We start from the raw sequence: 71,441 nt of genomic DNA, 5'->3' as shown, positions 1-71,441 counted from the left end.
GCTGTCTCAATGTCTCGTCCTGACTCTTACATTCTTGCTGTGGATTGGTTAGGTTTAGGCACTAAGATGACTTGGTTAAGTTGGATCCTGTTTTGAGTTGAAATAAGCACATAGCCAAGGTTCAGGAAACGTTGTGGTTTGGGTTGAAATGACTACTTTGTTAAAGTTTGGGGACCTCCATCTATAACAAGATGACCTGATTTCTTGCTTTGCACAAGTCAATATTACGTTGGACACTATGGGCTTACCATTGTCTTTTTGGAACGTTGCTTAAATGAATGATTCTGTTGTTTTTCTTAGGGGGGGGGGAAAGTCTACCCAATTCTTACATTTTACATTTTGCTTCAACTCTAAAACAACTTGTGGACAGTACTGTTGTGTATGTAGTTATTCCTGGCTTCCCTACTCTCTGCCTCTCTCCCTACAGGAATGAATTACTCCCACGAGAGGAGCTGGAGTGGCACTTCATTCTAAAAACAAGCAAACTCTTCCCTCCCTTGTAGCGCTGATGTTTACAGAAGAGCTGTTTGTGGCCCAGATTGAGGCCACAAATTGCTGTTGTTTTACGTAGACCTTTTTTGTCCCTTTTGTGCTGATATTCATGTGAACATAAATCCAACAAAAGGATTACATGCCTCACAAGGCTCACACTGAGGCGATAAATATAAAATCTTATGAAACACTTTCGATTCAAGTTGGATGAACCCAGAAACATTTGGCAGTCAGGGCAGGAATTTTCGGCGGCTTTTATTTTGTTTTGTCTCGACAACGTCTCCAAAAAGACATGAATGATATTTAACTATTATAAAATAACCATTTGTAAAACATTTGTAACTGTCAAACTGCCATACTGCTTTACCCACAAACCACCTCTGCAAAAAAAATGTCTTGTAGTATCAGTTACTTCAGGGGATTACACAAATCATCTTCTAGGCCAAATTGAGGTAAAAGCAATTTTCGAGAGAGCCTACGATGGCTGGATTGTAGCCGAGTCAGTAAAGAAAAGTCTCCAAAGTGTTTGAGGTAAGAAAATTAAACTCACAGACGACCCCTCCCATAACAAGCTGTCTGTCTGCCCCAACACACATTGCTCAACACACAAACGCAGACGGGCAGCGATGTTTGCCGTGACTCGTTAGTGACGCACTATTTGTTGTTAGTGCCACGCTGTAGTGCACTTATTGTTGAGGAGGGACACTTCACACATGCCAGAGGAGGAGGGGAAGGGACAGAGGGAGGGGTTGTGTTGTGGGAATGAAAAGACGAGGGTGTTCTCCCTTCGTTTCCTCCCTTCCCTGAAAGCCCCCTCCTCCCTGCCTCGGTCTGCCTCCCCCCAACACTCCTGTTGTTCCTGATGTCTTTCCTGCACAAGGGTAGGACCTGTTCCCACACCATGTAGGACATCCCCGGGACACACACAAGGAAAACACACCCTGCTCCTTGTACATACGGCCCTACAGTCTGGCCTGATACTTAGGCCTATACTATATAGATTAGGTTTTCGGACTTTGCAGGATGGTATTCTTAACATTTTAGGAAATCATCATTAAAACTGTTAATTATTAAAATAAAATAAATAATGTTATGTTAATTTTAAATGAACATAACCTAAAATGTTAAAAATCCAGAGTAAGTTAAGCAAAGCAGTAGACCTTTATTCAAAGGGCAGTTTTCTCCCCGCTTAAGTAGCATTGTAGCTATGAGGTTTGTTAGGAGAGGTTTTGTTTGAAAGGTCTCCCATGGGACTAATTTTTTTTAAATTCACCATATTGGCCTTTTTGTTTGTGTTATCAAGCTATTGACATAGTCTGAGGTTTTCTACTGCTGCTACTGCCGTGCAAAACATTTGACTGCTTCAGGCTCAGTCTTTTTCTTGTTTTTTGTTTTCAAGTGACTTTAATTGTTTTCATTCAAAGTAGGAACACATTAAAAAAAGAGTATCTGTTTATCAGCAACGGTGGGACAAAGAGGACAGCTGTCCCGTAGTTGAATAGAAACAAACAATCCTACAAAATTAGCATGTTTTGCCATCACATTTTTGAATCAAGAAGCATTTCCTGAGCTTCCACTGGCATCTTGCCCAGACCTCCCTCCCATCTGCACCAATGGAGAACTTACTGTGGAGATAAACATGTGATCAATGAGACCTAAAAAAAAAACCTTTCAGAATGACAGAGTTGAATTTAGTAGGTTAATATATTTCAACAGTGCCTGTTATGTAAGCTCCTGGCAAAGCATCATTTTTTGTTAGATAAGGCAACAGAATAGCTTGGGCAAGGAATAAACCTTTCGTGTGCACCACTGGGCAGGAGGGAACACAAAGCTTGTTTCCTGTTTGTGTCACACTCAAGCCCCTCCCCTCCATTTCCTTCCCCTGGGTTGGATTGTGCACCTGCAACTAAAAAGGCCACGGCAAAACAATTTCAGCTGCGCGCCTCTCGACTGGACGCCGCATTCATCACAACAACACATGTGTAGAAACAATGTAGCCCCCATGGGTGAAAACAAGTTTGTTTTTCACCGAATCCTTGACAGTCTGAATAGAAAGTCCAGGATGCCCACACATTCCTTTGCATTCTTCCCGCTCGGCGTTGACTGTTTATATTGGGTCACTGGGACGGATATAGATGATATATTCATCATTTCATACATAGAGGAATGAATGGAATGCAAGCAGCTGCTGCAGTACCCTTTGTTTAGACATATGGATTATAGGTCAGGCTGATGAATGTCGTTGAACACACTTGTGCATAAAGTGCAGATATTTCTTGTTTTATTTGAAAATCAGATTAGTTGGAAAAAGAAAAATGGGCCTTCATTTCCAACTGATTGGTATCACACTATGTACCAAGTTCATGAAAATATGAACAAGTCTTCCAATATAGGATTAAGGGAGGAATCTGGCCTTATCTCACAGGGTTTATTTCAATAAAATAGAAATGACAATTGTCTTATAGGATGGTAAATAATGCCCAACTACTTTCTGTAGAATCCATTATGTTCAATAATTCATAACAAGGCTTCTTTAAATTGTGCAGTGGTTATTTTTACGTACAGCTTACTTTCGTCACAAGCACTGATTTGGAACAGTGATTAAAATGTTGACCCTAGCTTTGTTTGAGGTGTGGTCTGCGTAAGCAATTATCCTGAACACTGCACAGGCCAATAATATCTTCCATGGCCATGGCTCAGCAAACCAAATTATGATTATGTAATTATATATTATGTCACTCTACTTTGGTTGGCAAGGAAATGCCAACTCTACAGATAGCCCCTCTGTTTTTGTAGAATTAGGTTTTGTTCTACAATTGGCCTTGTAAAAAATATGGGTTGGATAATATTTTCTTTCATATTTTACAGTACCAATGTTTGCATGACCAGGAGTTTACACCAAGACATTGATACTTCTGTCAACAACTAGGATTCTTATTGTCGTTGTTTTTTATTCATAATAAATCAAATCCTATTGTGTGGAATCTGAGATGAGGTCCAAATGATTTTAACTAATTTAAATTGTTACAGAGCAACATTAGCATTAACGTTTGTCTGATTGTATCTCTGTATTTGGTCTCCACCAACTCCTGAAATAAATATATCTCTCTGAAGCAGTAAATGCATCACTGTAATTGCCTGGTAGTTGCTAGATGTGTCTGTCTGTCTGTGTGTTTGCTGCTCAGCAATTCACGTTGTACTGCTCTCCTTGAGTGCATAGCTGCACAATTCAGCAATTAGCAATTCACTCCATTCAAATGAATGCATACTAAAAATTGAAATGTACGACTTCCTGTTCTGGGGAACTGCAGAGTTGATGAGAATTATTGATGGCCTTCGTTGCAATGAAACACCTTTCTGGAATATATAGCTATGTGATTCATTGTTTGTATAAATGTATTGATTATAGTGGCTTTAAAGGTTGTATATACGTAAGAGCCTAATGCATCACTGCTCATAACTCAAAGAAATAAAGAAAACAAGGCTTTCTTTTGTATCTTCTCAGCACTGTGAGATTCCTGTCAGCCGACTGGATTGACCAGTCAATGTACGACTGCAGGATGTCTTCAGATAACATTGTTTACACCACCAAATGAGTGCCGCATTTCAGTTATTGTGAAGAAGTGAAAGGGAAACAGTAGTTATGCTGCTTGGTCTAAATGTCCCAGAAGAATCAGCGTGATTGATGAAGCATTGTAAAGAGTTAAGTCAGTTTGTTTTGAAAACACGAACAGGAAGAAAGAATCCAATATGGTTTGGACGCGTAGCTGAACACACACACACACACACACAAACCACACACCATACACATCCCCTCCCACTAAATCCAGTGCCACATCTGCAGACAGTGTAGGAGTGGTTTACAGTAAAACCACCGGAGCTGCAGCGAAATTACAGAAGTAAATCAAAACATGCACAGTCTGCCCTCGCTCCCAGATGTATCCTGACTTTTTGTTTTTAGTAAGAGAGCGTAGGCAGCTCACATCCCACCTCAGACATCTGTTGCGTTCAGCGCTTTATTGGGAGGATTGGGAAGCTGCAGAGTGGGCACTTTGTACACTTCTATAGAACTGAAAGGAAAACAACAGCACCTACGCTGTATCTTTAAAAAAAACACACAGTTACATGAATATGTGTTTCACTGACTCCTCTTAAGTGTTTACTCTTCATGGGTCGTCAGCTTTAATTAGACAGTGAATAAGGTTATGAGAGGAGGGATAATTGAGACCCAGAGATGCAAGGAGACAGAGTGAGAGGAGGGGTGTAAGCGGGTCAGATATTTACATTACAAGTGAACAATAAAGCTGCATCTACATATATGATAACAAAGATTTTTTTTTTAAACAAAAAAAGTATTTATTCTATTTTATTTCCCAGCTTAGATTCTGTCCACACAGGGATTGTTTTGCAAGTTTAACCCACGTTTTGTTTTTTTCAAAATAAGTGTCTGTCATGGCTGTTACACCAGCACTTTATTTGTCCACATGGCAAATAGGTGTTTTTTTAATAGTGTTATTAGGAAATTGTGTTTCTTGTTAACGAAAATGTGAATTCCCGATTGGAAAGTCTTCATAAATGGGACCTACATTGTTTGTGTTTTGTATTTTTTCTTTACACAATAAACCAGGAAAGCTTCATTCTAAATCAAACAAGTTACATCACCACAATTGAACAAATTGTCTGTCTTTGAGAGTAACAAAACATGCTCAACAATAGGAGAATGTCAGCAGAATGCTATAACTGAGGTAAAATCGCTTTTTTTTTTTGTGCTGAGATTCGCATTTTTCTCATAGATTTTGTTGAAGGAAAGTTTGTAGATTTTGGCAGAACATTTAGTTCGAGGAGGGTTGCGGTTAAAGGGGTTCACCTGCTGGACATCTTTTTCACAGGTACTTATCATATTCTATGGGCTCACTGAACTGTAATATGACCTTCATTTCAAATAGGTGCCACTGACAAAGTCTCTCGAAAAAAGTTCCAAATATTCCAAAAGAGAGTTTAGCTTTTTGTCTCCCATCTTATCTTCAATGTAAAGCAGATGTAGGTCGGTGTATGGAACATACATTTTTTCTATCCAAGGATAAGGTTTATAGTGTGGTGTGTGTGTGTGTTTAGGCTACCTCCCGGCTCCCATCCTTAGCGGATATCTGTGTGTGTGACATGGAAGTTAAGGGCACATCCAGGAAACAGATCCTTATGTCGATGATGATCAATCACCAGCTACCATCACATGAATCCCACACTGAGTGGAGGAGGGGTCAGAACTGGAGGAAAAGGGGGAAGAGAGATGGAAGTTGGTGTCGGGTTGACTTTGCTCAGGGACCAGGCAAAACCAATGGTTTCCTCAAATTTACACTCGCGTTTAACCATTATCTCTTAAGGCTATAGTGCGTAACTGTTTCATATAAATGTATGTCAGTTACATTCAAGCCATCGCCAAACGAGTTGACACAAAGTTGATCAAGCCTATCAGCTCCATAAAACTCTCTCTGTATTTCTCAGTGTGGCAGCGTTTACAAAACTAGTGTTGCTCGCCCCCGACACTGGCGCAGGAGCTCAGAAAAACCCTAAAAAAGCACCCAAGAAATGTTGTTGTTGATTCTACTGCTAAGAAAAAACTGGACTTACAGCAGATAGTATCAAATCCATGCGCGATCACCAAGGCTTACTTCATGTATGCACCGACAGTGTTATTGTAATTACTCAGAATTTCTCATGGGGGCAACAGAAGTTACACACTATAGCTTTAAGATCAAGTAACTTGAGTCAAGTGGGAGGCACGATTGCACCATCATAATTTTGGTTTGTTCCCTCTTTAAGCTAATAAATGATGTACTGTAGTGCATTTTATCAAGGAGAACATTACCCCGACCAAGGACAGCAAACACACAAACACAAAGGACTATGGGTAGAAGATGACGACAGTGCGTCTGGCTTGGTTTGAAGCCTCTTCACGTGTTCATCTCCGTGCTTAGCAGCAGGAGAGAGCACACGCAGACGCCGATTAGCATGCAAACCTTTTAGTCATCTGTTACGTCATCAAAACACCTGCATTTTCCCTCTTGTTATCATAAAATAGAAGCCAAAACAAATAGTAAACAGCACAAAGACAAAACATGCATTTTAAACGCTATAATTGGTGGCCTGCATCCACTGATGATCAGCTGCCAATTTGACTCATTATGGAGCATCTCACTGGCACTTCCTGTCATCACATGGCTGCTGGTGGCGTGGGTGAAAGTGAGCCTTCCCCTCTCCCATCACCGTCGCTATAGGAACACAAGGAACACAATTCACAGGTCATAAGGTTTAATAGAAAAGATGGATCATTTGAAAGAAACAGCACAGCGCTGTGAGTGGATGAATGAAACAAAGAATGAATGGGGAACAAGGTGCAGGTGCTTGCATGTAAGCTCAAAGCGAATGGACGTGACTCATGTGCTTTTGTTTTTGAGGCGTCAAACATCTTTAAAACAGATCTGAGGCCTGATGATGTTCTTCTTTGTCTCTCCAGTCACAACAAATTGATGCCCGTAAAAAAAATAACACAATAAGCCAAATAGGTTACTGTGCATTATTCACCATCTCTGCATCTTAAAGCTAAAGTGTGTAACTCCCGTTTGCCCCCATTGGGAATTCTGAGTGATTATATTACATATACATCATGGATTTTATAACTTCTGCTTTACGTACAGGTTTTTTTTTCTTAGCAGAAGAACCAACAACTGAAACATTTTGAGGGCCTTTTTAAACTCTTACACCAGTGTCCAGGGGCGACACCAGTTTGTAAACGCTGCCATACTGAGAAACACAGAGAGATTTGCCTTAATCAACTTTGCATCAACTCATTTGGCAAATGGCTTGAATGTAACCAACATTCATTCATATGAAAAAGTTACGCACTATAGCGCTAAGTAGTGGTAGCTGTTAGATGACACATATTCATTTGCTGCAATCTATTTTTCTTCTGTATTTTAGGGTCTCTCCATTTTCTCCAGAAAACTAGAAAGACATAACAGATGAAGGACCTCATATTGTTTCTGCAGAAGGGTCAGGGGGCTTCCATTAGCTGAGTCAGATCTCTTACTGGAAGCCTGGTGACTCACCACCCGTCTCCCCCAACAACCCCACCCCCAATCCTATCCGCCCCTTCGTCTCCCCACGTCCCCACTTCTGATTTACCCCAAATATCAACTACTCCTCAACTCCTAACCCTCTCCCACTGTGTGCAAGTTAACAGAACTGCAAAAGGACAGCTGGAGCAATGTTGGAAATTTGAAGCAGATTGCTTGCTATTACGCAGCTAAACCATAGACATATGGAACGTATAGCTTCGACATATAGGCCTAAGTGGGTGCGTGCATTCCACAGAGAGAAGAATGTCACCGTAAACTCCTCCCACTCCCCGCAGCCCCCAAAATCCATTATACCCAACCCCTCCCCTCCCCCGATTCCTGGGTTCTCCCCCCTTACTATGTCGCCCCTGTTCCCGAATCGTAATGATCTCAACCAGCTGTCAATGTGTAATCCCACACACACACACACACACACACACTCTTGCTGGTGGCGACTGACATCATTTGTTGTGTCCTCGTCACCGTTTCCCTGAAATACAAAACACGCTGCCGGTCACAAGCTCTTGAACAATGTGTCCAATGTCTTTAACTCACTCCTGCACTCATTGTATAAGCATGAATGTATGAATGTAAACCAGGTAAAAGGAACTGCTTTGTGTGACAGGATATGATATGATTTTCAAAGTAGAAAAGTACAAATTTATATCGATCCAACGTAATAATGGGACAAATACGGACACAATATTCAAAAACCCATTCAATATCATGCTGTTCACTAAAACAACACTAACTAGGACAATGTGTCAGCATGGCAACCAATAGTTGAGAACATCTTTTATTGTTTGGCCTGATGATGCTTTCAGTATCTGTTTGAGTGGTCTTGGGGAATAATGCAAAATGAGAAACATCTCTTGCTTGAAATATGTGTGTGTGTGTGTGTGTGTGTGTGTGTGTGTGTGTGTGTGTGTGTGTGTGTGTGTGTGTGTGTGTGTGTGTGTGTGTGTGTGTGTGTGTGTGTGAGAGAGAGAGAGAGAGAGAGAGAGAGAGATGTGTAGGCAAGATGATGAGTGGTTCTCTGGTGGTTTCCATAAATACAGAACAACTTAAACAAAGTGACCTTTACACTCAACACTCAGCGCCTGCACGTCATCTCTCTGTGCATTTACACGGGGGACACATATTGCTTTTTTTGCAACTTCTTTATCAGTCTGACCGTTTTCTAGCATGACAACTTGTACAGACTAAGTTAACTCAATTACACCAACTTTTCATGTAACCCATTAGGCCTCTGGAACCATGTGACCTCAGTTTGAATCCTGCAGGACTTTCCCTTCCTGTTTTTCCAAAATTACATTAACTCTTGTTAAAAAGCAATGCAGGTAATATAATCAGTGACAGAGAATTATCTTTTTTGTCACAGTATGTTTGGTACATTTCAAGCCTGACACAATTTGATTTTATCTTTCCATACAAATTTTTTTTTTTTTTTTGATGAGTTGCGTGCATTTCTTTTGATTCATGACTTATTGAACATTTTGCATTCATTTAATATTTTTAACTTAAAGACAAATGACATGTGAAAAAATACCCAAATGTGGAGTTCAAATAAACCAAATCACTTAAAGATGGGCAGTAATATGGCAGGCACATGCTGCCAACTGTTCAGAGGGAGGAATTATTAAGAACATTCAGTAAAAGCACAAGTGTATGCTGAACAAATCCATTGAAGACATATTTGGATAATGGTGCATGGTGTTAACGTCACTGTGTCTAATTTACTTTGACATATTTGATACACCACTGTGTCTGGCAGTGTTCCTCAAGAGCACTCTAGTAGTGGACGTGGGCAGCAAGCATCCGAAAAGAAAAACTCTAACTCCAAGAGGGCCCTCACCTTGTGTCGTCATGGTCAAGCACCACCGGAAGAGAGATGTGTGTGTGTGTGTGTACGTGCATGATCCCACATAGCAAGCGTGCGCAGCCGGAAGCAGTGTGCTCGGGCGTCTGGTGTGGGAGTTGTGTTATTGAAATGAGAGAAAACCTTGCAGCCTGAAAGACTCAGGGATCAGCAGCTATTCTCGCCTGAGCGCTGATGTGTCAGAATGGAAGAGGCGTCAGTAATCACGGAATACAACGTCGCCCACCAACCTCAGGGCCGTGGCCGTATAGTGTATAAATCTTACATTGTGTTTATGTAATTTCATTGTTTATGCAATGAAAAGGACACTGGACTGTGCAGTGGCAGTAACTTGAGGGGGTGGCTATATGCTGCTGTGTGTGCACCCACCTTGCTTTAATTACAATATTTCAAGAGGAAATTTTAGAGTGTTGGAGGCAACCTAGTATATATATTTAGAGTGAATTCTAAACATTTAGAAAAAGGGGTGAAGTGTGTTTTTGTACTTTAACAAAGTAAAATAAAATGATGTAATCAAGTTTTAACCCAGCCGGTGTTTAAAAAGACCCACCCAGGACCAAAGGATTGCACACGTAAGCAGTGAACATATTCCTGTTTTCACATGAAAATCTAATTCAGATAATCTTCTTGTTTTTTTCACATGAATTTAAGGATAACTTTGCGTGTTATGGGTTGAGTAATTTCTCCAACCTTGTGGGCTTGTCAAATCCTCTCCAACCCCCTCTGGATATCAAGATAAACATTGTAATCAAGACTGTTTCACGTCATTCCTGAAACGAGAAAGGAAAAGAAAAACATGAATGGTGACCAAATGCTATGGATGCAGTTCCTGTAGATAAAGCTAAATCCTCTAAATGACCACTTTGCACAGGAGTATACACAATACTGCTGAGAGCCAATAGCTGTGTTTATATTCATTCAAAGTCAGGTACAATTTAATGGATTAGAAACATACAGTTAAGGTTTTTGCTGTTGTGAGAGTGGCTCTGACCAGGTATAATTACCTGTGAGCAACATTGTGTGATGACTCAGTTTGAGAGTGTGGTTCTTCATTAGCCTGTATACGCACATGGCCCCATTACAAACAATCATTTGCAAGTAGAAGTGGTTCGAAGCACAATGGTTGTTGGCGCTGCTTACTACCCAAATGCACAGCACCAACAGCACTTGATAAATACTTCTTTCAATTGCTTTCCAGCTTTATCTATGGACTGTTGTAGCAAGTTTTAGCTCATTGTTTTGGTTCTTTTGGATCGCAAACTCTGCTCCCACGTGTGTCCTTTTGTACGGCAACAAACAGATTCGGCCTATTCTTCTCAGGAATTGATTATTATATAAAGATTTAGACAACTCCAAATGAGTGCAAAATGTGTTCAGATGTCTGCTGGATGTGTAAGTGGACACTGGTGTATGTGTTTTTTATGTTTGGCGATATGTCATAAAGTTGTCATATAAATGAATGAATGTGGGGCCTATTGGGAACACATTTCAGGAGGCCATCCTCCCACTAATCTGATTCTAAAAGCCTACAGTGCTGAGATGTAATTCAGGTAGCTTAAACGAACAATTTAAATGGATGGGCCGATAATTTGTAGTGGATGGCATTCTTCAATAATATATATTTTTGTTTCCAATGTTTAATAGGCTATATTATCTTTCTAAGAGAGTAATCTATTTGTTGCATGGTTATAGTTGTGTTGCAATCCCAAGTGCTCCCAGCAACTCTCAATAATGGTGCCAGCCATAATGACATCATATGAATACACTTATGATTAAACAGTTAGAGAAGCTTACACTCTTACAAACTCGTTTTACTTTTTAAGTCACTGAGACCAACTTACAACCACACACACAAACACATTCCGGAGGGGGAAACCTTACACCTTCAAAAAAGAAATTCAGCTCTCCAACAAAAACACACACTCGGGCTGCTTCCTTGGCTGCTGCGGTCGGTCGAAGGAAGAAAGGAACTCGAAGGACGGAGGGAGCCAGCCAATGAGAATCACCGGAGTTTTCGATTTTTCGATCCCTCCTCTACCATTGGTCACCCCCCGCCCCTTGAGACTCTCGCCCCCGTGCAACGATTGGTGAGTTTTCCCGGCTCTATGGAAGTCATTTGAATACGCCTCGCTCTGAGCCTCATTATTACAGGCGCTGCTGGTTCAAATTGACTCAACTATGAGCAGCGGAGGCATAATGGAGGAGAGCGCGGCGCAGACACACTGCTGCTGCTGAAAAGACTTGTTGTGTGTATTCCACACCGTGCATCTTTAACCGGATTGGAGATTACACATAGTTTGGAGATTCCTGTTTATTTTCTTTTTCAACTGTTCTCTGCCAGTGAAAGAGAGAAAGAGAGTGCATTCGGTCTTTGAATTGCAGCCTTGCAGCACATAAGAGGTAAGTTGTGATGTGAGTGTTCTAGACACTTCATTCATGTAATTATGCTTCATGGTCAGAAAGTGATTGTTTTCTGGATTGAAATCTGTTAAGTAACTCCTGCATATAAATTTAGTATGGTGATAATTGGCAATTCAATTATATAGCACAATTCAGACACATTGCAATTCAAAGTGCTGTACAGGGGCATTAAGATACATTTTACATTAAGATATATAAGAAAATATTGAGATTGCATTTGAGAGATAACAAAACTAAGTAGGCTAATAGTGCGTTTTACTTTCCGAAATGAATTTAGTCACAAAATGCATTTTAATTCATTGCATCTATGTAGCATCACTAAGTTGCCAAGATTTGCTACACAGAATGTTCACTCTAAGTTCAGCCTTTTGCTGTTTGGAAAACAAACGCTAACATTGTCCTCCCTAATGTGTGTTTGCGTCCTCCTGGCTGCATTTGTTGTTGTTATTGTTTACCGCCCATGTGAGTGTATAATTAGGCTGGCTGGCAGTCATACACAAACACACAACCTTACTCACCCAGCACCTGCGATGGGACTGTGGTTTCACAGCATGGCTTTTTCACAGTCAGCTTTTACTTTTACTGTGTTATGACTCAGTCAGAAGCCCATAATGTAGACCAGGCATGGTGGGCTCGGTGTGTGTGTGTGTGTGTGTGTGTGTGTGTGTGTGTGTGTGTGTGTGTGTGTGTGTGTGTGTGTGTGTGTGTGTGTGTGTGTGTGTGTGTGTGTGTGTGTGTGTGTGTGTGTGTGTGTGTGTGTGTGTGTGTGTGTGTGTGTGTGTGTGTGTGTGTTTGAGAGAGAAAGAGAGAGCATAACAGATTGTGTGTGTCTGTGGGGAAAAAGAGAAAAAAAAGACTTGAGAGAACGTGTGTACTTCTTGCCAAGAAGACTTGAAACAACTTTATTCCCTCGTCACACCTCTATATGTAAACCCAATGGTCTTTACTTGCTGAAATAAATGCCTCGATTATTCCTCACTGTGTGAGCCTACGTGACAGGCTGCTTAAATATAGCTCAAATTAAATGGCTTTGCTTATTTAATATTTAACACAAAGGCAGGTCTGAACAGTAGCCTGACATTTGGAGCTTGCACTGGTCTCAAACACAGACTGCATCTCAAAACAATGAAATTCATGTTTTCCAGCCTTAATCCTAATATAAAATGTTTCTTTCCGGGTGTGTGTGTGTGTTTGTGTGTTTGTGTGTGTGTGTGTGTGTGTGTGTGTGTGTGTGTGTGTGTGTGTGTGTGTGTGTGTGTGTGTGTGCGCGCGCGCATGTGCATGTGTGTGTAAGAAAACCCCTTAGGTTTAACATATCCCAGCAGCAGAGGAGATAATGCTTCTTTATCCTTTCTGACTCTACAGTAGGTTAATACTGTACTAGCCTACCAGATCATACAATGGACAGGTGTGTGCGTATATGTGTGTGTGTTTGTAGTGCCCCATACACACAAAGAAAATGAGTGCCCGAATGCAGCCTGTGTGTGAGTGGGAATAAAAGATGAAACCAGGCCCATGCAGTGGGTGAATTACATTCCACATATCTCTCCAGTCAATCTGAGTGCAGTGTGTCTGTATCCGGCCTCTGTTTGCCTGTCTCTCAGATTTACTGGCAGGTGCAGTGTGTTTGGAAGTGGTCAGCGGGTCCCATGGTCTGGGCGTTTTGGACAGCGGCTTCAGGCTTTGTTTGACCTGAGGGTTACTCAAGCGTGAGTTAGTGGAGAAACTTGTTTGAACTCCTAGCTGCTCCTCAGTTGTTGTAGGTCTTGTGTGGTCAGGTGGCGGTCGGAGGATGACCGTTAGAGTGTGGCGCTGACAGTGTAGAGTGGCCCTAAAAAAAAGTCTGTGTCTCGGAAGTCAGACATGCAGGACTGTAGTGGTAGTGTAGATTGTCATTGTTGAAATAATTGACAGGACACAGAACCCCTTAACCACATAGGATTATGGGTTTGAAGAGAGTTATGCTTGGACACAGTCATTAAGATCGTGACTGATGCTTGTTTTCAGCTGTTCATACAGAAAGAAAAGTTAAATAGTTAACCAACTATCAAAGCAGCAGACTCTAATCGAGTTATTTGTTTCAGCTTTGTTATGAAGCCCGATTTGCTGGCTTGTTTCTTCTGTGAGACCTCAAGAACTCAAAGTATCTATTTTCTCTCTCTCTCTCTCTCTCTCTCTCTCTCTCTCTCTGCCAAGCTCACCAAAGCCAAACCATTTCTGCAATAATTTAAAAAATGCTACTGGGTTAAAGGTAACGTATCGGGATGATACACTAGCTAATTAAAGCCACGATTTATATTATCGAAAGTCAAAGTTACCAGGAGAGGGTGTGGTTAAGTGGTCAAGTCTGATAGCATCTGAGTTTCAGTAGGCTATAGGCCACGTTGGAGACACTTCATCACGGAATTAAAACAACACTGTCTTCAGTCTGAAAAATGTAGGGTTACATAATGGATCCTTCTTATTTGGCTTCAATGGCATTCTGAAGTCAATTGTGGTCAACCCCCCCCCCCCCCCCCCCCCCTCATAGGAAGTCACAAATCAAAGCCCACCTTACATAGAACGTTTCCAATGTTTTTCTTTGGTTTCAAGTTCCCCGTGCAGGTTACTACTGACCTTCCCCCCCTCTGAGTTTCCGTGTGTGCCTGTGGGCTGTTTTAAAGGGTTAACTCGTCCCCATACGTGTTCGACTGTTTAGTATGCAACTCCCCTGACAAAGAAAAAAACGATAAGTAAGTAAGTGATACGAGGAGCCCAGCCCCTGGACTTTGACCTCCTTTTTTAGTGTTATACGAATAGGGGCTGACAGTGACAGGGTTTTTCCCGCGAACTAAATTGTCTGGCTCGCATTCCTTACCTGCTGCAACATATTAGTGTCAAGGTACATGAGGTGCAAAGTGGAACTGAGATAATACAGTAATACATGGGCCCTTTACCACTGTGATAAATGGGTTTTACAGGTCCTCTTATCAGGGCTGCGTGCTGTTTCCTTGGGCCTGACGGAATGCCAGACTGCAGCTGACAACTTCACTGCTCTCTCGCACCATGTGTCCACAATCGTCGTGGTAACCTAAACCTACACACTGAACTTTACACCCTTCATCAGCACATTGAGAAAAGGGGCTTGGCAATCCCTGATGTGAACACAGATTATGGCACACGTATTATCATGAGCCCCACGTTGGAACTGATTCAATTGCTTTCAGATGAACTGGGGCAGTAGTAGGGACAGAATGCACTAATGTTGGACTGTGTTCTTACCAGCCCTGCTTGAAAGGCCTCGGATTTGATTAGACGTCACAAAAAAAGCAGGAGTCTTCAGCGAACAAATCTACTCTTGTTCCTTTCGGCTCCTGTTGTGGTTAAGCATCAGGGGTTTCAGTGCCGACTATTATTAGGTCAGTGAGTGCGTATTGAAATGCTTACTCGGCCATTTGGCTCTTTGAATAAGGGTGATTTATTCCGACTTAGTTAGTGGCAGAGTAAGTGCACCACCTTTCTCGATTATACTCGTGTGTTATATAGTCCACTGCTTCCTCCTTGAATTCCCCCTAGGCACTAAATGAGACCTGAGAGACATGTACAGTATATATCTGCTAATGTCAATATGTGACTTTCAATATGCACCTTCACCAGAACTCACAAAGACATGTTGCACTTGGCAAATAAAAAAACTAGACTTCATGGCGCATGACCTCACCTAACATGGTGTCTCTCGATGCATAATAAGCGTTCGCACCTCCCAAAGAAGAATGAGAATGTCTGCTTTGGCTGGATTTTGACTGATGTGAAAATGATCCCATAGCCTGGTTGGGTTTTTTGTACAGAGGCAATGGCGTCAGCAGGCCCCCGGCGGTGGCAAGGCAGAGTGTGTGAAAGCTGCTGTGTGCGTCTGATCTGCTGTGATCTGCTCTGATCTCTTCCTGGGGGTCTTTGTGTGGCTGTTAATGCCATGACAGGATAGATAATACCTCCATTGTTGGAAGAAGATCCCCCCTCCCCTTTCTCTTTCCCCCTCCCGTTACAACTGGCCTCAGCAGCAGCATAACTTGGTGTACCTTTCTAAAACCACATTATGCGATTGAGAAATAGCCTGCCCGAGGTTGAAAGAGTTGGGTTGTTTTTTTTAGCTGTGGAACCAACTGGAACAAAGTTAGTCTTAAGCCATCGGAGCCCTTCTGTTAATCTGCATCGATCCAACAGGGGAAGTTAGTCTGGCGGCAAAACAAGTCAAAAAGATGCCTTTGAAACGTGTTTTTTTCTCACCAAAACTTTCCATACAATCCAGACAAAAGGTGGCTTATGATAACTACCTCTATAACTGAAAGCACCAAATTGGGTTGTCCTTTAAATCCATCAGCAGAGGATTTTTGCCTGCAGCTCCATTAAAAGTTCAATAACCAGGGTTGTGACATTTTCGGCACCACTGACTACTGTCTGTTTCTACACAGGAGATATTGCCTTTTGTGTCACATCACATTACAACACTGATGCCAGTTAAAGGGGAAATGCACTGTGCAGAGGGCAATGCTTTCAGAAAGTTCAGTCCCGGAGCACATGAAACCATATTCTTGTGGGTTTTTCTTAACAACACTATACATTTCAAGCCTTTTTCCCGTTTATTGCATTACTGCATTCCAACCCCTTTGTAAGGCTGCACTTTTTCAAAGTTTACAAACACGAGAAGTTAAACAATCCTTTCAATATGAAATTATGCTCCCAACCATCGCATTAAGCCGTCCATGGAGAGTCCAACCTATGATTTAGAGAGGGCAAGGCAGCGGGAGAAACCGCAAAATATTCGGAAGGTCAACTTTTCAGGGATTCCAGTCTGGGAAAAAGACTTAAAACAGTTGTTTTTTTCTCCATTTGTGTAAGTTCACCTTGCAATGCAAACAGGAGCGAATATTACTCTCAACAAGCATCTTATCTCAACTTGACCGCCAGAGTCCAGATTACACACCGTCATTTTAGGAAGGTAAAGCCACTGTAATCTTATAACTGATTTAGAAGGAAAACAGCAGACGGAGAACACAGAGTCCAAAAGACAGGCTGGCACTGGGCTGGCTTACACTGGCACCACGCCAAGCACTGTGGCAAGAGTGTGTGTGTGTGTGTGTGTGTGTGTCGCTCAAGCCATCATTTGTTTATGTGTGACATGTGTACTTGTTTGGATTATACCGGCATGGGGCTAGGCGCCATGGTGGACAAGGGTGTGTGTGTAAGATGTTGGCGCAGGCAGACACTCCTCTGTCGGACAAACAAAAGTCTGCTGGATTCCTGCAGGGTTTTTGTTTTCTGGCACAGTGTACGTGCATGTGTATACGTCGCTGTGTGGGGTATGTGTGTGTGTGTGAATGTTTGTGTGTGTGTGCGGCTCGATTTACGCTGGCATGTGGCTACTAGACAGACAACAGTAGCAGGATAAAGATGGCTCCAGAGTTAAAGCACGCCTTAGTGCTGATCTAGGATCAGCTTACCGACCTCAGATCCAATTATCCACACCATTAAGACTCACAAAAAATCATTGCTGCCCTTAGATCATCCATCTGTTGGCCTATTTATTTTCCTAATGCAGCCCAGATGCCAGGGAAATAGCTTTATGAATGTGGCAAAAGCCATAATAAAGATAGATACAGTGGGGAAATTCTGTTCAAAAGCCTATTTGAAAAGAAAAATGTTTACCTACAAATAACTTTTGGGGAATTTCACAAGCGGAGGCCTTACAAAACGTTGCCACCACAACAGTAAGCAGGGGAGGGGTAAAATTATGTGATTAAGTGTCATTACTTTCACAGAGGCGTCTCTGCTTTTACGCGATTTTAGTTGTTCATACAGATATTTTCACAACATGTGAACGCAGCTTTAACATCAACCCCATTCCCAGGGCGTGTCTGTGTGTGTGTGTGTGTGTGTGTGTGTGTGTGTGTGTGTGTGTGTGTGTGTGTGTGTGTGTGTGAGTGCGAGTGTGTGTGTGTAAGGGGTGGGGACGATGTTTGTAGTTTTGATTTTTGATCCAGATAAAGTACAGTGACTTATGTTGCCTGAAACATTCCTAATGTACATATGAGAACGTTTAATTTTCAACCATGGAGCATGCTAAGTTTTGTACTTTGATAATCAACAGAATAGTACCGGTTCTAGCTTTTTCATTGTGTTTAATTTTTTGCTTTAATTTGAATACATTCATAACATTTGGGTTTACGGCTGTTAATTGGACAAAAAAAGAAGCAATATGAGGATGTCAACTGTCAAAGTGTACTGTGAGACCATAGGAATTTATCCAAAACTTGTTTGATATCCCTTTGACTTTTCTGTGTGTTTTAGGTCAGTGGTTCCCATAGGGGTTGCAAGATGTTTTATTTTCCAGACTTTTCTTTATTTATTGCTGTTTACTGGATAGTTTCATCTCTTCTAGCTGCCAAAAATAAAAATAAAATTGTAGAAATGTCTTTTTTAGGCTACTTAAGATCTTAAGATGACATAGCCTATTCCTTGATTGCAGATTTTTGACCAATATTGCCCTGCACTCCAATCCTAACCTGCTCCGTGTGTCTCTCTCTCCTACAGGTCACCATGCCTCCCACCACCCCCTATGCCGGAAAGTTCAGCTCTTACGGCAACAACAACAACCACAGCAACCCTCAGCCTCACAGTCCGTACCGCAGCAACAGTAACAGTAACGGCAACGCTCCCAAACCCACCAAGGAAAAAAATGTCTACAACGATGCCTACACGTCCTCGGAAAACCCCTACGACGTACCGCAACCTCACAGCTCGTACCGCAGCTCCTCCGTCAGCTCGGTTCACGCCAAGGAGAACCGCCATTACAACAACAGTGCCGGAGTGTTGGAAAACCCCTACGCATCGCCGCTGCAACACAGCACTTCATGTCCCGGTCGAGCGTATCGACACACAACCAGCGCCACCACCACCACCACCACCACCACCGCCACCAGCAGCGGAGGCAGCGAGCAGTCCAGTCGAAACAGCTCGGCGACTGTGAGCAAAAGTCGGCCCTACGGACACAGCATCACCGCCAGCTATGGGGAGATGTGTTACCACGACAACAGTCTGGTGTCGGCATCCCTCGAGGCGCTCATCCAGCACCTGGTTCCGACGGTGGACTACTACCCCGACGTGAGTAGTGCCAGTAAAATCACTTTAAAGAATAAAGCTATAGTGCGTAACTTTTTTCCGTATGAAATGAATGTCGGTTACATCCGAGTGATCGTCAAATGGGTTGACACAAAGTTGAATTAGCTCCACAAAACACACTCCGTGAGACTGTATTTCTCAGTATGGCAGCGTTTATGAACTAGTGTCGCCTCCCCCGACACTGGCGCAGGAGCTCAAGAAATAAACCAAAGAAGCGGCCAAGAAAAATGTTTCAGTTGTTGATTCTACTGCTAAGAAAAAACCTGGACGTACAGCAGAGGGATTAAAATCCATGCACGATCACCAAAGACGAACCGACAGTGTTGTTGTAATTACTCTGAATTCCTGATGGGGGCGACAGAAATTACTCACTGTAGCTTTAAATGTTGTAACCAAACGACTTGTCCTCCGTAATTTAACCTGAGGGCTGTGTTTGTTTTATACACCATCAGCGGTCGTATGTGTTCACCTTCCTGCTGAGTTCACGCCTCTTCCTGCACCCGTACGAGCTCATGACCAGAGTGTGTCACTTGTGTGTGGAGCAGCAGCGCTCCGGAGACACCCTGCTGGATAAGGTGGGCGGATGACACACACACACACACACACACACACACACACACACACATAGGTATAATTACTTCTCTCCATTTTCACTCTCTCTCCCACACAAACCAATAGCCACCTAAACACTTTCACATTCTCACCCACATACACACACACACAGGCCTCTGTCTGTTATTCTCCTTTGGGGGGAAAGATTTATCGAATGTTTCATAAGCAAAGAACTTCCACACAGACAGAGAGAGGGTTCAAGTTGACACAAGGGAAATAAGAATGATTGGACATTTAATGGGAACAATAAAGTCAAGTTAAGGAACAAATAATGGCAGCATATTGTCTCCGAAAAGACGAGTGACATGAGGTTTAGAACTGGTCTCCAGACAGAAATTCATTATATAAGGTCAATGTTTACTTCATGGTCATGTATCATGCTCTGTGATGTGTGTTTTTTTAGATCCGTTTCCGGGAAGTAGCGCCCAAACTGGTGCAGCTGCTGACCGAGTGGACAGAGACCTTTCCATATGACTTCAGAGACGAGAGGATGATGCGTTGCCTCAAAGACATGACACACCACGTGGCCCGAGGGGATGAGGTGAGAGTCACATCTACTGCTAATGATATTACTACTGTCTGCTGGTTAATAAAAGCCATTTCGGGGCGCCCTTAGCTCAGTTGGTAGGGCGTCCCACCTCCCCCGGGCCGGGCCCAGCAGCAGACCCGGGTTCGATTCCCGCCCGCGGTCGTTCTCTGCATGTCAGTCCCCTCTCTGCCCCATTTCACCTCTGTCTCTCTACACTATCAATAAAAGCATAAAAATGCCAAAAAATATCTTTAAATAAAAAATAAAAAACAGTTTAATAAAAGCCATTTCACACAAAGAGACAAGGAAAATGTGTAGAAAGGGATAGTGGTAACACAAGCCCAAAGCTAGTTATAGTTTGTACCCCAACATCTTAGCCAAATATTGTATGGCTGGAGTTTGACCAGAATTTATTTTTTTCATTTGTTCCAAAGGTGTCAGAAAATAGTCAAAATCTGTCTGAAAGTGCTTGCTTCTTCACAACCTTAATCCTCATTTTACAATTTCTAGCCACATCGAGTTGGTCCAGACTCAAAAACAATATACGTTTTGGTTGGATTGCTATGATATTTATAACAGACATTCATGTCATCCTCATGATCTCAGGATGAAATGTAATCACTTTGGTGAACGTTTTATCCCACGCCACAATCAGGTCAAAACTTTTTTTAAATGTAATGACTAAATACCTGCTAAACAAAAATTAGCATTAGCTTTTTCAGGTCTCCGTTGAGTTGGGTGCTGCTTAGCCAATGTTTTAACTTCTCATAACCATCTCCGTTATGTCTGTCCCATCCTTGCAGTACTCTTGGCGAGCCATGCAGCAGATGACCCAGCGTCTGATCAAACGCCTGTCTGCCCTGGGTCAGTACGAGGAGGCTGTGTCTGCGCTCAATGCCGTGGCATTGGAGCGGCCCGCTTCCCTGAAAAGCAAACAGGCCTCAGGTCAGCGCAGCGACGTCATGAGCGTGTGTGACGACCCATTCATCCTCGCCCAGCAGCTCACACACATTGAGCTGGTAAGGATTAAGTCGTGGACCTCTTGTATCACTATATGTTGTGAGATGTGGAGGCAGAGCTCAAAGTTGTCTTTTAATGTCGAATGTGGTTACTACTTTACAAGCTTTTTTTTACTCGGCTAAATTTAGTGTATTTATTATTTAGGTCTTGTAAAAGCACTGTTTAATAAAGCACGTTCATAGACTTAATGAAAATGTTGAACTGCTTAGTTGCCTTCTTTTCGTTCGTTGCGTGTGCCAACTTATTGAATTTTAGTTTTTACGATTGTGATTTCTTGGCTTTATTACTCAGTTTTCCCGTAAACCCCTTTGTGTGGTCTGTTTTGCTGAGCACTGCTGTACTGCCGTAGAAAGTTTAGTGTAGCTGTCATTTTATAAAAAGAGAAACTGCCTTCAGTCAATTGATGTTTGTTCAGGCAGTCCTTATCATTGCTCAATAAAGTTTAAGTAGTTGTTAGTGTGTTTTTTTGAATTTGCAATGACCCTTTATTAAAGTTAGAGCTTCCCTTAACACAAACAAACAACATTTTTACATTGTAATAATTTGGTCATTATCTTTCTTATACTATTGTGCTGATAGTTTTCTCTGGCTGTTCTCTGCCTTCAGGACAGACTGAGTTTTATTGGTCCTGAGGAGTTCATCCAGACATTTGCCATGAAGGATCCTCTGGAGAACCATAAGGTACAATTGAGTTTGAATGAACAAATGCCATGGATTATTCCAGTTTTTCATCCTATTTGTGTAGCACTAACAGCTCATGATATTTCGGCTTTGCATTATCCCGATAGCAGCCTCTCAACTACTGTAGAAGAACTTATGTCTTGGATTTAAGTTGTCACTTATTTGATTGTTTGCTATTTCCTTGCAGCATCGTTCAGTTGCTGATTTGAAAGGATATTAAAGCGGATACGAGTAACATTTAAATATCTTTTAAACAACCTCATGTTTCCTCTGATAATCATAAATTACCTTTAACAGCAAACGAGACCATCAGTGCAAAGAAAGACGTTTTTATATAGTTTTTATTACTGCTTTTGGTCTGGTCGCACACCCAGTCCGATTTTCGGTTCGCTCGTGCAGGCTCTATGGTCACATATCCGTATTGGTTGCAGATTTCAGTGTGGCGCTGCAACGCGATTTGAGAAGCCTATCCCTCCAGGTGAGGGAAGGGGAGCGGGAGCCTTGTTTGAGACAGTTATTTGTCGTCATAAATGACTGATAACGGGGCTGAACCATCAAAGAAAAAAAAGAGAATGCAATGAAGAAAAGCGAAAAGGGAGAGTGAGTGATAGGCGGGCGGGAGGACGTTGCCAAGCAACGTGTATACAATTTCACGAGAGCGAAACTAGACTGCTAAATGAATGAGCGGTTGGTACTAACACAAAGTTTGCTTTGCTTCACCATCATCAGATAACCATTATCTGAAATAGTCATTATTTACATCAACAACACAAACACATTACCTCATCGTGATCCATAGTCTACTAACTGCCGTCTCTCATTCATTCGCTTTCTGTGAGGACACAGCTCCGTGAGAGAGAGAGTAGTTAGGTGACGCTGCTGAATCAACTCATTGCAAGCAGGTGTGTGTACTGACTGGCATTAGTTGATGCAGTGTCAAAACCACTCTCACGGAGCCGAAAAGAGTCCTCACACTTTCAACACACGAACATGCACTATATTGCGCCCTTCTCAGTCCACGCTCACGCGCCTGGCACGAGCATTTGCGACAGCGGGCGTCGTAAAAATACTACCGCTTTTGTCCAAAGGGGACGCCAACGTGCCATCTTACTCGTAGTGCCTTTAATGATCAAAATGAGTAGATCTTACAGCTTTGGCTTTCTGCTTATAACTTGTCCCTGTGTGAAAACGGCTTAAGAGTATAGAAATATTACCCATTTATAATTATCGACATCAAAGGAAGGATACAGAACAACAGATTGTAGTCCTTTTTTGTTTATTTACATTTTAATGTTACTTTTCTTAATTCTTAATGTTGGGGTCTGCTTTGACAGTACATTTTCAGTCGGCTTCAGTTCAAGTTACCTTTCTTTTAAAGCCACATGCAATATTCTACCGACAGATTTGGAAACTTAATGCACTTTTTTTCTTCTTTTTTTTCTTTTTTAAATGTAGCTTTTGAAAATGCATGAAAGAGCCATTCTGCATCCGTCTAAGTGTATCCAAGGGGCTCTCTCCATCTTAAGTGGCCCTGTGAGTCAACTGAAGGGCTGTATTCAAAAGGCCGCTACTGAGAACAAGCTTTCAGCCGGCGTTTTTATGACCGTGCTGCTGCGTCTCGGACCTATTCATGTTATATAAGACCCACTTTGTGAAGAAGAGAGGTTGAGTCAGCGTGAGGGGGTCCTGATGTGTAGAGGATAAAGTGTTGGAGTGGAGTGGGCTGCCTGTGTTTTGCGTAGGCATTTAATAGAGCAATGAATGATTACATCATCACAGCCAAGTCAACGCTATTTATACAGCACTTTTTTATAATGTTTATTTATATCAAGGTCCCCCTGGTATAAAGGGGTTACCACTGAGGTTTTTGACAGAGAGCCAAATACAGATGGAAATGAGATGGAAATAGCAGTAGACACGTCACAGACTCCACTGTGCAGGCCCACAGGTTGTGTGGGTGTGAAGGCTATCAAGATTCATTTGCAAAGAAAATCACAGAGTATCAGTATCAGTCGGTTTCCTTTGGTTTCTTTTTTTGGTAAAATGATTTATTGGATTCTGGGATGACCCTTTTCAGATGGGTATCCCAGTAGGTCTTTAGGTTTTTGTAAACTAAAAGGTGACCAAAATGCGGAAAAGGGCAAAATGGCAACAAATAATCTTATCAAAAAGAACCACAAGTGTCTTGTTGTTACGAGACTTTTGGTCATTAAAACAATGAAATAATGACAGATAGTTTTTTCTCTCTAAGTATTGATAAACAATGTAATCTCCCTCCTTTTTGTTTTTTAGGGTTTCTTCCGGAAGCGTAAAACCACTAACCTGGAGGCCTACATCAACTGGTTCAACCGACTGAGCTTCCTGGTGGCCACTGAGATCTGTATGGTACGTTGCATTTACCAACTATTTAGGATTCATTGTCCCTGTTTGAAGTGGTCTGCCATTTAGGGTTTGTTATAAAAAAAAATGTGGACAACACGGATCAGCTCCAAGACAAAGCATTCATCAAAGAATTCCCCTAAATGCCTTAAACTACTCCTGCATCATCACCAATATCTGGCCTTTGCTTTAAGGCTTATTATGTTCTGAAAACCTGTATTTATGGTTTAAGAGCCTTAGATTGACTTCCTGTTCCGTCTTTCTTTCCAGCCAGTGAAGAAGAAACACAGAGCGCGGATCATAGAGTTCTTCATTGACGTGGCTCAGGAGTGTTTCAACATCGGCAACTTCAACTCCCTCATGGCCATCATAAGTGAGTGTTGGACCTAAAACACTCACCTTTCAGGAAATGCACCATTTAAAATCAGCAATCATAGCTCCGCGTCCGCCCCCATGCTGTTTGAATGAATGATGGGTATTTTTCTTTGTGACAGCTTGTTTTTCACAGTTATGTATGCTCATAGTTTCTCTGTCTTTCAGCTGGGATGAACATGAGTCCTGTGGCCAGACTGAGGAAAACTTGGAGTAAGGTCAACACTGACAAGTTTGAAATCCTGGAGGTGAGGAAGCCTGCACACATCATTCATTCAATAGATTGAGCATTCGATATTGTAATAGTCATTATAAAAAAAAATGGTATACAATTTTATTTTTGATTTTTTTTTCTTAATATACACTTTGTGTGTGCTTGTATGTGTCTATGATGATCAACGTGTGCTTTGTCTGTCTCACTCAGCACCAAATGGATCCTTCCAGTAACTTCACCAACTATCGCACTGCGCTCCGCGGCGCCACCCAGAGGTCTGAGACTGCACACAGCAGCCAGGAGAAGGTGAGAGAGCACACAGGATTCTTGTAGGAAGTAAATAAAAGAAAAAACCTATTGTCCCAAATATAAAATATAAATGTCGATATGAACCTTCTGTCGTCTCTTTCCTTCCAGATTGTGATCCCTTTCTTCAGTCTCCTCATTAAAGACATCTACTTCCTGAATGAAGGCTGTGCCAGCCGGCTGACCAACGGACACATCAACTTTGAGGTCAGTAAGATTTGATCCTTCCTTGTTAAATGGTGTAACTGCTTAACAGTAATGGTTCAGGCTTTGAGAATATAGGCTTTCGTAGGGTGTAATGTAATGACATCCTGAGTGATGTGTTGACTCCCCCTTGTGGCTAAAAAGAGCATCACCCTCTCTTTACTTCTGTTTTTTGTGGATTAAGATCTTGATGGTTTTGGAGTATTTGATGGCATTGAAACACTCAGACAGATATCTTTTGTTAAATCGGTGTTCATAAAGTCTGTTGTCATTGTGTTTCCCTGCAGAAACTGTGGGAGCTGGCGAAGCAGGTGAGCGAGTTCCTGGTCTGGCGTCAGGTGATTTGTCCGTTTGACAGAGAGCGGCGGATCCTCCAGTACCTCGTCACCACGCCTGTCTTCACCGAAGACGGTCAGTAAACAAACGTCTCCATATTCATCCATTGTTTGTATATAGAGATGGAACAACTGTCACATATGGTCTGGCAGTGTTCCACCGAGAGAGGGAGAACAACAATAAAACCTCATGCTCTGTCTTGTTTTATTGCTGCAGAGCTGCACCTGGCCTCGTATGAGAGCGAAGGGCCCGAGAACAACATGGAGAAAGACAGTCGTAGGTCTCTCAGGTGGGTGGAGACACACACACACACACACACACACACACACACACACACACACACACACAAACACATGCACATACTGTACACAATCCAACGACCTCAACTGTAACCAATAATAAATCGATAGACATAATAATGCTGATTACCTGCGTTCTGTTTTGCAGATCTTCCCTCCTGCATCGAGAGAACCGGTCTTAAGACAATGACAATCCCTTCTGCTTTACAGACTGTGCAACAAACGAGGTGTTTTTAAAGCTGCAGGTTTCTATAGATGATCTTGTGGATACCCTTTTTTAAACATTCCAGAGGCCACGTTTTTTTTGGTCTTGAACAAATCCCAATCTTCAGGAGAACCCCCCTCCCCCCCAGCTATGCCAATCTTTACACAGATGAACTGAACGGTGTAAATAACAATACGTGGGCTTTGAAAATACATAAATCAAGACACTGTAACACTCCTCGATGAGATCCACCCAGTGCCAAAGGAACTCACTGCTACATCATTATACTGTAACCCTCTGACAGTGCCGGCGTTCATGGACTGAAATCGTTTTTTGAACACAATGGAAGAGCTCGGATTACCGACTTGGATCATCATCTGTGCTTCTCCTCACACATCAGCTCTGTCTGAGGCACTTAACTGCAGAAGAAGTCAAACATGTATGGATTTTGTTTATACAGTATCTCCAAACAGACCTCCATAATTTCTTTCTCTAAATCAGACCCATATGGAGCCGGCTAGCTATATTGCAACATTGGCAATGCTGAGTAGGTCCTACTGTCACCAAAAAAAACACACAAAGAAGAGGAGAGATACACTCCGAAAGGAAGAGTTGATTATCATGGATTTATTGTGTATTATAAATAAGGGTTAAAGTTCTGCTTGTGTTGTCGTCAGGTCAAGTGCATGATTTTAATGAGAACACCTTGTCTTGAGCCGCACCACATTCAGTCCATTTGCTCTCAGTTTGCACACAGCGCAAATTTCCGGCTTTTGCCTGCTGCAGTCACTCAAGCCTTTTTTAATCCAATGCAAGTCAATGCATCAGCTGCATATTTACAACAACAACATTTAGTAGGGTTAGTATCCCTCTTTGGGTTCCCTGCATCCTGTGACGTGTGCACTTTTGACTGTGACGCCATATTGTGTGTTTGTGTGCGAGGGTCAGTGGCATAATGCTAATCATGCGAGTTAAATCAAATGCACTTCAGTGGCTTCTTGTGTATTGTATTGTATTATTTGATTGGGTGACTCCTATTTTTGAGGGGTCTTTCTATACAGTATTACCGTTGTATTTTGTATCAAAGGGTTTCAAAGAAAGTGTTTTGTTTTTGTGTTTTTTTTTACGTACTTTTTCTGAAGTTTCACCGTGAGCTTGTTGCTGGTTGGCTGGCTCTGCGTTGGTAAGCTATTTTGTAACACACCAACAGTTTATGTATGAGATACAGTATAAAGTGTTGTGGGGTCTGAATGAGGCACACTTGGCTGTATGTAGTGTGGTGTGATCCACTCAAATCTGCCTATGAGTGAAGCTATTTCTATGTTTTGTTTTTTAAAACTCATTGTATGTAAGTGTTTATTTCATGTATACTTTTTTCAATCTTATTATGTGTGTGTATCATTTGTGTTACCGGTCAGGGTACTTGTACTGAAGGTATTTGTGAAAACAGAATTATATATTTTTTCTTTCAAATAAACAGAATAACTGTATCATGGGTTCTTTGGTTTGGTTTTTAAATCGATACATTATGTAATATGGCAGCTAATGCAATAACAACACCTGAATACAAGTAAACACATTTATTTACAATACACATCAAATAATAACGTTTTATCTGGAATAAAGTGAAAAAAGTGTTGAACATCATGTCTGTCTCTGAACTCTGGTGAAGTTGATGCAGCGGCCCTGCACACAACAAGACATGACAGTCAGATGTAGACACTTATACAAAGTATCAATCAAAAATAAACTGATTAAGAAGAACTCAATTAAATCAGAAGCAATACATGTACATTTTCTCTGCCATAACCGATAACCATAAGCCAAAATGTCAACTGAATTTATCAATGATGATAGAGACAGCCTTTTAAAACAAGCAAAATGTGGCATCGTCTACCAATTAAGCAACCCTGAAGTTGGCTATTGCGCCTGTTTGTACTTACTTTTAAAATAATGCAGAATAAATGCATCTTTTATCAAACGTAATCAATGTAACACTTAACACAGAGGGACAAAATATGAAGTCCAATTATCAAAATCACTTCAGTAAATACTGTGAAAAGAAAACAATCCTACAGCATTGGAGGCACCGTAGACTATTTGCATGATTTCAAACTGCAAGCGATAATATTGAGAAATATATTTTTCATAACATGTTGTTGCAGTACGGTGTTATCTGTCTGATGGGTAGATCATTAGAGGGTAGAGATTGAGCTGCATTTTTGTCTGTTATTATCTAATCAAATCACGGTGGAGTCAACAAGAACAGATCCAATTTCTAATCAAATTAACTGGTGACACTTTATGGCAAACATACTTTTCCTTTGTGACTACAGACAGCCAAGCTACTGTAGGAGAAATTATCATCAGAGTATTCTACAAAGAGAAGCAGCATTGTTCTTTCTTTTACCTAATAGTTGCTGGAGGGGAAAACTGCAGATGTCTCACCTTGTCCTGAGTTGTCGGCCTCATGATGGCCACTCTGTCGTATTGTCTCCTCAGTAATGCCCGCAACGCGTCGAAACGTCCCTGAAAATATAGATAAAGAACAATATACACAAGTCACACTCACAAAAAAGTACAATCAAATGTTACTGATGTGAATGAATTAACAGCAGTAATCGATTATAAATAGATCGACATTGAGGCTTCAAAGTGGTATATTGTGCTGCTCAGTGCAGATTCAAACAGTAAAGAGGAACATCAGCTAATGGAAAGTTATCAGTAATGACTGGTGATTTACCTTGATGGGGGTGTACCATTTGGACTGTGTTGGGGGGTTGTAGACAGGAGCAGCTCGCGGTGGGGGTCGGGGTATAATGGGCTCCTCCACTTCATCTGGCATAGTGACCACAGCATCTTTAGCTTTGGTCAGCCGGTAGCCCTCCTCTGTGGAACCCTTCTGCCCCCAACGCACCTGAAGTAAACAGGTATAAATTACAAGACATCAAAGACCTGTCTGGTCGCCCTTGCCCAAAACTTACAGTAGTTGTTCAAATGTTGAAGTTCACCAAAATGAATGTTTGAAAAAATACTGAATATCAAAAAAAGTAGGAGAGATAATTATTGATTGAATAATATTTTATATATATTTATATTTTATTTACCTCCATGGGTTTGAATCCTCCAGGACCTCTGCCTCCATAGTAGGATGCATCCACTGTAGGCCACCTGTGTTTGGGTGAAACATCTTCTTCTGGCTCCTTGAAAAACAACAAATGATAATTTTTCAATATTATCAACATTTTTATTATCATCCACAATATAGGCCAAGTAATTCAGTCCTCCCTTGCAGTAATTTAATATGAAAGCTGAAGCGATGCTCAAGTGATGCAGTACCACTTACAGCCAGTAGATGCTGCCACCATAATGTTTCATGCCACACTGCGATCTATAATTTGTCAGCCTCTCTCTAGAACTGTTTTTCTACTTTATGAACTAAATAAATAATTTATATTAAGTGACTTGATGGCGATGATAAAAAAAAGTTTATAAAAAAAGATAGTTTAGATGTGTGTTCGCTTGCTCAAACGTTGCTGATGTTTTTTTAAGACATTCATTTTGCCACAACTTATTTTCTTGTAACTCGTAGGCTATATACAGGTGCAGCAGCGAAAAACTTTTATCGGATAAGAAAATAACTCTTTGATGTTAAACATTATATTAACAGAGAACTTTACTCATCCAAGTTCAAATCTAATTTGCCACCAAAAGCTTCCTCACAAAACTGAATTAAATGTAACAATTCACGTAATTATGCTTCTCATAATATAAGGTTATCCACTTATGTAAGCACTTATTTAAGCGCTCTGAGTGAGAGAAGAGCGCTATATAAATAAAATGTATTATTATTATTATTATTATTATGTCGCTTTTAGTAGGGAAATATTGAGGTTACATACTGAGGAAAATACATACTGAAATAAATATTACACTGTACAAGTGTTGCTGGAGTTTTGAGGTCTTCAGACATATTTTTTCTTTTCTTTGCATCTAGGAATTAGGAAGGAAGTCGTCTCTTCTCTGCTACTTTGGAAAAAAAAAGTCCCTTCAGTCAGTGCCAAACGGCCATATGTGCAGTAACACATGTGGTGGATCTCAAACCTCAGGCTCAAATTGTCTCTTTAGAAAACCTTTTCAACAGTGTGTGGTCGACTTACAATGACAGGCGGTGGAGGAGGAGGCGGACGAGAGGGGGGTGGGTCTCTGATCACCTGTAGGGAACAATATGATAGTATAATCAAACAGCATTCAGCCTACTTAACATTGTCTATGTAAAAAAATTAAATACATTTTTAATACAGGAAACCTAGCACAAAACACTTCAAGTTGTGACCATTAAATAACAAAAGCACAGAGTACTGCCTCATGCTACGACAAAGTGGAAAGCATTGGAGATAAACACGCTCATATATAAGACCTTGAACTCACCACAGTGCAGCAGAGGGGCCAGAACCACCAGAGGAAAGCTAAAGCCAGTAACAGCAACAGAACCAAGAGCAGCCAGAGCACCCAGGTCCCATCTGACTGCAGCAAACACACACACACACACACACACACACACACACACACACACACACACACACACACACACACACTAATCAGCTACACACATTATACCGTGCACATGTGTTTCTACATCTGGTGTTATCATTACATTGGAACCAATACCATTCATACTCAGAGATAATTATTTTCACATTTTAAAAAAAAGAATGCTTCCTCAGCTATCGGGAAACATTATACTATTCATATTAGTAGCAGCATCAGAGTTAATATTTGATCCTTAGCATTGCTACTCACACATGTTGTGGCATAGATGGTGATGGGGCTGGAGATGTAGGATTGTCCATTGTTCAGGCTAACCAGCACTTCGATTGATCTGCGATTACAAGACAGAATCTATGACAACCACTTGAAAAGAAGAAGCATGCTCATCAGCTACAACATTTGAGACGGACTGCATTAAAGATAAACTGCTGCTAACCTCGTCAGTATCAGTGCCGAGATCATTGACTCAATTAAAAAAGGAAATCACTGCCATTCAGTTTCTTATAATTTTTTGGCCAGTTTCCTCATTCGCAGTTAAGTTTTGTTTGGTTCCAACTTTTCAGGTTGGACTCAGTTGAGATCGGTATCAACTTTGTCCTCGAGAAATGACCAAACTATGGATGAGTGTTTCAAACAGGAGGGAGTGTGACAGAGCGGGTGAGACATGATGGGAAGAGATAGGGTACAAATAGAGGGAGAGAGAGAGAGAGAGAGAGGGGGAGGGAGAGAGAGAGAGAGAGCGCTGTTTGATGTTAGAATCTGCTTTGGCTCGCTGTCTAAATGCCACAGAGATATTCTGGTCGGACTGGCTCCAATCCATCCAACACTTTGAGCTGCTGGCAGATAAGTCTACTGTAAACACTGTTCTTCTTCTCTTTCAACTCTCTATCAAACACACACACACACACACACACACACACACACACACACACACACACACACACACACACACACACACACACACACACACATGCATGCATTTCACAAAAAGCTATGACTTTTTCAATTCATTGCAAAACATACATGTGATACAAAGATCTTCATGACCAAGTATTTTTTCCGAACATTGCAGCTGTTGACTTTCATTCACATGTCAAGGGTTTTACTGCTCAACAAAAGGAACTAGGCGAAGAAAACAAGGACCAAGGACCATGCATAATGAAAGCTTAGGCACTATATCTGGTGTTCCAACACCAGTGTGGTTTCTCAGCTGTATAATAAGAAATTCTTGTGGCTGGTGTTTAATTGATGGGTATCTGCGGCTAAATACCATTAACATTAAATAACAAATGACCAGAATGCTTGACTGGGTGAGGAATATTTCGTGTGTGAGTGCGTATGGCTGGACTTACTGTCCGACCTCGTGCAGAACAGGAGCTGGACACAATAGATGGCCGTCTTTGACTACTGTTGGCTTTTGGTCTGAGAAGAAACAGAGACAGACAAACCCTGTTAAGGCCAATAGAGGCAGGATTTTCCTGCAAAAAACAAAACAAAGTTGATCATAGATGGAGAGATCACTGTCTAATTATACACTGAGCATTACGTGTCCAGTGTGCAGAATGATATAGTATATGTATTATAGTGTTTTCCATTCCATTGTCTCTGGTTTAACTTTTAATGGGTATGTGTTTCAGTAAAAATTAACATTTTAATTTTATTCTATGGACATTTCTCCCAAATTCCAAATAAAAAGTGTTCTCACGTCAGTAATATTGTAAACACCACAACCAGGTTCAAATGAAAATTCCAGCAGAATCAAAAACAAGCTGGTCAAAAGAAGTAAACGCAAGATACATTTCTAGTTATGTGTCCTCTCAGTGACACTGATCCATCTGTTAATAGACTAATGAGAAGGAGAACATCTCCTCCCTTCTTCCGTCTGCCCGGCCTCATAATGCCCGCTCTGTTCTCTGGCAGAAGTCAATAAAAGCAGCCACTGTTTGTGCCTGCATGGACGTCATGACTCTGAATTTCCACCGCAGCAGAGATGTTCACATTTTATCACATTCACTTCATAGATGATTATTTCCCAAAATGCAATGCAGTACTATAAGGGCAAATGTTTGAAGCATAAGTAACAGCGCTTCTTCATTTCACATAGGTGTATCCTTATAGCATTAGCTTTCAAAAGCCAGTTGTAGCCTATATCAGCTGTATCAGTGTGTGATATTTACTGACCGTATGTATTTTGATCAACGGTGATGGAGCAGATTATGTTGTCTGTCCTCCTGGAACCGCTAAAGCCCCTGCCCCTCAGCACCACGCTGAAGGACTCTGGGAAACATCACATACACATTACACAACTGTACAAACGGAGACAGCAAATTAAACCGCAAATATGGGGATAAGCTCATTAAAGCCAACAACACTCAACAACCACAGCCATCCTAGCAGCTCTTTGAGGCTTTGTTTCTTATGCTACTTTGAGCTAAATGGTTATGCCAGCATGGTAACATGTTGTCAGTGAAAAATGCTAGCATGCAAATTTTTACCATAATCCATTTTAGGTTAGTTTTTTAGAATGCTAGCATAGAATTTAGAATCAAACACGATCTAGGCTACAGCTGAGGTTGATGGGGAAATTATCACTTTTGCAGGTGTTTGGTCATAAACCAATGTAGGCTATTTGACAAATATAAATGTTCCCCTGATGGTGATGCTAGATGGAAAGTTACAGGATCAACAATGTTATGACAATTCATCCTGAGGGTGACATTAATGTCCATACCAAATTTCAAATAAATCCATCCAAGCTGTTTAGATATTCAACTTAAAACAACATGTCAACCAAATGGTTGCGCTAAAAAGAAGTGAAGGAATCACCAATCAGGTCATTTGGGTTCATCATTTGGGGACCATAATTATCTGTATGGCTGTATGCATCTTCATAATGTTAATGCCAATCCAACCCCTATTTGTTCAGATATGTCTATGTGTTTGGACAGATCCACATTTCCATCACTAGAGACACCCTGCTAGTGCAGCTTAAAATGCATTTTACACAACAGTGGATTTTCATTTGTTTACATTATTTTTTGCTGCATCAATAGATTCAAACTGACAGATGCATCGAAACTCTTCTCCACTTACCATTCACACAAACACTGGACGGCTCTATAATGAATACATCTTCGCATGTCTGCTTCAGGATCTGTGTGTAGAGAGAAAGATAACGTTAACTCAGATCTGATGTCACTCCCAAAAAGTGATTTTGTTTGTTTGTTAGTTTTTAGTGATATGACCTCACCGAATTGACAATGTCCTTGAGGGCGTGGAACCCGGACAGCACTGGGAAGACCTGCTTCGTGCCGTCTGCTATTTCAGCAAGCTGCAGGGACAGAATTCATTTGTATTTTAAGGTTTATTATATGAAGAACTTGACATTTTTTAGTGATCATTTCTTTGCTGTCCTGGCTGGGAGGTCTTCTGTTTGTTTCAGTTCAGTGCTTTGGCAGCGGTTAGGGAGGGAAAAGTGGGTTTTATAAGAGATGAAAGCTCCGGACAGCTGGCTAAGGGCTTTGATCTCCTGCTTTAATGGTAGCGGAACAGGAAGCTCTGCTGGTATTATCCAATTATAGTGATGCAATTATTTCCTCCTCAAACGACAAAGTACACTCAGCCAGTAGCCGAGATCGTTTTGCATCCGTTCACTACTAAAGACTTTGAAATACATCTAAATATAAATATGCTTATTAATACTTATAATACAGATTAAAACTGTCACTATAATGTGATCAAGCTGGCTGCTTTGCTGGCAAACAAAGCAGTGCTATGGCAGAAATTATTCGGGAGGGGGGGGGGGGGCGCGCGCAACAATACATGCCACTTAAAATAAGATAGCAAAGTATTATATTCGTGTTACAAAGTTTTTTTAAATTTCATAAAGGACAACGCATGACCTGCTGTTGACTGTAAACAAGATCACATATCGCAGCATTTCTACATACAGCGCACATTTATGTTTCTTAATCATTTATGTGTTTGGATAAAGCCTGTGAATTCATAACAGATAACACAGTCAGCAGGCCAGACATTGATGCGGCATGGTTACCACATCTTACGACCTATCAGGTTGCGTCCTCACTGAGATCACTGTTTTTATTACCCACACAATGCTCCCTTTCAATAACCTGATAGCGGCACAGGAAGAAATCAGTGTGTCTCCCACGGAAACCGTAACTCAAAACGTGCTGCTTTACTGCATTTATTCTGTGTTTTCACATGGACCAAAAGCAACGAGAACCACAAATCCCTGCCAGCTTCTCGCTGTTTTGTCCCTGTGGGTTTCTAGCTCAAGTCAAACAGACTAAGCAACCAGGTCAAGGTAGGTTAATAAATGTGGGCCAAAAACCACAACCACAACACACACTGACACACACTGACACACACACACACACACACACACACACACACACACACACACACACACACACAGAAAGACAAATACAAGCTCAGTGTTTGAACAACCAACAGTATCACCAACAGAGAGAGAGATAGTGTGTGTCCTTTCTCATAACAAGAGAGCGGTCCTCCTACCTGTTTAGGGTCAAAGTCCATGACACCGACACAGTAGACTCTGGCGCCAAATCCTCTGGCTTTGTCAGCCTGGGAAATACAAGACGAAATTCCAGAATCAAGTTTTGCTCCTATACTGACCACGTAAGACCACGTTTATGGTTGTTAAAAGATAATTTTTCTAGTAGCAGCTCATTCATGTCAAATTCTCTAGACCCATAATTCACATTTTATATCGGAGGTTGCCATTTTCCAAACCATTAGAAGGTGTTAGAGTGATACTGTAAATGTTGCTGTAAATGACTGTTGTCATTCAGTAAAGCGATTTGAGATGAGAGTGTTTGCTCAAAGCACCTTATATTGAGAGTTGTTGACTACTTCAAATGATTGCACTACCAAAATACAGACCCATTCATCAATATGGTACTGTATTTGTCTGCAAAGGGCAACAGCATTGACATATAACACAAAGGAGCCAATTAACACATCGTAAAAATACAAAAAAATAAACCCACAAAACAAATTAAAATGTGACAGAATAGCAGGACACAATGTATATGTGTGCGCGCATGTGTGTGTGTGTGTGTGTGTGTGTGTGTGTGTGTGTGTGTGTGTGTGTGTGTGTGCGTGTGTGCGTGCGTGGTACCTCCTCTACAGTCAGTTCTAAGGGGTAGACCTCCAGCTTGCCGTCAGTCAGAGCGATGATGATGCTTGACGACGGCGAGGTCTGCGCCTTCATCTGATCTGAGACCTGATGAGTGAGAGAAAGAGTTGGCCCAAACTCAGCGGAGGAAACAGCAAACTGTGCACAGCCCTCACACACACACACACACTGTGCACATGTGCAGCTACAAAAGGATTGTGACACGTTTACTCTTCTGTTCGATGCATATAGCTGAAACTTTTTTTCTTCTGCCAGACCGCACTGGAGATACTTGGAATATCTGACCAAAAACACATCATTCACTCTACCAATTTCTTCTGATTGTTAAAGCTGTAGTGTGTATCTTTTTCATATATATTAATGTTGGTTATAGTCAAGCCATCGCTAAACAAGATGACACAGAGTTGATTAAACCTATCAGCTCAACAAAACTCTCTCAGTATTTCTCAGTATGGCAGCGTTTACAAACTGGATGACCCCCTGACACTGGTGCAAGAGCTAAAAAGTGCCAACAAAATGTTTCAGTTGTTGATTCTACAGCTAAGAAAAGTGGATGCGCCAACAGTGTTGTTGTGATAACTTAAAATTCTTCATGGGGGGCGACGGAAGTTACCCACAATAGCTTTAAAGCAATGATTATGTTTAATTTCCATTCTAAGTGGCAGTGGCGGTTGAACACAATTAAGTGACCATCTGTGTAAGGAATATGTTTTTTGGCAGATCATCACAATGTACCCACCGCTTTCATGCCTTCGTGCATGTACGTTTCACCAGCAGGTACGATTTGGCTCAGCTCCTTCAAACCCTTGTCTATCTTTGACCTGCGCAGCCAGATGGCAAAACAAAGTGCAAATAAAGACTGATTAATGTTCAGTTTCAGTGGGATCTGGTTATGTTGTTGTTTTCCAGTAAGGATGGGGAGAGAAGAAGAAAAGGAGGTTATATAAAATTGAGGCCAGTACCTGTCTCCTGTTAGTGGAAGAATTACGGATGCTCTGGATGAGAAGACTATGTAGGAAACCCTCATCCTGGGACTGAAACCATACACACACACACACACACACACACACACACACACACACACACACACACACACACACACACACACACACACACAAACACACACACACACACACACACACACACACACACACACACACACACACACACAGAGGAGGCTTGTGAATCTTATCTGCGGTACAAATGCACAATAAACCCGAAACTAGATTTTGGATAAGTTTGGTCCTTGTGTCTACAAAAAAGATTCCGGTAAGTGCTGCTACGTTTTTGTTTGCTTTTGATTGGAAAGAGCAAAAGTATTTGGTCTGGTAGTGCGTGAACATCAATGGCAGTAACATATAATAGGGTTAAAAGAATATTTATACATAGTACATACACTGTTTAATGTAGTGGAACAAAGCATGACATTATAGAACAACATTACTTTTTAGGAATGTGTTTTTGCAAGGTGGTTCCTTTGTTATTGTTTGCACTGAGTGGTCATATGCTCAACTGTTTTCTGTTGTGCTGGTAGCCTACTTACTGTGTTCAGTGACAGTAGAGTTACATTATATGACATGACGAACCCTTGCACTCCACAATAACAATTGCACAACACATAGGTGTATGGTGTAAAGTGTAGAAAATCAGTGTTACTTCTTTGTTCTACCCAGCCAGGACTGCCTGCTGTGGTTCGTGCCACCTTCAACATCTGGCCGGACGTTTTGCTTTCGTATTTAGCTACCCGGCTATTATACCTAAAGATATCCCACACTGCACTGTTACCCACAGGGGGTTTGGAGCAGTTGGTGGTGGCCTTGTCTGATGTCTCCCGCCCAAAATAAACATTGACCTACTTTTCAGTTTGTGTACTATAATTTTAAGGTCTAAGTATAACAACTCCACACTCTTTAAATAGTGTTTATTTTTCTCTATTAGTTTAATTGTATGCTGAATTACTCTTGTTAAAGCCCCTCTAGCTAAAAAGCCCCTTTTCACTCAGTGAAGTTGTGTATTACACCATATTTTAGTGTTAATACAGCGCAAAATCTGAGGAGGAGATGAGAGGAGATGAGGGGCAAGAGAGAGAAAAAGAGTAGAGCACACAATAGCCACTTGACGTACCTGACAAACCTGTTGGTGAGCTGCTCCACAAATCCATAGATCTCATCCCAGTGTCCAAACACACTGCCTGACCTGCAGGAACATGACAAGTCAAGTTAATTTGATTTGAATATTACATATATTATTAACAAATCTAAAATGTCCTCAGGCAGCAGCAAATGGACAAATGTTACTGTGGAACTGTATGTAGAAATCTCACATTTGATCAGGTTTCTAAAAACCTCCATGTATCTTAAATCTGCCCCAAAAAATAAATAAATACATATTACACATGCATAAGGACTATTTTAAACAGGATGGGTTGTAATCAGTTTATTGTGTAGTTGCCATGGTAGTTGCAGACAATGAACAGAGGACAGTTCATGTATTCTCTTGTTGTTGGAAAGTCGTTTGGCTTAGTATGGCACAGTTTATTTATAGGCTACTTAACACCAACTTAATACACTGCGAGGAAACACTGCAGGCTTTAAAGGCAAACTTTCTCTATGTAGACACTCCAAACACTGACGGCCAGAACAGAACAAACTCAAAGGAACTCTGTCAAAGCTGCAGTGAAACAGCAGAGGGACATTGGGAAATAAACACAGCCTTACATGGAGAGAGCACTGAGTCCAAGACGGAGTATCTGCCCTTAGGCAGCACATATTCAATGAATGCACTGTGTGTGTGTGTGTGTGTGTGTGTGTGTGTGTGTGTGTGTGTGTGTGTGTGTGTGTGTGTGTGTGTGTGTGTGTGTGTCTATTAGCTCCTTCATCCCTTCAGGCAAACACGATCTGTAATCTCCACTCACTTGTCTAATACAAAGTAGATATCAAACGCTCCATCACAAGATGCGTCGTCAGGCACAGATGAGTTCACACAGGCACTTAGAAAAAAAAGCAGGACTTTGCAACATATCCATATCCGATCCATAATCTGTGGCGTTTCATACCAACAGTGAGTTTTTTTTGCTTTGTTTTTTTAAATCCCAGCAAAATCATCCGATGCAGCAACAGAATAAATCCTTCATGGTGTTCACAGCATCAGTAGCCCGGTGGTTCACATGCTGAATCACTGCTGAGTGCACTGCAGCCACACCACACTGCATGCTGCTCCTCTGACAGCGGGACAAACTGGGCAGGGCACACTCACAGCTGCTACACACTACAGTCAAACAAACTAGCAGCAATATTAAACAGAACACGAGGCCTACTTCCCCCAAGGGTTCTTCAAATTAAAAGTGTATATAGCCCTTTATTACAATGTACCAATAGTCTATTTTTCATCTGTTGCATGTGGGCAGATGTTACAGTAACACTTAAAAAGTACATCAGGTAGCAATATGTAATGTTAGAAAAGATATCATGACAAAGCCATATTGCGGCAATGTCAGGTAGGTAAAATATGAGTCAAATCATAAAGAAATATAAACAGGCCATATTTTCCAAAATTAAAGCACTGTTGTTAATTACAGAGGACAGTAGAACCTACATCAGACACACACATTTCAATACCAATTGACTACATAACTATAAAGTAAAAAAAAAATCAATATGGAGTAGGATAAATATGATATTATTATCATGCAAACATTTTTTTATATGGAGTAATGTTATGAGGTTATGTTGCAAAACCATGTGCAAAACACAACACAATTGTATTTCTATATTATACATCTTACTCCACTATGCTTTTACTTTGAAGGCAGAATCGTTTTTGATTACTGTGCTGTAAGCACTATCTTGACTTGACTTTGGGTTACCAGAGTAGCTGGCATAAACAGTGGCTGAGGGAGTTAACAACGATTCAAAGAATGGCAGAATGACGATTTGCATGACTAAATATAAACTATTACAGAAGATATGTCAGCCATAAATGTTCCTGTGATTCAAATCAGTGAAGTAAAGGGTGAATCTTTGCTTCTATCAAACAATGATTCCCTTTTCCTCAGCACTTGGAAAGGGTTTTTATCAGATTGCCGTGTTTCAAGACTGAATAAAATACATTTCCCATCAGTAAATGAACAATTCAGCTGTGGCTCATTCCAATACATGTTTCACTGTACCAGATGCCTGAATACTTTTTTTTCGGTTTTAGTACAAACATAAAGTGCATAGTGTTCCTTTGAATCTGCTGCAGATAGAAAGCAGAAATGAATGGGCCAACACCACACCCTCGGTATGTCAGAGTGATTTGCTGTTTTGCATGTGTCTGATCCAAAATTTGAAATGTTTTGAAATCAAACCTATTCCTTTGTTTCAACAGGATAAAAAAAAAATATTTTTTCTTTCTTACTCTTCCGAACATCTTTCTTTCAATGCCAGGACATGACCATGTCCTCAGGAGAAACCTCTGTCATGTTTAGAGACAGAAGCAGCAAACCTTTGCGTGTATATCATCATTCTAAGACGTCCAAACCATTCCAAGGGGTTTTTCTGTAGTGAAGAAGAGCTGTAATTACTATTCATTGTCTTTGTGAGGATGCAATGCACTGACTGTGGCTGTGGCTCCCCAGTGGGTTTATTTCAACTTGTAAGGAGGATGAAGTCATGACAGTAAACAACTTGAGTAATTACATACCGAGGTCATTGTGTCAGCATTACGGCTTCTCTTGTATGCAACGTTGTGCTAGCCATGGATCTCCCTTGGATACTTTGTGGCTGTTGTTATAGATGATGTGATATGTGCTTTATCTTTTGGGTTTAGCAGCTGGACAAGAGGACAGAGACTCTTGTTGCATGTCCCATTTAATTGTTACTATTTTTCATTTTAACAAAGAATAAAAAGTAATGTTTAAAATGATTATGGCATGAAAAAGAGGAAAAATAGACGGCAAAGTAATCATCAGACATGCCTGTGTGACTGTCTGTGTGTGTGTGTGTGTGTCTCTTTTCCAATCAAAAGCAAATAAAAACATAACAGCACTTACCGGGATCTTTTTTGTAGACACAAGGACCAAATTTATCCAAAATCTAGTATGGGGTTTATTGTGCATTTGTAACGCAGATAAGATTCACAAGCGTCCTGTGTGTGCGTGTGTGTGTGTGTGTGTGTGTGTGTGTGTGTGTGTGTGTGTGTGTGTGTGTGTGTGTGTGTGTGTGTGTGTGTGTGTGTGTTTCTTAGAAATGTTTAGATCTAGATTAAGGGATTAGGGGTGGGGTATTGTTGGTTGGCTAAAGGATTGTGAGGGGATGCATTATGTCAATGAAGGTCCTCACAAGTGGCTATAGGAAGACATTTTGTGTGAGTGAGTATTCTACTCGAAAAAATGTAGGCCTACTTAAACGTTGAAATGATTATATTATAGAGAGAAGAGGCTTAATTATAAGCCTTTCAGAAATACAATTTTACGTGACATTTAAGATATTCTTACAGGAAAGTTTAGGAAACCCCTTTGTTTTGTGTCGAAATTCGTGCAGTCCTCCGCACGTACCAGTAGGTGGCAGTATTGTGCCATTTCGTAGTTTACTATCAACATCCAAAAAGAAGAAGATTGATTTTGGAGTGTTTTCCAGTAACTGCTCGGTCCACGAGTAACCGAGGGCATTCATGTGGTCTTTTTGGACTAATATGTGATTTATTTCACCACAATGCCTGCTCAATAGCCATGTACGAGTACATTGACCCGTCGAGCTGGGACTAATGGTGAGCTTCCAGTCCGTTATGTGGCAGGCTAAAAACAGTGCCTGTCAAGGTTAGCAGCAGTTATTTAGCCTGGTGCTAACACGGCACGATCATACAAAAAGAGGCCACCGACATTCAGTTTAGACATGTGTCAGAATGTCTGTTTTGCTATTTAAAGAAAAAAAATCTATCTCTATGAAGTGAAATAGTTACGAGAGTCCTCGTTAAAGAGACAGCGTTTAAACAAGTGCATTCTCCCAGTCCTACCCGTTAGCTTTAACCAGCTAACATGTTTTAAAATGTGGTCAATAGCCTACACAGTGCAATTTTGTCACAAACACACTAATTACTGCTCTAGAATATGTACCGTTTCACTTGAAAAACTGGTTTAACCAGGATGACGTTATGAACTGACTTTTCTGACGTTATGAAGGGAAGTGGTGCCTCTTCTATGGATTGACCGCTGGTGTTTCCCTTTTGCAGACGAGCTGAGGACAAGATGATGCTGAAGATGCCCCAGAAGCTGCTGAAGACAGGCCACTACATAGAGCTGGAGAGTTACCATCACTGGCCGGTGCTGATCCCGCAGCGGATCCGGCTGTACACCTATGAGCAAATCCCCCTCTTCCTCAGGGAAAACCCCTACATCACGGACGGCTACAGGGCCCACCTGCCCTCCACACTATGCCTGAGGAGGTAGGGTTGGAAATCCATGCTTCTAATATTCACTCCATCCCGTTCATGTTCAATGGAATATCATTTCTTTGTGGTGTTAAAGGTGGAGTCAGCTATGCTGGAGAATGCCCGTTGTCTAAATCACTTTTTACCTAAATCAGTGAAACTGGAAAGTGGTATGTAAACAAAGATGGCCCACAGTAACAAGCCTTTTACAGAGCATAGGCTGTGTAGTAACACTGCTCTTTTTTTTAAGATTTTTTTTTTTGCATTTTTATGCTTTTATTGATAGTGTAGAGACAGAGTTGAAATGGGGCAGAGAGGGGAGTGATATGCAGAGAACGACCGCAGGCTGGAATCAAACCCAGGTCCGCTGCTGGCCGAGGCCCATGGGGGGGATGCCCTACCAACTGAGCTAAGGGCGCCCCCGTAACACTGGACTTTTGTTTGGTTTTGTGTAGGCCTGTCACGATAACAATTTTTTCTGTGCGATTAATTGCCCCAGAAATGATTGCGATAAGCGATAATATTGCCGTTTTGAGACCATTTTCAACAAAAATAATGATAATGGCATAATAGTGCAAGTACACCCTTTCGAAGATCAATAAACACTGGAACTGGACGTCTGGAAGACATTTAAAATATCCAGAATAAATTAACAAAACAACCAAAAACAATAAATAAAATTGACTCAGTCTATTTGTTTTTTTCCCAAGCTGGGAAAACTGCATCGGGTGATTGTGTTTAAGGTGAAGATTCAGGTGTGTTGTATTGGCGCGTTTGGTTGATATTAGAAAATGCTGTGCTCTCAGCAAGCGCATCATAATTGCGCAGGTCTGAGCAAGACGGCTCCTACTCAAACAAGGCTATTGTTTTTAAACAAATGCGACATGTCGGCTCGCTCAGGTTAGTTGGTTCGCCCCGGCCGTTGGGTTTGAAGCCGATGTGCTACCACACGGCAGCTGTCGCGTTCGGCTTAGACACCAACTTTTTATTCATCCACATTTTTGTTTTGTTGCTCTCCTCCTCACGGGGCTCTCATGCTGCACTCTGTGTAACGCCAGGGCTCCGCCTCCCACACAGAGACCATGCAAAAAGTGACTGACACGTGACAAGGTGGTTTACTCGTTGTGCCCTCAACTCGGCCTTAAAGGCAACGCTGCAGGAAAGGCACCATTAAACATCACCGAATGCCCTAACCCTGCGCGCTGCCTTGAATAATTCAGTTGGGGCAAAAAAAAACACCAATCCCGGCGAGAGGGCAGATACAAAAAGTAAAAACGTTTGATATCCAGTGTCTTTGATAGAGAGAGACACGAGGAAAACAAACAAGCAAATTATCGCAGCTGGCAAAAAATTATCGCTCATTTTAATTTATCGCGCAATTAATTGATTTATTGCATATTGCGACAGGCCTAGTTTTGTGCACACACAGTATGGACAGGTAGTGGAGTGGAGTATTCTGACTCCATTTTTAAATATGTAGAACCACCATATGCCTTTACAAATACCCTGCATGTGAACCATAATACCCTTGTTGACATGTTCTTTTCTCCTTTTCTTTTGCAGTATTTTCATGCTGTCCAATGAGACGGTGAATATCTGGAGCCACCTCCTGGGGTTCCTGCTCTTCTTCTACCTGGGGGTCAACGACCTCTACTCGGTGCTGCCAGCCTCCGGAGCTAAAAGAGAGGACTATGTCGTCTATGCTATAGGGCTGTTCTGCTTCCAGGTAAGGCTTGTTTATTTGGCTGTGTGACGAACCAACGCTGGGACTTTTTCATCTCTCTGTGAAGTTAACGATATCAAAGAAACTGACAACGAAAAAGATTTTTAAATTTATTTTATTTTATTTAATCATTTTTGTTGTTTCTGTTCCTGTTCTTAAAGGTGGAGTCAGTCAATTCTGGAAAATGGTTGTTGCAAAATCACTTTTTGTCAAACTCACTGAATATCACCTCACAATCCACACTGTGTGTGAACTGGGAGAAAAAAAAATCCGGTGTAACTTAATACACAGCCCTAGGCTCTGTTAACGGGCATGTAAACAAAGGGTTTGTCAACTAAGCAGGCCCACCATAGCTAGCAACATGCCTGTTTACATGAGGAGATATTCATTGATTTTGCAAAAAAAAAATGTTGACAACAGTATTAGTTTATTATGAACATCTTAATTAGCAATTTTTTTTCTTTTACTGTATTTGAGTTATAATGTACACAGTGTCCCGTGTTACAGTATATTTGTATTGCTTAACAAACTGATTTCCTGCCACAGGTGCAATCAGCTCACCTCTGATTGTGTAAGCCGTGGGTGACTGTTGTGAAGGTGGGGCACAGTGTATTGTCTTTATAAAGAGCTACAGTAGGAAGATAATAGAGTTCCTGTTGGCAGCTGACAGATAGTTTTAACTGATTGTGTGTTAGCGGTGTTTGGTTTGTGTTGTGTAGCGGCAGATGATGGGATTGGAAAACTTGTTAATGTAATAAATGACAGTGTGATTCCCACTTGCACACTTACATACAAGTGTAGTACATAGTGCATATAAAAATGATTTATTCAACTAATGTCTCTTAACATCAATCCGTTTGTGTTGGATGTTGTGAGTAGACAAAGTTGACCGTCAAGATCTCTTCCAGTCTGTAAATGTGCTATGTGTATGTGTGTGTTCATCCCAGGTGTGCATGATCAGTTCTGCGGGGTATCACCTGTTCTCGTGCCACCGGTCGGAGAAGACGTGCCGTCGCTGGCTGGCGTTGGACTACGCGGGCATCTCTGTCGGCATCCTGGGCTGCTATGTCCCTGGGCTCTTCTACGCTTTCTACTGTAATGCTGTAAGTGCGTTTACACTCGAGAACATTGAAATGTATAGTGGTATTGTGGAGTTACGTGTGTAAACGGTCTGTACATGTTTAGGCAAATATTTGAACTACCGGCGGGGAAGCGGGAAGTCAGTCCAAGTGGATATCATACTAACACAGAGACATATACTCTCACCGGCCACTTTATTAGGTACACCTTGCTAGTACTAGGTTTGACCACCTTTTGGCCTTCAGAACTGCCTTAATTATTTTGTGTTGTGCAATGTGCGTTCAGAAATGGTATTCTGCATACCTTGGTTGAAACGAGTGGTGATTTGAGTTACTGCTGCTTTTCTATCATCTCAAACCAGTCTGCCCATCCTTCACTGACCTCTGACATCAACGAGGCATTTTCGTCCACACATCTGCCGCTCACTGGATATTTTCTCTTTTTCGGACCATTCTCTGTAAACCCTAGAGATGGCTGTGCGTAGAAAATCCCAGTAGATAAGCAGTCTGTAAAAATACTCAGACCACCCCCTGTCTGGCACCATCAACCATGCCACGTTCAAGTCACTAAAATCCCTTTAATCTTCCCAAGATTTCTGTTGCTCGGTTTGAACTTCAGCAAGTTGTCTTGACCACGTCCACATAACTAAATGCATTGAGTTGCTGCCATGTGATTGGCTGATTAGCTATATGTTCTCACAAAAGCAAAAAAACAGGTGTATATATCTAATAAAGTTGCCGGTGAGTGTGTGTATATATTCTTAGTTCCTATAGGAGTGTGTCTAATCTGTTCCTCTCCTGATTTGCAGTTCTGGCGACAGGTGTACCTGCTGCTGGTGCTGTCCCTGATCCTGGCCGTCTTCTGCGCTCAGGTCCATCCCCGTTACCTCAGCAACGACTGGCGGGGGATACGCACGGCCCTCTTCACCTGCGTGGCCGGCATCGGTGTGGTCCCCGCCTGCCACTGGGTCTGGCTCAATGGAGGACTCGCCGAAGCTGTAGTGCAGGTCAGGGACAAACTGTTTTATATATACAATAATAATGATAATAGATTATTAAACGTATATGGTGCTGTTTAAAACCCATAAATGAACCACACTTGGCGTTCTTCTCCTGACTGTTTTCATGTTTATTCACTCAATGTTTGGCTTTGGTTGTATGTGCAGCTGTTCCTGCCTCGTATAATGGTCATGTACCTGATAGCTGGATCGGCCTTCCTGTTCTACGTTACCAAGATCCCCGAACGCTATTTCCCTGGTGAGTCCCCCTGCCCTGTCTCTCTGTTTGTTCAAGCTTTAATTGGGGTGCGTGCTTTAGTGTTGAACCGGCTGAGATATTTTGGTGGAATGAATCGGTAACTGTGGTTATGGTAAGACTATTAATAATCAAAGTGAACATTTACTTTAAAGTGTCAAGGGTGCAGTCAGTGATTCTGGAGAATGCTTGTTGTCAAAATCACTTTTGCGTCAAAACCAATGTATGTCTCATCACAATCGGCTACCTGTCTGTATTGTGTTGGTGTGCTGATTATTTATTTTTTTGTGTTGATAGCCTTGGCTCTATTGACTGGTATCTAAACAAAGAGGGGCCTACCGTAACTAGCAACATATTTGTTTACAAAGCCTAGGCTGTTTATTAATGCTGTAAACAGTACAAACAGGTAGCAGATAGTGAGGGCATATTCACTGATTTTGACAAAAAGTGATTGATAAAAAGCATTCTCCAGAATTGCTGACTCCACCTTTAATTATATTCATTATTATTATTTAGTTTTTTCAACATTAGCTTAGCCGCCGTTCGAAAATCACATACTCTACTCTCAGACATTGCATTTTACTGTCTGAACTGAACCCAGTACTGTAGAAATAACCTAAGCGCCGCCACCACTAGAGGTCATCGTATCTGTGTCCTACCTTAGTTACATCATGCTTTTATTGAGCTTTCCATCATATCACTTATGCTCAACAACAGAATGGACAATTCATTGTGCAGAGTGAATTCTGAGTGTTCTTTTCTCCCTACTCTCTCTCGTAGGCCATGTGAACTACCTGGGAGCCAGCCACCAGCTGTGGCATGTACTGGTGGTGGTGATGTTTTACTGGTGGCACCAGACAGCTGTCCATATCATGCACTTCAGACACAGCCAGGCCTGCCCGCCGCGGGCCAGCAGCAGCTAAGTTTCAACTCATCATATACTCTTATGGGAAGGATAATCAGTTGTAGGCTAATACTTGATAGTAGACATCAGTTAAACTCACTATGCTCATGTTCAAAGACATGAACAACAAAGGTTGTTCAAGCACTTATTACCAGCTGCTCCTGTCCATTAGCTGCTAAGGTGTGGAGTTGAGAGTGACAGTATCAATTAGCTATCACTGAGCCATCGCTTCCTGTTTGGCTACTGTAAATCTGATGTCAAATCTGATTAACTGAACCTCCAGACAGAAAATAAAGGGGGAAAACCCTTAATGTTGCACCATAACTATTAAGATCAATGCATGCAGGAGTTTAAGATGATTTTCTAGGAACAGGTTTAGGTGTTTTTTTAATTGGTGTGCATGGTATCATACTCTGGTTTCTGTTGTTGTACATAAGTATTTAAACAAATATCTTAGGATTCTTTTGAATCAAACATAATAGCCTGCATGAACAATTACCCTGTCTGATTCTAACTTGAGTTTCAACTATCAGATCAAGCACCAAGATTAGATTGTATGAAATGTGTCTGAGAGCACAGAACAAAGATATTTGCACACTGTGGAACAAAAACCTAAAGCCTTGAGTATTTGAAACTTTTGGACAAAAAGTTAAAGGTCAATCAACACTCAATCTGCAATATAAATATATATCGGATTCAGAACTGAAGAAACACTGGGACAATGCATTGTTTTCTTAGCACCTCTTCAGCTTTGTCTCTTGTTTTTTTTTGTGTACTGTTTGGCTTTTGAACCAATAACATGGCATTTAAGAAAAAACATGATACTTTAAAGGTGCACTATACAGTTTCAAGAGAGGGGGATTTGTTTACATTTGCAGAGCCTGCAGTTAAGACTATAAGAATATGTTTATAAAGAAAACTGTGGGAGCTGCTTTTGTGAACAACAGTATGAAAATAACTTTTCAGGTAGCCTTTCTAACTTCAACAGTGTTCCAGGGATCCAATTTTCCTGTGAAGAAAGGTTATTTTTTCAGTTATGAAAATTCACTTCTCTGTCACACCCAAAGTTACATAGTGCACCTTCAAAATAACTCTTTAGAGGGGCTAACATCTTGTATGTTATGCCTGCTCCAGTAAAGACCTAAAACCCGACAGTTACTCCCAATGTTGCACATTCACCCTCTTTGCTGTAATGATCATACTTAGATTATTTGGTTCAATCTTTTCAGTAACGGACACAAAACTGTTCGACTGTGACCAATATTCATTGAGTATTTCCACCATGCATATCAGTCTCCTGACATCATGCTACACAATGACATTATTGATGAAATAGAATGACAATCCTGGCCAGTAGGGAAAGGCTAAATGGGCTGAGATATCCAATGAAATCATATCAACAATGCTGTGACTGTGTTTATATGTGGTTCATCCAAATCACAACAACACACATTTTCACTTAATTGTACTGGTATGTACTAGGGCTGCACAATTAACCGTAAAAAAAAAAAAAATGTGATCTTAATTCATTTATCTATGCGATCTCATAATTGATGACGATTCTCTTGGTTTTAGTTGGTTTTAGTATTTATTTTAAATCTGTATCCTAACATTATATATTTTATGTTCAGCAACATAAGCACTTCACGCGGAAAAGAGACTTGAGTTAATTTTTTTTTATGTTGGAAGAGACTTTTAAGTCCAAGCACTTTTATGTTTAAAGGTGTCTAAATCTTTTGTTGTAAAAACAAGTATTGTTTGAGAGAATTGTGACATAAAAATATAAAAATTGTGATTCACATTTTAGCAGGAATCGTGCAGCCCTAGTATGCTAATAGGTTTGATCGATGCGTGTGTTCTGAGATGAATGCTACAACTTAAGTCCAATCGATTTCGAAGCATATAGCAATGCAAAATGACATTTAGAAAACACATTCTGACTGAGTTTTTCCCCCAGATGGACTACTGTTTTTATTTGTTGGGAAGTGGTTTGAAAACCCTGGCAAATAAAACCAAAACTATCTGCGTGGCTGGATTAAAGTGAATGGAAATATATTTATATTTCTTGTAATTTGGATGAAGTGAGCCTTTAGCAATAGCTTGAGTTGTACCTTGAAGACAAAGAGAGTTCAGTGAGCGGTAGCACTGATTGGTCAGCCATACTGCCGTATCAGCCATCAAGGCTCATCAGGTGTCACCTCTGTGGCACTTTTATCCTAACGTATTGTTTTTATTGTCTGCTTTATGCTGTTGTTTAAATAAGGCCAGTGTAAAGTGTTACAACTACCTTAAACAGTACACTCGTTTTTTTGTGTTCAATATCAATCACACTTGTACTTAATTTGCCTTATTATCTTTGAGTATTTACACTGTATACGCACTTACTGTTACAATCTGTCTTTGGAAAAAAAAAATATCATACTCTGACCGATATCTTCTTTGCTGTTTCTACACAAGGCCAGTATGCGGTTTTCTCTTCCTCAAATGTTAGAATGTTTAGAGAGAATTATCAATATCTGTTGAGAGCACTTACTGCCGCAGTACTGTACAGGTGCTGAAGAACTGACTTGATTTTGACTTTTTGAGTGTGTTTTTATTATTCAACATGAACGTGGCTCTCTGATTATCCTTAACTGCTTGCCTCTTTTTGTTTGGAATGATGTTATGATTGTTTTATCCTGTGCTTGTGTTCTTTCTTGAATATAATTTGTAAAAGTACACATGTATGGCATTAACATATGAGATGTACAATATTTATTTCAGTGCCTATGTGAAAATATATTTTTAAACTTTTTGAATGAATAAAGAATGCTGGAAAATACATTGTTGTGCAGTCTTCGTTTTTCAAAATGTTACAATGACTCCTGATATAGGTTGTAGTTTTTTTCTCTCCCCCTTTTCTTTTTCAATAGCGGGAAACCAGTAACATCTGATCATTGTGTTGTGAGCACATTGAGGGAGAAAACCAGTAGGACTTCAATGGCTTCACCTAAATGTCATGTGCTTGTTTCTGCTCTTCACAATTTTGAACAATAGAGGGCAGTATTTATACAAAAGTTGCCCATTCACAATAAAGAGTTCAAGGAAAATGTGGATGAATATCTGTCCATTGTCTTCTATGGAGTCTTTCAGGGTGGAAGGTTTTCCTGTTCGCCCAGTGTCACGTGAATCACTTCAGTTAGCAATTTGAACATTACATGCTTGTTAAACACAGCATGCTCCTGATGTGTCAGCAGTCCACAGGTCAAATCACACGCCAGCAGTGATGGTCTCTGAAGCCAAAATTATAGCCTACTCTTATATCCTCCTCCGTCTGACTTTACTAGTGTGTTTAAAGAGTTCCTATTTTCCTCGTTCATAAGCTGCATTTAGACTAGAAAGCCAAATAAAAAAAAAAGTGTTTCTTAATCTTGTGATTCATTTCCTGTATGTCATCCAGACTGACTGATAATTATGTAAGAAAACTAATTATACACCATCACTAAATCACCTCATGCAATAATGAATATGTTTGCAAAGGATGTCTGACACAGTAATGCTGGGAACTTATCCTGATGTTATGGTTGGCTTGGAATAACATTTTCAATGGTAACATTTCAGTGCAGAGAAATACTTTTCTTTTACTGTTTACGGTTTTTATTTTATTTTGCATATTTACTGATGCTTTTGTTATTTGCACTGTCCCCTGTTGCTGATGTAACACTGAAACGTTTCCCTCTATGGGACAAATAAACAAATATTTTATCTCATCTTATCTTATCTTTAATTAAGATACGTTGGAGCTAAAATGAATCTACTTATTTAACTGTCCACCAAAAAGCAGATGAGTGTTTTAGACTGGGATTGTGGTTTGAAAATGTATGAGCATGCTCCATGCTAATGTACGTCAAATAACGTGTAATTACTATTTTAAACGTACTATTTTTCACGTCAGCGCTTCAGTAAAGTAAACACCTTTTGTACTTTGGGTTTCTTCCAGCTGTGTTGCTGTGTTTAAATAAACCATAGATTATAAGGTTCTGACACATACACGATTTAACATTTTCATAAATGTAAACTTATTAACCATTGACAATCCTGCCGACAGGTAATCTTAGTATGCTTACAGTTAATAAGTAAAATATCACCCCTTTGATATATGACCAAACCTGTAACTCTGTAACTGTAAGGCTATACTACAGAATATTATGCCAGTGCTAATCTGTCTTGTTTTTTGGAAAGGCAGTCACATGAAATGCTTAAACAGCACTTGTGTTCGGACCATAAAAACATACTGTTGCCTTTGAAAGTATAATAATAATGTTAGTAGGATAGGATAAGATAAGAGAAACTTTGGCTGTAACAAGTGACACATTTTGTCTTGACAGGGCAGACTCAAATTGCATAAAGAACAATACAAGGAATAATGGATAGTTGTGTAGAGCCTGAGTCAGCAGCACAGTGTTAACTGTGAAAGCTGCCAGGTAGTACACCAATCACTATATTTAGGAAACAGTTAACTTTCATTTGGAGACCTTTTTATTATAGATCATGTAAGGTTGTAGTTGGTTTAAAAAACAAGTGGAATTATACTTTATATATAGTTTTAGCTCCCTTGTGCAACTTTCAATTTACTTAAGAATGTAGTTTTATTACAGCATATTTATTGTTGACAACATTGCTGTAAAGGGTGAGTCCACTGTAAATGTCTGTCATCATTAATTCCATTGGGATTATTCATACTTACTACAACATTGAGACATGGCACTGCTAAAACACTATGTAGAGCTGAAGAGGACTGTAGAATCAGGTGATACATTTAAGTTGGTTCCTTACAAGAAGGAACCTTTCTTACATTTTCACTTAATATAGCAACAATTCACAGACACAAGCTTTTCACTAAAAACAGTTTAATTCAAGTATTGAACATTAAGGCAGTGTTACTACATGGGTGTTTAATGTCAACACAATGTCCAAATTGAAAGTCGGATAGACTTTCCCTAAAAATGTGACGTAATTAATATAATGATTTGAGATTAATTAATGGAAAAAAAGTATGAAAATACAAATGACAGTTTTCTGAATTTAGATAAAAGAGTGTCTACATCTTATTACAATAGGCTACATGTTCATATGAAAAGTCATACCTCCTTATTGAAGCATTGCTTCTGTTAGACGTCTGAAGACTGAAACCCTCTTACATCTAAAGACAATCAACTCACACCTGAAGACAACTAGTCATTAGTTTTCAGTCGCAGAGTGAGATTTTGAAAAGACAGGGGGTCTCATATTGCAAGACTACAACTAGATTCCTTTTGAGATTAATATTATATCCGCAAACGCGATAGTGGTTATTTAATTAAAATTTTCCGAACGGGGGACTTCCTTTAGTTATTTGACCATCTTTATTTGCTGATCTCGTCCCCCAATAACTTTAACTCCTAACCCTGTATTTGCGCGGCTGTCAGCCTGGTTCTCCCGCCGAGGCTTCAAGGAAAAAGTGTCCTAAATAAGTCCCTGCACAGGCGGACACAGGTCGCGACTAACTAATGCCGCTCCTCCTACGTCGTGCTTGGTGCATGCCAGTGTGTCATTTTGCTTGAGCCAACCCCTTAAGACTAACGATAATATCAAACATGTTTGATAATGTCCGAACGTCAAGACGGGAAGAAGACTGGCTGAAATCGGGTCGGATGACTGAGATTACGTGCGCGCGCCACAACTCCAGCACGACAACTGTGATTTCAGTCCGACATTGGAAGATTGTCTGCGACTGTCAAATCGCCTGAAAAGTCGTGTAGTGTAAATCCAGCATAAGACGTAAGGAAAAACTGTGATTTAACAAAAAACAGACACAATCTTCCCTTATTTTGCAAAACACAAAACAGACAAACGGTGGCAGTGAATTTGATGAAATATGTGGCATCACCTTCTGCCATAAGTTTACAAAGAAAATAATATAGATAGAAGAAGCACCATATAATGACTTGCTTTCATCCAGCACCTGAGAAGAGATCTCAGATGTGTGCAAATCTTGTATTTTTACGATGAACATATCGTATAGCTTATTGAGTTAACCGGGGAAAAGAACACGAGTACAAGTGTGTTGTAATGAGGGCAAGGCTTTCTCTGTGTGAGACTGAGTCTGAAAAAGCACACAGTCGGCGCAAGTCACGGAAAGCTTCTGGTCCCACCACAAATATGTGCTTCTTCTATAGGTCATGAAGTGTTTGACTGGCCTTAAACAATGATTTTAATGAGGTTCATTTTATGATTTTCTACAAGGTAACAGTTGGCACATCAGGAAATAACGCTGTCAGTGGTAGAATCTTCATGTCTGATCTCTGGACTCCTGGATCAGAGCCATTATGGACTTTGGCCAAAGGCTTGAGCTAATATAAAAAGTAAAAAAGGGGCATTTCCATGTAGTGACACAAGCATGTTACATGAAAAGAACATACTATTGAGCAACAGTATAGAAACTAATCTGGACATCACATATTTGACTACTAACATTCAAACAAAATAACTTTAAAGTAAAGTACTAAACAAACAAGTATGAACAGATTAATTGTGAAATACTGATATCACTGACGCTATGGATCATGGGTATTAACTGAAAAGTCTTCCAACACACTAGTTGGTCTGTGATTCCCAGCATGACAGGCTTGAAAGCAACACAATACCGGGTAAAACAACGCAAGTTAGCAATAAGAGACGTTATTATCCACAACGTTAGATCAGCATTGCAAGCCTGGGAAGGCACTATGAGTTGTGAGCATGGTGGATATGACACCCTTTTTTTCTCTGTTTTTCAGTCATCAGGCACCATTTTAAAGACTAAATGCACCTTTCTACGACCCTCTTTCCAGTGTGTGGTCTGGTAATTTAAGGGCCAAAGCGTCAAACACTACTTGACAGGATACTACTAATTTGATTCTCTGGGGTCCCCCATGTTTTCTAGGCCAAAGCCTGCTAAAAGGCTACTCCAAAGGTACCTAATGCTGTCATGTTTAAGATGGTAGCATACCTAAATTCACCTTTAGGTTTGCAAAGCAAAACTGCTCTAGACCACAGAGTCTTCTGACCTACTTTCTGCTGCCAAAATCGTTCTGTTTGCGTGAAGAACTGCACCGTGGACTGTATGGAACAGCAGGCTGCTCATGTCTTTATCATTCTTCCCAAAGAATTGTCCCTTCTGCAGGGTATCAATGACAGAGGTGTTACAGTTGGCGAGAAGCACGCTCACCCCAATATCTTTATATTCCTTGACCAGCCCTTGAAATGTGGCCATGCCTGTGGAGTCTATGAAAGGGATAGCACAGCAGTCTAAAACTATCGTGTGAAAATCCAGTTCTCTTTGGACAAGTCTAACAATGACTTCTCCGTTGTTTGTTTTATCCCCATTTGCCTTGGACTGCTTCGAGGACATCTCTTTGGCCTTTTTCTCTACCTTCCTCCTCTTAGTCATCTCCAAGAAAGGTTCAACTCCCACTGCTTTGTAGAGGGATTTGAGGAATGACTCCTTGTTGGCGTAGTACAGGGGTGCCTGGAAGCGAAAGACATGAACCCGAGGTGGCGGCACGAGGTTCTTGTACTCGTCTGCATCCTCATAAAAATCAGTGTCTTCGGCTCGGCCCAGGAGAGAGACCTGACATCAGATAAGATGAGATCATGATAAATATATATTAATGAAATATTTGATATCAGCAAGTCATGGCTGCTATGGTGGAGCTTCTGATCGGCAAACAATGTTCATTACTCACCTTAGGGCTCTGGGTCTTAAAGATGACGCAGACCATTGAAAAAACTATTCCGACCAGTAGGCCCATCTCGACACTGATCAGAGCTGTGGCAGACATGGTAACCAGCCAAACAATGGCGTCGTTTCGGCTGGCACGCCACTTAGCCGGCACGTCCCTGAACTTCCTAAGTGCCCCCCGAAGGCTGACAATGATAATACAGGCAAGCACACACTTCTGGAGAGCGTAGAAGTAAGGGGCAAAGAAGAGGAGGACGAGAAGGACGACCAGGGCACTAATCAGACTTGATACCTGATGGAGGAGCGGAGAAATAGAGCAAAACAGACACAGAAGAAGAAAGAAGAGATTTTATAGTGAGAACCTTTTACAAAGTTAAAATGAACAGATAAGATAAAAGTGTATGTCCTGTTTTACACATGGCCTCGGAGCAGATTTTTTGTGGAATCCTGTTTGTTGCCAAAGGGCAATTTGTCATCTAATTGATACTTGTTAAGGTAGTGTGAACATTTCGGTACAGAGTTGTGAACACAGAATAAGTCAATCATTTCAAACATAAATCATCTACAGTGTATTAGATAATTTTGCAGCTGAGGGTAGTGCAGCAAAGATACGTACTGAATGAGAAATGCTACGTCTCAAAGAAAACATGCCGGGAAGAGTCTGAATCCTCAAAAACAAAGTAACTGATTGGACTTATCATTAAAAGATGAGTTTGACCGTCTTAAATGTACCTGTGTCTGGCAGCCTGTTGAGTCCTTCACCATGGTTTTTGCCAGTGCAGCACTGGTAGTGAAACAGTGGAAGAAGGAAGGGATGATGTTACAGAAGCCGATGGCCAGCATCTCCTGGTTGGGACGAACCGTGTAGCCATTTTTCTTAGCAAACATCTCTGACAGCGACACGGTGAAGGCAAAACTAAAAAGATAAAATGTAATTGTGTTAATCAATTGAAGCTGTGAATTGATAACTACTTTCATAAAAGCATGTGCAGACCCTTTAAGAACAGATGTAAACATACATTAGGATGATTGTTTTGTAATTTAGCAGAATAGCTTCCAAGAATCAACAAATAAAAGTGTACAATCTTCTGATTCATTTTCTTCAGTGCAGGCAATTTGAGCAAAAACTTAGGAAACAGTTTGGTTCAACCCAGAAACGAGAAACATGTTGATGCCAAGCAGACATGGTGTTACATTTGATGTACATTACCTAATGACAGCCAGAGGAATGGCATCCAGTGCCACCCGTGGCATCAGAGAAAAGGAAGGGACGCTAGGAGGAATAAACCCTGTGGGGATGTGACCAGAAACACTGGAGCTGTAAACACTGTTCAGATCCCCAAAATGGCTGGCCAGTGTAGCTCCTGCCACTACTATCAGCTCAGTCGGCAGAGGTATCTTCAGGCGATCCTTGAAGCGCTCCTGGATCTCTTTCCCTGCCACTTAAAAAAAAAATCATAGTGTTATTCTATAGTACTGGAAATCAAGTAGTTACTAAACAAATGACTCCCTTTTTTCATGTTATGAGAAATGGATGGATGCCTCCTCCCATGTCATTCTGGGTAGTGTGGTATATAATGAATTGAAACTGAAGCAGGTCTGTAGGAAATCTTGTAGGGAATATGAAAAATAGAGGTATTTACCTAATATAGAGATACAGATGGCACTAGTGATAAGGTCACACACGTTGGTTTTATGAATGTTGGCGAAGATGTTGATCCAGGTGACCACAACTGTGCCGTATCCCTGGTGACGAGCAATCTTTAGACCTAACAGGTATTTAGCCTGCACTGTCAGGATAGTGAAAGAGGCTCCCGTGGCAAACCCATCGAGCATTGGAGCTGATAGGAATACAGAGACGAAACCTAGCTGAAACACAGCCATCAAGACCTGGTGAGGGGATCAGGAGGAAGAGCAGGAGAGGAAGAGAAAGAACATGGGTAATTTGATAATAAAAGTGAGTCACATATCAAATGAAATACCTCAACATTTCCGAGATAAATTGGCACAGAAGTTTGTACAGAGATCTATGGTTCCCACTGATGTGCCTGAATGATTTTGTTGATCTCCTGACTTCTCCTCTTGTCCGACCATGGGGTTGTATTTTTGGGTATGAGAGAATTGTCCCAACAACTATTGGATGGATTGCCATGAAAGACATCCATGTCACTTTGTAACTATTGTCATAAATTGATACCCCCTGACATTTTACCGTGTACCACCATCAGGTTTGAACTTCACATTGTGCAATATTTTGGTTTATGACCATATTTCTGCAATACGCAATATCACACCCATTAGCCGCAACCTGTACTTTGTGTTAAGTACTAGTAAACACATTTTCCCAGTATAACAATTTAAACTGACTCTGGAAAACGTACCTACTAAAAGTGAGCGTGTTAACATTGTCACTGCCCATGTTAGCAATGCTAGCAAATAAAACAACACTGTACCTAAGACTACTTAATTATTTTCTTTTTCTTTAACATTGTAACCCATGTAACTTAGTAAACAGGGCACCTTTCATTATTTTGTGATGTGTTTTATCCGATACAGTAGAGCTTTGGGGCTGTACGGTCAAAATACAACTGTTCCATTACCTGGTAGATACCGGCCAGGAATGTAATGGCAGCAGCAATGCTTATGCTGTAACACTCCTTCCCACACTGTAGACCCATTAGATCAACACTGTGGATTTTACCCTCTGTGAGGTTAGTGCCCAGTGTATCATTAAGCACATCCAGACCAGACGCTGTGGAGTCTTCATTGAGGTCAAAACCTGCCAGATACATCTCCCTATACACCACCTGCAAGAAAGTAAAGATCACATCAACATATCTGCAGAAAATGTTCCTTCAACATTTCAATGAAGACCAAAATTGTGACAACTGCATGCCAACTGGGATTTTTACCTGTCCAACCATAAGGCTCATGAGACTAAATATCCCCACAGAGACATGTCTGGACGTCCCCATGAGGAAGTAGATGATGTTGGCGTAAAACGAGGTGTATAAGCCATAGATGGGCGGCACTCCTGCCAGCAGGCAGTAGGCGATGGCCTGCGGTACCAAGATGATACCTATGATCAGCCCAGACATCACGTCGCCCCAGACATACTCTCGAAGCTTGTATTTAGGCAGCCAGCGCACCACAGGGAAAAACCCGGACAGGGTGGATCGGACTCTGGGCACGGAGCAGGACACACCTTGCTTCAGCTTGGATTTGAGGACTGAAACTGTGGGCTGTCGATGGCGAACCCGCCGCTCAAGGAGGTGTGGCGGGGTCAGTGCGGTTTCCGAGACCTTGGTGGTCTCCTCCATGGTCTTAGGTGAGACCAGGAGGCAGCAAGGTGAGAGGAAGAGAGGGGGCTGCTGGGTGTAGTGGTCAGCTTTGCTCCTGGGAGATCATCATCAAGGACAAATAAGGGTGGGAGATACACAGGACAAAAAGAGAAATGCAAACTGTAAATATCAGTGAAGACAACTTTGGTCGATCTCAAAATTTCAAAATGTACATTTACAAAACACATGTTATCAATCTTTTATGGATTCCGAACTGGTGTAAAGAATGATTTTGCTTCCTTTAACCATCCCTAGTTGTATGATGATAGTCGTATTTCTTTAATACAGATCATTTGGAGTTTGGTCAGCTTTTAAACATCTGAATCAGCATTTGTGTGAGTGCTCAGTCAGGATAATGCATTAAATATATGGGTGAATGCATTTCTTACTTCCAATACAACCCAACCTACAAATCAAACCGAAAAACCTACGACAACAGTTTGTTAAACTTTAACAAATAGTTAAACAATACAGAAAGTGCAGTATCTGTTCTGGAGTTAATTAGCTTATTCTCCCAGAACACCAGTTAGTCAGTGACTAAGATGTGATTGAAAAAGTGCAGGTTGTGCAACTGAGGTCATAAACATTCAGTGTTGAGGGATTTTGTCTGGTCTCAGTATTATGGAATGTCCCATACAAAGCTATAATACAATTGTATTAAAATGCAATATGGATAAGCTTCTCTCAAACATCGATCTGCTTACAATGTTACAATACTGTAAATAACATCTCAAACTGTACAAGTGTTAAATTAGCCAAGCATGTTATTGTTTTCTTATGTGAATTGAATTTACAAGCAGTAATTGATCTTTCAATTGTAAATGTCAGTGTCACCTGATGGTCTAAGTAGGACTGTGTTGGTTTTCCATAAAAAAAAGAATATTACAAAACATGTCAGTTGGCTTTTAAAACCCATTAATCACACCGCCAATATTACATCAATAAATGACAGCAAGAGATTCATGAGCCTAATTATATAACATTTGTAAACGGTGTGTCACATCGGGCCCTCCTCACAAGGTTAGCTGTTATCAGGAGCAGCTGCGTCTCAGCTGAAATATGCATGTCCAATGATAAACCATAAAATACTTGATGTGTTATCAACCTCTGCCATCACAACAACACTGGCATGTCCTGTGATTTAGACTTCCTGTGGCAGCGCTGGTTACTCTCACGGACTGATATGACAGCTAGGATGAATTATGGAGAAATGATTTTATTATTATGTTTACTTACATCAGATTTATGGTTTTACAGTTGCGTTAATCACATTTTCGGCCTCTTTGTTGATTTTCTATTCACTGTTTCCAGGCAGTTTCACTTTGCAGGGCATTATTTTTTTTCCTTCCGTGGAAATAAATTAATCCATGCAGACCCCAGTCTGTGATCTTACAAATCGAGCCTGACACTTTTAACAAATAGGCTAAAAGACTTAAAGACTTGGGACATAAATTACTAGCCTGTGTGGCTTTGAGGTACAACACATAAAGAAAAATAACTTCTTGCAAAAAGAGATCAAGAGCACAGTAACTGCCTTACATTTGTGTGGAACACTCTTGCCAAGCGAGAAAAACTCTTCCTACACAAGGTTTTCTTTCAATTGGAGACACACATACACCTGATTGAGTGTTGAACATGACAGGAGTCACACTGAGGACCTTTTTGCACCAAACAATAACATTGACTACAGTGTCGACCGTGAATAACACTTAAAACAATTGATTAAAGCAGTTTCTTTGAACCATTTTTTTTTTTCTTTTTATGCTGTATTGACAGTGTAGAGACAGAGTTTAAATGGGGCAGAGAGGGGAGTTACATGCAGAGAACAACCATGGGCTGGAATCGAACCCGGGTCTGCTGCTGGCCGAGGCCCATGGAGGGGACGCCTTACCAACTGAGCTAAAGGCGCCCCCCCTCTGAACCATTTCTAATCATTTTTCATGCCTTTATCCAATCATGTTAAAAGTCTAAATTGGCGTATATATAGGTGCATACTTATTTATATACTTCAACTTACTACAGTAAATATAAACCCAAAAGTATTTCTTCTTGATTTTGTCTTGATTTAAATAAGAATTAAAGGAATACTTCACCCATAAAGAACCGGCGTTCTATCATTATAAAATCGCTGTTATAATATAATGAATTAGGTTTTTCTTCCCTTAGTCTTCACTCAGTCTTCCCTTGGCCCAGCTGTCCTGTTAATCCTAACCCTACATTTAACCATGTGTGAACATGGGAAAATGTAGGGTTAGACAGTGAGACCATAAAACACTCTTTCTTCCTTTTGTCAGGCTAGGATAAACCGATTTCTACAATGTTTGCACATTTATACTACATAGGATCTCAGAGTTAAATACACCTTCATATGTCCACCGGTGAAGTAGGTCTTTAACAACGGAAATATAATGAATGATTTTTTTATTATAGGCGTGTGCAGTTATAAAAAATGATATACAGCGTGATACTGTGGTCAAAACCTCAAAACACATGATATTAAAACCTTTTTAAAACCCTAATTCCTAATAAGGCATACGACAAATATCCTGAATTTTAAAAACCTTCAGTGTCAGTCCACATGCTGAGTCTTCAAAAACAATGCTGAAAAGCTGAGGCCAGGATCATTGTCCCTAGTAAACTTTCAATTGTAAAGGACAACAACGACGTGACGTAATCGTGAAAGCCGGTGGTTTCAAGTCAAATTTGCAACTCTCCTGACTTCAAGGGTGCCAAATGTTGACTTAGGCCTACTACTGGTTTAACTGAACTAGCAAAGTCAATAGACTGATTTCCACAGATAACAGAATGAATGCCCGTTAAATAAACACCCACCAATTATATCATAGTTATCCTTCAGAAGCTTTCCAGGTGGAATAAAAGCCAACTTAGAAAACATCAGGGATAATTTCTTGGACATGTAAATCAAATATTGACAAATGACTCCAGCCAGTAATGTGTGATAACAACTCACCTGCAGAATCACCTCCCAAGGGACCAACAGGACCACAAGTCTCTGATGTGTTTTGTTTAAATCTGTGTTGATCGCCCTAACTTCTTCTCATTCTCAGCCTGTCTGTCTCTCTTCCACTCTCCCTCTCTGATGTCATCTGAGCAGACAGACTGCAGGAGATGCGAGTGTGGTCTCTGCTGGATAAATAGTAAGATAACAGCAGCCCTTTGCTCTCCCCTCACACTGTTCCCTATTGGCTTGTACACTAAGAGTGGGTGGGCCTAGTCATCATTTGCACCAATTGAAAAGTGTGTGTGTGTGTGTGTGTGTGTGCGTGTGTGTGTGTGTGTGTGTGTGTGTGTGTGTGTGTGTGTGTGTGTGTGTGTGTGTGAAAAAGTGAAAATGAACACAGACTATGTATGTCAGCGCGTCACACTGTTGACATACATCCTGCAAAGAGTTGATTACATAGTAAACAGAAGATATGCTATACCTGAGGTGTGACAAGCAAAGAAGCTCAAATCGTTATCTGCCTGACCTGCATGTGAAATAGCTTTTATCTGTCTTTAGAATGCTCATATTAGACATGAGTAATTGTAGTGTGTTTACCAATAGTGGAACTGTCAATGATTTGTACCGCCCTAACACACAGGCAGGGTACGAAATATCCTGCAAGCAGAAGTGTTGAAGCCATGCTGATCTACTTTTAAATGTATTTTACCTTTATCTAACCAGGCCGGTCATTAGGAACAAATTCTTACTTTACAAAAACGGGCCTGGCAAAAGACAAAAGCCTTTTGAGGGAGAAGGAGGCTAGTGGCTATGTACAAAGAACAAATAGCGACACACCGCGATCATCTACATGCAGGGAACAGACAGAAATCCGCCAGAGGACAGTGATTTGTGAAACGTTAGCGCGCCGAGAAGCAGTTGCATGTGTCAGTGAGAATGTCCATAGTTCTTGAAAGCTGACATAGGGATGAGAGTGTCCAGATTGAGTGTTTTGTGTATGTTGTTCCAGTCACTGGCTGCAGCAGTCCTGAAGGATGTTTGACCAAGTATTGCATTTGTTTTTCTGAATTTTTAGCTGTGTTGTAGGCAGCAGTTGGCACTAAGTGACACAGGTAGGGGGGGACAGACCAAGGAGGGTTGAGGATTGTTCAGAATGTATTTGTGAATGGTCTTGGTGTCTTGAATCTAGGTCAAGAATGAGGATGTGATCAGCATGACTCCTCAGGTCACAATAGATTAGCCCAGCCAGGGGTGATTTATAATCAGTTATTGAGCCCCAGCTGATATTCTGGTATGACCTGGAAATGTTTATCCAATCAAACGAGTGTGCCACTTGGTGTCAATCCCATTATGCTAGCATTCTGGGAAGTGTTGCTAACATACCTTTAAAGTCGGCAAGCACATAAAGTTGGTAGGCCTACGTTTTACATATCATGGTTATGGTGTAACTTTTTAGCTGTTTCAAACAAGGATAGGAGGACGCTTGCTGCCTTTTCATCTTCGCTAACGTTTAAGTAAAAAAAAATAGATCTGAGAAAAATCCCTGTGCCACTATCATACAGTCTTTGGTCGCAATGTGTTTTCTTTCATGTGACTCAGTGCATGAGTTGACCTGGTGAATCAATCAAACCATCAGTGTGTCTCATGTGAAGTGACCATTGTGTTTATCGTCTCTCTTCCATGACATGCGCACAATAGTGAAGCATGTGAATTTCATACGGATTATACAAACTTCCTCACTTGTTGAGGGTGTGTTGGTCCGCAGATGTTCAGTACATGTACATAAAATCATTAACATTGAAAATGTGTGTGTGAAAGAGTCAGTGGAGCTCCACTCACTGCTGTCTTCCTGGTTAAAAGTTTACTGAAGCTCTGTGGACGCCACACAAACAATCACCACAACCTTGTCGGACATAGTTGACTGTGGAACTATTTAACTTATAAACAGTACTAGTAACGGCTTCGTTTGTACTGCAGTAAAATACAGTAGCTTGAACCGGCAACTCTGTACATTTTTATTAGTACTACTTAAGTTCACATTTGAGTTATTTCCATTTTATGCAACTTTATTCTTCTACTCCGCTCCATCTCACAAGAGATATTGTACTTTTTTAACTCCACTACATTTATGTGAGAGCTTAAGTTACTTTTTACATTACCAGTTTAGAAAAATAATACGTAAGACTCTTAGTTTAAGACTGTTTCCGAATCTCTTTATGAATGTGGCGAAAATTCACTGACTGGAGACAAGAGTGGGCCTGTGTGTACGCAAGTGTGTGGGTGTGTCCCCGTGTGCATTATATGCTACACTGAATGGCGCCATTGTCACTGTGAAGACATGGCAGTTCATTTCTTTATGTTCTTCTAATACAGTGTGTGAAAGCTTAGTTTGGAGTGTCATTTTTGTAATGCATCAAAAAGAAAAGGGGAGGTGGTTTTTGCAGATGTGTGTTTTGTGTATGTTTGTGTGGTTAACATGACAATAAACATTACATGCACGGTAAGACTGGAATGCCACAAAAAGCTGACAAAACAAAACAATGGAAGACCCCTCACTGTAAAACAGAAAACCGCTTGAGCTGAGAGGATTATTGCACTGGCCCTTTAAATCCACCGGCAGCATCCATCTGTCAGCTTCATCACATCATGACTTCTGGACACAATTGTTTTTTTTTTTCTGGTAAAAGACAAGTGTATAAAGACTCACCCAGTGAGAAGGAGCCACTCGAATGCAAACAGGGGGCAACATGGGCCATACCTCCTTGCCTGGTGCTTCTGCTTCCACCATCTGTCTGTTTTCCTCCACTCTGTCGCCCATTGAAAGCTTCTTCCGGTTTCCTTGCTGCAAAGCATGATGGGAGCAGCACCCCCTCCGTGTCGTTCCTGTCTGCGATTGGAGCCGTGCAGAGGGGGAGGGGAGAGAGGAGAAGGGATGGAGAGAGAGGGAGGAGGGAGGGCTGTTGGTACAGGATGACAGTTACCATGGTGACTGAGCTCCTGCTGGGGGTGTGTGTGTGTGTGTGTTTGTGTGTCTGTGTGTTTGTGTGTGTGTCTTCCTTTCAAAAACCACTGATCCCCACTTGTACATCAGTGAAAAGTAGATGTTACATAAAATACTGATCACACCTCTATATTGGGTTCAAAGAATCTTCCATCCAGTGTGTTTAGGTCTTTTTCTTGGAAATCCATTATATGTCCCAATTGATTTACTTGCGTTTACGGTTGTAGCTGACTTAGTTGATAATGACTTTAACGTTATTCTAAAACAAGACGCTGGAAAATGGCTTTTCTTACTACACGTTTATAAGTTTATCCTGCGTTAGTCAGGCGATATTCTATATTGTGTTATTAATTAATATTTGCATGAAATAACCAAGTACAACATGCACTCACCGGCCACTTTATTAGGTACACCTGTTCAATAGCTTATAAATACAAAAAGCTCATCAGCTAATCACATGGCAGCAATGTAATGCATTTAGGCATTTAGACGTGGTCAAGACAATGTACTGTAAGTCAAACCGAGCATCAGAATGGGGAAGAAAGGGGATTAAAGTGACTTTGAACGTGGCATGGTTGATGGTGCACGGCAGGATGGAGCCATACTTTCATGTTGGTTACGCCAAATTCTAAACCTGCCATCTGAATGTCACAACTGAAATAAAGACTCATCAGACCAGGCATGATTTTTCTATCTTCTATTGTCCAATATTGGTGACCCTGTGAGAATTGTAGCCTCAGTTTCCTGTTTTTAGCTGACAGGAGTGGCACCCGGTGGGGTCTTCTGTTGCTGTAGCCCATCTGCTTCAAGGTTGGTCATGTTTTGTGTTCAGAGATGGTCTTCTGCATACCCTGGTTGTAACGAGTGGTTATTTGAGTTACTGTTGCCTTTCTATCAACTCAAACCAGTATGCCCATCCTCCACTGACCTCTGACTTCAATAAGGCATTTTACGTCCACACAAATATTATTTTATTTTTTATTTTTCGGGCCACTCTCTGTAAGCCCTAGAGATGGTTTAAACTGAAAATCCCAGTAGATAAGCAGTTTCTGAAATACTCAGACAAGCCCTCCTGGCACCCTCAACATTGTTATGTTCAAAGTCACTTAAACCCCCTTTCTTCCCCATTCTGTTGCTCGGTTTTAACTTAAATAAGTTGTCCCGTCCAGGTCTACATGCCTAAATGCATTGAGTTTCTGCCATGTGATTGGCTGATAAGTTATATGTGTTAACAAGAAATTGAACCGCTGTAAACTAATAAAGTGGCCGGTGAGTGTATACTGTCTGTGTATCCAAAACGTGATATTGCAGAACTGTGGTGAACATAAGCACTCTAGTTTACTTGCATGTGACTCAATCCCACATGCATTGTCATGCTGCCAGAAGTACTTACTAAAACACCTAAATATTTATAAATCCTCCACTGAATGCAGTCCTTAAATAAAAAAAATCGACAGTGCCCAACTGTTAAGGATGGAGGTGGATTTCAGGACATATGTCAAAGCTTTTTGTCCACTCATTGCTGTTTTTTGTCGCTAAATACAGTTTTGAAATCAGATCCTGCCTGCTGGTTATGGATTAACCTGTGAGTATCCCTCACATTTCAGTCACAACAAACTCCATAGTAATATACTTTATTCTCTAACCGATTTTCATTTTGATATTACAAGGAATCAAATCACTTTGTGTAATGTGAACTGTGTTGCGCATACAGTAGTAACAAATAAAAAGATCAACATTACTTGACTCTCAGTTAAGTGTTTTACCGTCTTTCAGGACGTCCTTTTGGTGTTATGGTCCACATTATGAGTGAGGTTTATATTTGGCATGTTTTAAGTGTCACACTTTCATATGTAAGAGAGATAGTTTGCATATCAAGTACTGTACGCCTGTCTGTGGTTGTAGCAGGTGTTATTAAACAAATCAACCTGTGAAACCTGTCTGTGACAATGAAAGCGGAAATCATGACCTTTGAAAGCCATCATGATAACCCAATGAATGACACACCACCGCTTAACCCTCTCTTGTCCTCGGACATTTCTCAAGAGTTGCGAGAGTCCTGGAGCACACAATAAGCTTAAGAGTGTTTCCATTTTACTTATTAACTGACCTGAGAGTAAACTACTGGTGTTTAGGGGCCGTCAATGTTTAGGGAAGATTAGCTGCGACATGCCTGGGATCAAGTTGTTGACCATTTGAATCCCCTATAAGAAAGATAAAGACTTGGTTTGACTATTTGAGTAAGCTATTAAAAGAGGCATCCATAGCAGAACAAACAAGTGAAGTGAATGAAGTGTGTGGTGCCTTCGTTAAACCAAGTGTGAATTTTGTGATGAGCGTGCAGAAGTTTGCGTTTATGTCCATGCAGGCTCCACTAAGATGTACTGCAGTTGTTACACAACGTCCTCCTTGAAACACTTATGTTTTAGTTAAATAGTTTCCAGAGGTGAGAACAGAGGGGGTTTTACTGTTTGCTGATCAAGCAGGGAAAAGTCAACGTATAACAATAGATTATTCGCTTACAAATACGAAATGTTCCAAATCCTCAATAGGGGATTTCAGGCTAGCTTCTCTGATTCAACTCTCTTACTTTATAACTCAGGATTGCTTTAGCTCAAGCATTCAGTTATGTGTTAGCGAGCATTTAAGAAGTCTGTTTAATAGTATATCAGCAACAGTCGTCGACTGCAATAAAGGGTGTAAAAACACCAAACTACTCTATCAACATGTTTGCTCATTGATTTCCCCTGTGCCAGGTATCTTTAAGTGACCTGCAACCAGGAATCTGTAAGCACTGAGGAATGTCTGAGAGTGGAATGTTTGCCATTAATAAATAGGTACGGAAGACGAGAATGGCGCTGTTTGCAATCACGATGTATTTCTCTTATCTCGGGATAACAAGGTTATTATCTTGAGATCTGTAGGAAAAAAAGATTGTCTCATCCCATGACTTAGAATATGAAATGCCGTTATCATGAGAAGATGAGCATTATCTCGAGATAATAAGATAATAAACCCCTTATCACAATAGGTTGTCCACTCATGTGTTTGACGTGATCTTGCCAAAACGGAGCTTGTTTTCTTGTGTTCCTCTTGTGACTTATACAGTTATTCGAGTGGTCCATAACTACACATATAAACCATAGACTGTATTAGATATATCTACAGTGGAGGAAATAAGTTATATTTGATCCCTCACCGATTTTGTAAGTTTGCCCACTTACAGAGAAATAAGCGGTCTATACTTTTAAAGCTAGGTTTATTTTAACAGTGATAGACAGAATATCAAAAAGAAAATCCAGAAAATCACATTAAAAAAATATTGTGCTTTAAAAAAGTACTCCTAATCTCAACTAGTTTCCTGTATAAAACACACCTGTCTCAACTTGTTACCTGTATAAAAGACACCTGTCCACAGAGTCAATAAATCAAACTCCAACATCTCCATCATGGGCAAGACCAAAGAGCTGTCTAAGGACATCAGGGACAAGATGGAAGACCTGCACAAGGCCGGAATGGGCTACAAGACCATTGGCAAGAATCTGGGTGAGAAGGAAACATCTGTTGGTGCGATTTTTCGAAAATGAAAGAAACAAAATGACCATCAATCTCCCTTGGTCTGGGGCTCCATGCAAGATCTCACCTTGTGGGGAATCAATGATCATGAGAAAGGTGAGGGATCAGCCCAGATCTACACGGGAGGAGCTTGTTTATGATCCCAAGGCAGCTGGGACCACAGTCACCAAGAAAACAATTGGTAACACACTATGCCGTAATGGATTGAAATCCTGTAGTGCCCGTAATGTCCCCCTACTCAAGAAGGGACATGTACAGAACCGTCTGAAGTTTGCCAATGAACACCTGAACGACTCAGAGAATGCTTGGGAGAAGGTGATGTGTTCAGATTAGAACAAAATCAAGTTATTTCGTATGATAGTGACTCGCCATGCTTGGAGGAAGAGGAATTCTGACTATGACCCCAAGAACACCATCCCCACAGTCAAGCATGGAGGTTGAAGCATTAGGCTTTGGGGGTGTTTCTCTGCTAAGGGAACAGGTGGACTTCACTGCATCGAGGGAAATATGGATGGGGACATGTACTATGAAATAAGATAAGATAAGATAAGATAGTCTTTATTGTCATTGTACAGTCACCTATACAACGAAATTGGGAAATACTAGGTGACAACCTCCTTCTCTCAGCCAGGTCCGTAAAAATGGGTCATGGAAGGGTCTTCCAGCATGTCAATGACCCTAAAAATACAGCAAAGGCCAACAAAGGAGTGGAGGTCATGGAGTGGCCTAGCCAGTCTCCGGACCTTAATCCAATAGATCTGTGGAGGGAACTGAAGCTCAAGCGACAGCCTCGAAACCTTAAAGATTAGGAGAGGATCTGCAAAGAGGAGTGGTCCAAATATCCTCCTGAGATGTGTGCAAACCTGGTCATCAACTACAAGACACGTCTGACCTCTGTACTTGCCAACAAGGGTTTCTCCACCAAGTACTAAGCACTGTTTTGATAGGGGATCAATTACTTATTTCCCTCAATTAAATGCAAAATAATTTATATCTTCTTTTTAATGTGATTTTATGGATTTTCTTTTTGATATTCTGTCTATCACTGTTAAAATAAACCTAGCCTATTAAACCTATTAAAATTATAGACCTTTCATTTCATTGTAATGGGCAAACTTACAAAATCAGTGAGGGATCAAATACTTATTTCCTCCACTGTACATAGCCATATATTAACACTGGATTGTTTTTTTCCAGCGCGCACACAGGACGGGCAGGTAGTGGACCCCTAGGAAAAACTCACAGATTTGAATCAAGAGTTATTTTGACATCAAAATCATTCAGATTCCCCCCAAAAAATTATTGCCATAATGGGTTAACTAACCCCTTATACCACAGTGATGGCTTTATTATTTTCAAGTGTCGAAGTAATCCATGACAGCGTGACAGTGAACAATCGTGCACAGTTACTAGGACCCTTAAACTGAGGCTAAATGGTACTGAGTACTTTTACTTTCTAACACCTTTGAAGTTACTACTGTGAATACACAGTCATGTTGAGAGTGCCTGTGGAGGAGTTTAACAATCAAAGCCACTTTAATTACTGGTGGTGTAGCTACATCTAGTGGTAGTAAGAAGAGAAGCAGGGAGGATGTTGGAGCCAGCTGACCTTACAGATGCTTTCTTCCTCTCTGCCTGAACACACAGGCCATGTCAGGGTTGTGTGCTAATTTCATTATCATTAACCTAAAACCTAAAATGCAGGTGAGGTTGTTGGTGATCAGTACTGTTTTCAGTGTTATTATGGTTTTACCTGAGAAAATACTTAAAGATAGAGATATACTGTACAGTGTTAGAAAAGCAGGTTAAACTGGATTCACACTGTAACTAATCATAACATGACTATTTTCTAGAGGCCCACAGAAGGATTACACACTGTTTCTCATGGGGTTAAAAATATGTTGTCATACTACTAAGTTAACATCAGACTAATCTTAAAGCCAAGATGCTTTTAGAAAACCCAAGGCCACCTCTGCCTCTGCTGTGATACAAGACAAAGCTTTGCCATGTTCATGCTTTACACAGTATGTAAGCCCAGAGAGATTGTGTTGGAGTCATTGAGTTTAGAGAGGGCTCACAGAATAATTAGTTTGTCCCTTGGATTCACCCTGATTGTTTAATGGCCAGCAGTCCCAGGGGTGAGTGCCAATCAACGTGGCAAATCAGCTCAAAGATTGCTTTCAAAGGTGGCTGAAATTATTGGAGATAATCACATTTTCTGTAACAAAATAGGCTTCCATACGAGGCTCTCTGTGTGTAATTACCACCTGCCTGTTAAAATGTGTTTCAGGCCCACACAGAATGATATTAGCGTTTGCCTGATGCCCATGTTGTCTCACTGAAAACAGACACGCATTTCAGAGCTCAGGTGATGAGGTGTGAATCATAGACTAAAATAGGAAAAATGTGTTTTACATGAGTATTCACCATTTGACAGGTGCCGAACAGTTGTTTTTGAAATAAAGATTGGTGGCCCCCAGGTGGCCAAAAAGTGAATTTTGGGGGTTATAATATGATACATAAAGGGGCACAAAGTGTTGTTTATGTAAATGTACTGAGATTTGCATTCGTTTTAAGCAACAAAAAAATAATTTTAACTTTTGGGAGTGCAAAGTCGACGATTAACACGTAAAATGCCATACAATTCAAACATTTTATAGAACTCCATTGTATATGAACAAATACAAGAATCATGCTCAAGTTTGGTTTATTTTCCGTATTCTTTAGTTGATTTTACTTAGTTGCCATTGTGATGCTTTAAACCATCTTTGTGCAGGTTTAATGAGACATAACTACACCACTCTCATACCGACTCTGATCTAATTGGACTGATGCGGGGATCTACAGAAATTAGTTTACACAAATATCAAATTCTCTTTAGTTTATTCATCATCTCCACCACACACGACACAAATGATACACAGGGAATAGTCAACCTTTGAAAGTTGTCGCAATGCAACAAGACATTCATTTAGCTTGTCATAATCTCCAACTTTGAGGTTGTGCATTGACAATAAAAATGGAAGATGAGGAGTTAACTGTTTTCTTCTGAGGCAGAGACACAGCAAGAGATTGAAAAAAAAAGAAGCAAATATGTGTGATGACAGAATGTAGGCGGCTGGGTTGGTTTCACACCTTTGCGTGTCCATCTCCTAAATATGTTGTGATAGACAGAGATAGTTCAGGTATGTATCAAACATCAGATGAGAGTTGATAAAAAGCGATACTGATATAAAACAAATATAGACCAAATTAGAGCTAAAAGGAGCAGGTGCGCTTTTCCAGATCTCGGCGTCTCTCAAAAGGAGAGTAACAATTGGACTTTTATTCGTCAGCTGCCCTCTAGTGGTAAAAAATCACTTAATGTAACATTACGTCAGAGAACAGTTAAAACATCAACCAACTCCCAAGACATACACAAGCCTCGTTTTCTTCATTTAAATGACATCAGACCTTAATATTCACATTGGAAAAAATATGTTCATCATGCAAGTACA

At 40.8% G+C, this 71,441-nt stretch overlaps 4 protein-coding genes across 4 annotated transcripts; 2 read left to right on the top strand and 2 right to left on the bottom strand.

Annotated features, from left to right (window-relative positions):
- The first annotated feature begins 11,690 nt into the window (after positions 1-11,690).
- Positions 11,691-27,712, top strand: LOC307265405 (ras-GEF domain-containing family member 1B-B-like). Its single transcript, XM_080047133.1, has 14 exons — positions 11,691-11,886; positions 18,478-19,047; positions 19,518-19,640; positions 20,081-20,218; positions 21,010-21,225; positions 21,833-21,907; positions 24,200-24,292; positions 24,557-24,659; positions 24,827-24,906; positions 25,083-25,178; positions 25,290-25,385; positions 25,670-25,793; positions 25,935-26,007; positions 26,166-27,712. The coding sequence occupies exons 2-14, from the start codon at positions 18,484-18,486 to the stop codon at positions 26,197-26,199; spliced, it is 1,815 nt and encodes a 604-aa protein (XP_079903259.1). The 5' UTR covers positions 11,691-11,886; positions 18,478-18,483; the 3' UTR covers positions 26,200-27,712.
- A 75-nt stretch (positions 27,713-27,787) lies between these two features.
- LOC307265404 (anthrax toxin receptor 2-like) lies at positions 27,788-39,146 on the bottom strand. The gene is made up of 17 exons (XM_080047132.1): positions 38,870-39,146; positions 38,080-38,151; positions 36,918-36,989; positions 36,695-36,776; positions 35,938-36,042; positions 35,313-35,381; positions 34,024-34,104; positions 33,867-33,927; positions 32,955-33,050; positions 32,126-32,195; positions 31,026-31,104; positions 30,654-30,749; positions 30,383-30,436; positions 29,330-29,425; positions 28,966-29,139; positions 28,671-28,751; positions 27,788-27,908 (listed from the first exon to the last, which is right to left on the bottom strand). Exons 1-17 carry the CDS (start codon positions 38,989-38,991, stop codon positions 27,867-27,869), a joined length of 1,452 nt encoding a protein of 483 aa, XP_079903258.1. The 5' UTR covers positions 38,992-39,146; the 3' UTR covers positions 27,788-27,866.
- Positions 39,147-41,558: 2,412 nt separating this feature from the next.
- Positions 41,559-50,132, top strand: paqr3b (progestin and adipoQ receptor family member IIIb). The gene is made up of 7 exons (XM_080046725.1): positions 41,559-41,703; positions 42,166-42,378; positions 43,927-44,089; positions 45,034-45,189; positions 45,975-46,172; positions 46,332-46,422; positions 47,200-50,132. Exons 2-7 carry the CDS (start codon positions 42,182-42,184, stop codon positions 47,340-47,342), a joined length of 948 nt encoding a protein of 315 aa, XP_079902851.1. The 5' UTR covers positions 41,559-41,703; positions 42,166-42,181; the 3' UTR covers positions 47,343-50,132.
- Positions 50,133-54,201: 4,069 nt separating this feature from the next.
- slc26a1 (solute carrier family 26 member 1) lies at positions 54,202-61,384 on the bottom strand. Its single transcript, XM_080047101.1, has 8 exons — positions 61,377-61,384; positions 57,977-58,460; positions 57,665-57,871; positions 56,708-56,954; positions 56,275-56,506; positions 55,797-55,980; positions 55,069-55,356; positions 54,202-54,953 (listed from the first exon to the last, which is right to left on the bottom strand). Exons 2-8 carry the CDS (start codon positions 58,382-58,384, stop codon positions 54,369-54,371), a joined length of 2,151 nt encoding a protein of 716 aa, XP_079903227.1. The 5' UTR covers positions 58,385-58,460; positions 61,377-61,384; the 3' UTR covers positions 54,202-54,368.
- Between the last annotated feature and the right edge of the window lie 10,057 nt (positions 61,385-71,441).

The sequence above is a fragment of the Ammodytes marinus genome, assembly GCF_949987685.1.
Source record: "Ammodytes marinus genome assembly, chromosome: 18".
In the NCBI taxonomy this organism is placed as follows: Eukaryota; Metazoa; Chordata; class Actinopteri; order Uranoscopiformes; family Ammodytidae; genus Ammodytes; species Ammodytes marinus.
The sequence above is the reverse complement of the archived record's forward strand: the minus strand, read 5'-3'. Positions and strand labels throughout refer to the sequence as shown.

What these genes read in the sequence shown, in the direction of transcription:
- LOC307265405 (XM_080047133.1), top strand. Translation starts at nt 18,484, where the DNA reads ATGCCTCCCACCACCCCCTATGCCGGAAAGTTCAGCTCTTACGGCAAC. An exon ending in CGGTGGACTACTACCCCGAC is followed by an intron (nt 19,048 to 19,517) that starts GTGAGTAGTGCC and finishes ATACACCATCAG; the next exon opens with CGGTCGTATGTGTTCACCTT. An exon ending in GAGACACCCTGCTGGATAAG is followed by an intron (nt 19,641 to 20,080) that starts GTGGGCGGATGA and finishes GTGTTTTTTTAG; the next exon opens with ATCCGTTTCCGGGAAGTAGC.
- LOC307265404 (XM_080047132.1), bottom strand. Translation starts at nt 38,991, where the DNA reads ATGGATCGGATATGGATATGTTGCAAAGTCCTGCTTTTTTTTCTAAGT. An exon ending in TGCACGAAGGCATGAAAGCG is followed by an intron (nt 36,043 to 36,694) that starts GTGGGTACATTG and finishes CTCACTCATCAG; the next exon opens with GTCTCAGATCAGATGAAGGC. An exon ending in GGCCCCTCTGCTGCACTGTG is followed by an intron (nt 30,437 to 30,653) that starts GTGAGTTCAAGG and finishes TGTTCCCTACAG; the next exon opens with GTGATCAGAGACCCACCCCC.
- paqr3b (XM_080046725.1), top strand. Translation starts at nt 42,182, where the DNA reads ATGATGCTGAAGATGCCCCAGAAGCTGCTGAAGACAGGCCACTACATA. An exon ending in TCCACACTATGCCTGAGGAG is followed by an intron (nt 42,379 to 43,926) that starts GTAGGGTTGGAA and finishes TTTCTTTTGCAG; the next exon opens with TATTTTCATGCTGTCCAATG. An exon ending in ACGCTTTCTACTGTAATGCT is followed by an intron (nt 45,190 to 45,974) that starts GTAAGTGCGTTT and finishes CCTGATTTGCAG; the next exon opens with TTCTGGCGACAGGTGTACCT.
- slc26a1 (XM_080047101.1), bottom strand. Translation starts at nt 58,384, where the DNA reads ATGGAGGAGACCACCAAGGTCTCGGAAACCGCACTGACCCCGCCACAC. An exon ending in ATTCCTCTGGCTGTCATTAG is followed by an intron (nt 55,981 to 56,274) that starts GTAATGTACATC and finishes TTATCTTTTTAG; the next exon opens with TTTTGCCTTCACCGTGTCGC. An exon ending in CAACAGGCTGCCAGACACAG is followed by an intron (nt 55,357 to 55,796) that starts GTACATTTAAGA and finishes CTCCTCCATCAG; the next exon opens with GTATCAAGTCTGATTAGTGC.